We start from the raw sequence: 72,089 nt of genomic DNA, 5'->3' as shown, positions 1-72,089 counted from the left end.
AACCCCTCTAAAAGAGTGAAATAACCACTTCTCTTTTTAAAGAGCCATATGAGGTACAACTCAAAATTTAAAGAGTGGTGTTTTTCACTCTTACATTTAGAGAGTACCCACCCCAAATTTCAGATCAATGTTCTCTAAGCACAGAAGTTTTTCAATGGCATTCTTGGTTTCCAAAGTGCTATCTTGCAGTTGAAACAGGAGGACATTTTTGCTATCTTCCCCATCAGGTGCTGAGGTCTGTTATCAAAGACAATGTCGACAGATAACAATAGACAGCACAGACACAACAGAAAGAGTTGGGTAGTTTCTTCCCCCCTCAAAAAAAAAAAAAAAAAAAAAAAAAAAGGGGGGGGGTTTTTTCTTTCTAGTATACTACTTGAAAACAGAATTTTATTTTCCAGTTTTTCTTGTGACTGAAGGTAGAAAATTATACACATTGATTATACTAAGTGCCTTTCAAATACACATTGTTTAGTATCGAGGAATGTCCATTCACATTATCAGAAAATGTCCGTTCTTCATTACAGTTGAAATTGGTGGTGAGAAATCTGTTTCGTTATTCAATTGAAGTTTTTAAATTAAATACAAACATTTTTGGAAGGAATGGCACATTGCTAGACACTGAAGAGTATGCTGCTCTTTATTCTCTATGGATGACTGAAATTCTGTTTGAGACATTGCAATGATGTTTATTATGGAGGACGAAAAGTGGCCATCTGCTTGTCTGGTATCAGAATAGCAGAAAAGCAGATTTTATGTTTTTTAAATAAGAAATTTTCTCCTTTTCTACTTTTCTGTTACCAGAAAAGCATGTTTTACTTTTTCTCCTAATGCTGGCAGACGAAAAGGGGTCATTTGCTTTTCTGCTACCAGGATAGTAGAAAAGCAGATTTAACGTTCTGTGAAAATATAATTTTCTATTTCTCTGCTTTTCTGCCACCTGAAAAACAGATTTTACTTGGGCGGCCGAAAAGTGGCCATCTCCTTTTCTTCTTTCAGATACCGGAAAATCATATTTTACATAGGCAGTAGGTGGCCGAAAAACTTTCAATCTGCTTTTCTGGTAGCAGAAAAGTAGAAAAGGAGAAAAACTCATGTAAATCAACCATAAAATCTGCTTGTCTGCTTTTCTGATACCAGAAAAGCAGATGGCCACTTTTCGTCCTCCATAGTTGATACGAAGCGGAGTAAAGATGTTCACTGTGTTAAGTGTTAGCCAGTGGGGTGTCTGTGTGTTTTTTGGACACCCTGTTTTAAGTTTTGAATGGACATTGTTTTTTTGGGTCAATCACATTTAAATGAACTGTTGTATAGTGAACTTGGACAACATGGTTTTTAGCATAATTTTTACACCCTTTCACCGAATTCTGGCTAAAACAGCCAATTGCATTGCACAGGGTGACTTTAAATCTGTTCCAATTTAAAATAAATTTTGCTCTTAAAAAGTCTGTTCTGTAGTTGTTCTTGTTTAAAATCAAATTTATTGCGAGAGTCCGTTTTACCACACTCGTTACCTGTCAAGAAGAAACATTACCTTTTGAAAAAGTGGAATGTCTTACTAAAGAAAGTGTTAAAACATGATTTATGCTTGCAATTTTGCCCTTGTATTTCACACATGCGTGGCAAAGAGCATTAAAATAAGGTTTTGAACACAAATTTTACATCTTTTATACACATTGCAAAACTGTTAAATTTGTGATTATCACCAAATCTGGAATCTGTGTTAAATTATAAATTCTCACTCAATTGTTTGTGGGGTCATGTGAAGGCTATAGCCTGGGATATGAGATATAGGTGCGATAATATTGTCACATGATGACCTTATAGTGACTCATTGCCTTAATGCAGCCCCGCGCAAGAAAGAGAGAGGGAGAGTAAAAAAAAAGGTGTGAAATATGGGAACTGAAAAATTATGATCCATCTGGTAATAATTCTTGGGGCCCGTCTTAGGTCTACTGCTCACAGCGAAGGAGTCAAGGGGAACAAATGGTGGGGTGAAACAATCTACTTACTACAAGGCTGATTGAGTTAATGCCTTTATCTGAAAATAGCTCCTCATCCTTGCATTATTTGCAACTTATTTTATTTGAGGTATTTTTAAAGGGTGTGTAAAGTAATGTTCCGTGGAAGAGTTATCCCCCCCCCCGAAACAAAGAAAGAATGACAAAAATAATCTATTTTTTATAAATAGTATACCACCTAGAAGCTGAATGAGAACTATGAAATGCTGCTCTGTTTAAAATTTTTAATGGTTGACAAAATGTTAAATCTAAATAAGTTATGGTTACCCTAAATAAAGCACCATTTTATCAAGAAAATTCATGTTCAAGAAAAAATAAAGATGTGAGTAATGCTCTGTCTTTTTTTTGACCAGCACCCAAAGCCTCCCTTCAGACTACTCAACTCCAAGGGGGCAACCCTAGTGAATAGGGGATGACCCTATCACACCTGGATCGCTTTCCCCCCTGATCTACCCCCTTGCAAATGGCATACCCCAGGGAAAAGCCACCCCTATAATCAGGAGTAGGGGTTAGGGGTAAAACCCCGGGGAGTGGGGGGTGGTGTTAATCTTGAAACATTCAACTGAAATCTTGTGACAGTGAGTATGAAAGAGTGTAGAGGTTACCGTGGGGTAAAAAACTCCTGCCCTCCCCAGGGATAAGTGTGCAAAAGGTGGGGTATAAAACCCATGGCCTCACAAGGGACAAAATGTGCAAAAGGTCTTTAATTGCTGCATAGATCGCACCATTGAGATCATACACAACTACCCCCTCCCCCTTAACTATCTTTAATTCTCCTGGAACTGGTATGACTCTTTCTTGAAGATTGTAGACAGGTCCTCTATTCCACAATTTGCATTTAGTGGTGTTTTGTTCCATTCCACTTATTTAGGTTTATTATTCCACTCAAAATTATACCACAGTAAGTAGTTAAAAGTAGTGTTACTGATATGTTTAAATAAACAATGACAGAAGTATACTAAATAAAGGTGAACACCTTGTAAAGTGATGAAATCAATAGTAATAATCAACAAACAAATTAATGTAACAGTTTAACAACTTAATGGCTAAAAATTTGTTGTTAAAAAAAGTTGCTGAAGTCTTTAATACAATGATTTAGGTGAATAAAATAATGGAAAGGAATAAGCATCACATAATAAATGATTGCATATCAGTCACACCAATGCTTACTTCCAGTAAACCATCAGAAATGTACAGTCATGCTTAAAAGTATTTGGAGTTAAGTTTGACTCGAGTAATCAAAAGTCTTTCTGTACCAATATTCCTTTACCATTTTTAAAGGAATGTCACAACTTGCTCCCTTTCAAGATGATTTGGTAAACCAGATGTAAGTTGCCAAGGGCCTGATGGTTCGATGGCTGAAGCATCTTTTCCAGTTGCGTTGTCAGTCCTCTTCGTTCACTCTTAAGACAGCCCAAGAACGAAACCGCTAGCCCTGCTCCATTTGCTCCATGATTTCAAGGCCTACAAGTGTTTTCAGTAATGGTCTTGTGCAAGCGAGCAAAACAGGAAAAGCACAGATTTGTTGTTGTTGATCTGACGTGTAGGCCTATATTTAAAGAAAGGACAAAGAAAATGGTCTCGAAAATTGTTCATTTCGTATGCCACCATGGTGTGTGGCAAGGCCATAGATGTGTGCATGTACATGTATAATGAACTTGTCTACATGTACATGTAGGGTCTAAATGTGTTGAGTACTACACATGTAAAGGAACATTTCAAAATTATCAATAGGTTTGGTTACTTTTATGTTCCTGCATTGGTGAACTAAAAAAATATGTTTATACTAGCACTCCCTTCATTATTTCTGTTCAATCACATTGACCCATGTCGTAAAATTTCATGGATAAATGACTAATAAAGGGAAGATAAATTATCATTTTCTTGTCGCCATAAATTGTACGTTTTCTCAGCTGCGAGGGCATTTTTTTATGGGCACTGGACTGTCAGTTTTTAACAAGTGCCTTTTGACTTGACTGCCTGGCTGGTTGATGCCGTGAGAGAAAAGATCATTTCTGCTGGGCAGACTCTGCGAGGCCTGGCTCTCTCTCTCGCTCGTATTCACTGCATCTTCGCTTCTCTTGCGCCGCGTGACATGCAGAAGTTATCGGCCAAATGAGCATTGCTAACGCCTCGGACAACCCACAACCGGAAAAACAGGCACTGATTCTCTCGCCTCGGGTGGCTTAATTGATAATATGCATGAAATGATTTTGATTGGCAGATTGCCTTTTAGGGTTCTGTGCAAATTGAGAGGAGGAGGGGGGGGAAATCATACAAAATAAAAAAGATCGAACTGTCTGCTGCCACGGCCGTCAGGATCTTAGTTCCTATTGGTATGACACTTGTCTTGCGATCGGAGAGAGATGCTCAAGCTCGGTGAGAGCCTGTATAGGGTTAATAGTTAGTCTGGTTGTGTCTGTCAGCGTATTGTATAATTTAGGTTAGGTTTACGCGACAGCGTCAAGTGTCAAAATCATATGAGGGTTCTACTGAAGTGTGTTGTGATTATTATTTTATTTTTGTATCGGTTCACTGGCTGTGTGAGAGTCCCATGGTGTCAAGACTGTTGAGTTATTGTGGACAAATTTGTTTGATTTAAGGTGAAGGAATGATATCAATGTGAATAGTAGACAAGACCAAATGTTTTTAAACGAATAGGTTGTTTCCCCTTCCTTTTTTTCATTTTGTTTTTATTTTTGTGCTGAGGTAATAAGTTGGCATGAGGGTAAAGGGACTGAAGTGTCAAGCCTAATCATTGGACATCATGTTCCTGATTGGATGAATTGATTTTGATTACACTGAGTGCATCAGCATGTATGAAATGTCCACTTACAGAAAGACGTATAGGCTCTATATTGTATGCAGTGAGTGAAGTTTCATATTTGTGAACAAACTGACAGAAAAGATTGTTTGAAGAAACCGCTTTTATAATTGCACAAAACCAGATGACTTGAACACCAAGAGAGGTATGCAGTGAGGGTACATCAACTCATGAATACTGTGTGTTGATGGGCCTTATCTCTGTACTATTGGGTTTCTTCCTTTCCTGAGTCATTTAACCTCATCAATCATTCGGTAATGATATTATTTGATAAATTGGCCTTCACCAATATCCAAATAGCAAAATCCCTATATTTGAAGAGTGTCGTGAACTATGCCAGCTGGTAATTAAATGTATTTTTTCTGGAAATCCTTAGTCAGTGATTATTTAGCGACAACTGGCATGAAGTATGAAGCCAGGATTTCTAAAGGGGTCTAGGTGCGTAATTGATAGGGCACATAATGAATGCTGTCACAGGCGTTCTTTTCATTTTATAAGCCCCCAATGTATCTCAACTTCACGCATACTTGCCCAAGTGTAGATCAACAAGCAATTGTTATTGTGTGATACATTCTGAAAGTAAAAAAAAAAACGAGCTGGGCGAAATGAATGGCATGTATGCCCTCAATAGATGTCCAGGTGTATTTTCCCACTTTTTATGCCACTATTCATTAAATTTAAAAAGAAGAAAAAAAAGTAGAGAGAAAGAAAAATTGTTTTGTTGTTGGGATTGTGTGATAAAAAAAAAAATGTAATGGGTGCAGTGACTGCCAGGCACATTTATAAACCAGACTGGTGTATTCACTGGGCTTCAAAGGCCACTTGTTGCCGAGCTTTAGTTTAGCAAATAGCCCCAAGCTTAAGAATATTAGTAATACACCGTTTGGATTGTTCACCTTCTCACAAAAAACCACTCAGTGCTGTGCTGAAATCACCAGAACTTCTCCCCCCCCCCCTTTCTCATTCACCCCCTCGCATCATTTTGCAAGTGGCGCACCAGCAGGCCTCGGGGATGATTTTTCTGTTTTTACGGACGATGGAAAAACACAATTTTGTTGTCATCGGAACGGGTTAGATGTAGCCTTGTTAACAGATTGGGAGGTGTCTTTTGTTAATTCTAGTGGGTGTTTGACCGCCCGACAAGCAAAAGTGCAACCCGTCAAAATTAGTACACTTCATACTGTCACACTTCACAAATTGAAGAGAAAACAATTTAGCTCATCTCGAGTGTTTTGTCATGCATAACTTTTGTTTTTCCTTTCCCCGTTTGTCCTTAGTCATTTGTTTTTTTTTGTCTTGCGTCTTTTTGTTGACGGGTGTGAAGAAAATTATAGATGATCAGTATGAGGTATGTATGATCTCTAGAGAGAGTAGGGTTTTTGAGGAATCTTAGTCGAAGGATTTTGATGAATGAATTTTTGATTCAGGAACAACAAGTTTTAGGGAAAGTCTACTATTAATCATAAGGATGGGGTAATACTTTGGTAATGACACAAAAAATGTGTAATTTTTATCCAGAAGCCAACTTGTTTTAAGATGGTAGTAGCAGTAAGCATCCTGCAAAAGTATTGTATCTACAGTGCCCCCGTTGATTAAAAATCTTAAAGACACTTTTAGTTGTCTTGAAGATTTTGCCTTTACTAATCCAAAACTCACCTCCTCAGATTTGAATTTCCTGTGGTCTGTTTGTAAATTATGCTGCCATAGATGTGGTTAGTACCCGGTTACTTTGCTAAGCGTGGATGGATTTAATGTTCTTGGTAAGAAATGCTGTGACAATTTCTTGCTGTTTTCTCAATGTAGGAACTATTCAGCTGAAATTATCATTGTTGACTTTTATGGTATCTTTCTTGATAATTGCCTAAAAATCAGCATGACTTTGACAAAACTACCTAAAAAAAGAGCCTACATTTAGCCTATTCAACCTTATTTCAACAAAAAGAAAAACTACACAAAGTAAACAGATTGCAATTGTTGTTGGCATTCTGTAGCCATAATCATACGAGTAATCATTTTCTTCATTTCACATTTCTGTCTGAACTGGTCTGTATTAATACGGCAGCTTTACGATTGCAAAATTGTGCCGGTAGCGCAGATTTTTCTCCTCATTTCGTGGGTTAGGAATAGAGGTAGAGGGAAACTGCACAGATTTAAGAAGATTAATCCAACTGTAGTGTCATGCAATAATTAGGACTTTTTAGATCTGAACTGTTACCCAATTTGTTTTAAAGAAAACGAGTTGAGACAAAAATGTGCTTTACACAGCTGCCTCGGCCCGCCCAACGTGTGAAGCGTTCCCTAGCCAGGGCGGCCGGCTAAGGGCTAAGCAAGCCGTGTCTGACTTGGTCGTGGGGGACATACAGTAGTGCTTTTCCCTAGGGCTGCTGCAGCGTGGCAGCTAGGGCAGACAGGAAGGAAATTGTTCACAGGGGAGGGATCCTTTAGGAGTTGGAAGCTAAATGCTTGTATCCTGCTGTGTGTGGTGGCTGCTGAGTTATTCAATTATCGCGAGGCGCTAAATAGTTCATGTAGTTAGGACCATCTGAGAGAGGCTGAGCCGATGGTGGTGCAAGGGGGGGGGGGGGAGAAAATGATTTTGAGTTTGCCCTCCCTCTCTGGCAGACTCTGATGAATGTTGCGATTCGGGGCATGTTGTAAAAGACCTGGTGTTCTGTACGACTCTGGGCTGTTATGCCTCGATACAATCTATCTGTGTACAATTTCATTAACTAGCAGACCGCAAAATGAGCTTTGGAGCTCCCCAATGCAGAAAGGGTGAGCGTGTATCTCATGATTGACAAAGTCACAGCTAACTTTAATAAAGTGCTCTCATTTACATAAAACCAATCGGTTTTGGAGTTGGCTGTTTTTTGGTTGGGAAATGGGGCAGCAGAATTTAGCTTTCCTTGTCGATTGGCAATCAAACTTATGGCTAAAATTTGCATATAAACAATTTCGTTCTTTATGGGAGGTTTATCTGGTTGTATTCTGGTGAAGAAATCGAAGAGCAAAATTAACTCTTGAAATAAAACACTAGCTACTGCAGCCTTATCACTTAGTAACGCCACGCCAAGCACAAAGCTCTGGTTTATTTGGCTTTTTTAGTGTGTGATTCAAAAAAAGAAGCCAAATAAACCTCATCTCGTGATTGATAATTGAACACTAAGCCATCATCGTTTAATTTGGTTTTGGTTAAATACGTCTGACACTTAAAACAAAGAAAAAGGTGTACTATCAACACTTGACACTTCAGGTGACCAATGCAGGTAAATTTGTGTGTGATGAATTCACTATCGGATGGAACTTGCATTGCATCGATACTTATTTTTACATTTGTGCCAAGCCACAATCTTTGGTACATTATTGTTACAAAGACACTAAAGGAACAACAGAAACATATTGAGTAACTCTTTGCAGATCTTGTTTTGTTCATCATTGACACAGCGATTTCTTTTTTATTCCTTATTTGTCTAAAGCAGTCATTATTTGTCTCAAAGATTACAAACTTGAAAGATTCAGATTGGCATTGAGTTTTTAATAATTACTATGGAATTGGGTTGCCAGTGTTAACGTATCAATGCTTTGAAATCTTTCTCTCTCTCAAAAAAAAAAAAAAAAAAAGCCAGCGAACTAAACTACACACGAATGTCGTATTCCCATATGGGTGGTAGCGTTACGTAGGTTGACTGCTAAATATGCAAGTGGCCACTTTCGGTCCCGCTCCCTTGGGCGGCCACTCAAGACAGGGTTGACTTACTTTTATCTTGTTTCCATATTTATTTTTTCTTCCCAACTCAAAACGAAACACCACCCCGGTTACTTGAAAAATTATAGTGTTTACCGAGTTTGGGAGGTATATATAGAGGTCTTGTGGGTCGTTCGGACATTATTCACGTCTACCATCGGTTTATGAATCCAATGAAGGATTTCATATCGGCCTGGTTTTGGGTAACCATTCACCTTTACGCTACAGTGGTTTTAATTATAAAATCGGTATCATTTTAGTCCAGTATTTTGAGAGCCCCAGTTAGGGTTACCTTCAAGGTAGGATTTCCTTCTCTCGTCTTTGTTGGTGGGGTTTTGGTTTAATGAGGAATCTGTGGTCTGTGAACAATTTTGATTTGTTTTTTTTGGCCTTCGATAATTAAACAAGCTTTGTTCTAGTAAAACAAAGGTGCTTCTATGCTTTCAGCGATGTTTGTTGGTTTTAAAGTAAGCAATATTCGTTAGATCAAATTCACTGGATATTATTCCATGTGAGATATTTGACGCTATTTTTCTGTATTAGGAGCGACACAATTTGTGAATCACATTTCCTAATAAACATCAAATCTGTGAAAATCTTATACTCATACAGGAGAAGTTGTTGCCGTTTAAGGCTTATTGCCGTTCTGCATTTATATCCTCCTGCAAGACTATTTCCCCTACTGCACATCTGTTTACACCGAAACCTCATAAGATTCAAAGCAAAATTGACATGGGTTTCGGTTATGAACAAGTGTAAATTATTTTATTGATATCAGCTGCCAATAAATCTTTTTTTTCCTTCGTTTTCTTCTTGAAGTGTGTCCGATGTGTGTCATAGGAAGGGAAAGATTTACTATGTAACTGTCTTCAATTATGAGGCCCCGAGATTGAAACATACCAGTGCAATACGTGGGCATCAAACCGTCTTGTACTGGAGGCCCAAACCACACATTTATTAACAATAATCCAGACACATTAATATTGTTTGATTTACAAGTCAAATTTGACTGTTTGTGTGTTGAGGCCCCCACCCCGACATCAAGAAATCAGGTCAAGACGACTACCGATAACGAGGGAAACAACAAGAATGCCTCAGTTCTTTTGGAGCCTTTGGTGTTTTTTCTCTCCTCCTCTCATCTGTCACTGAGAACGTAAAATGGCATCATCTTTTTGAACGATATCCCCCTTGATTGAGGTCAGTCACCCTCTAACCTTCCCAGCCCCCCCCTTTCGTTGGGAGGGTGCACAGACAGCCATGGTAGTGTCTGATTGTTGTTCATTTCCAGGGTTGTATTCACAGCAACGGTTCATGTACTCCGGGACTGTTATTTTTCTAAGACCGCTAGGACAAACTCCCCGTGTCCCCCCCCCCCCTGTCATCAAGTTACCCCACAGCTCCACTTGAGCCTACTCAATGAAAATTATCCAGTCCTCCACTTTTTCTTCTCTCATCATCCTCCCTTATGGTTTTCTCAATATCGTTATTTATTCCCCATTTTGATTCTCGGGATGCCTTCCACCCCCCCCCCCTTTTCTTTGTGAGTACCCCTCAAAAAGTGACAGCACTCTTTGATAACACAGGATGCTTAGCGTGTGAGCTGTGACTTTTTATAGCGCAGATAGTGCCAGTGACTTATCTATTCTGATGACAAGAGATTTAGGCAGTGCGAAATGATAGGTGAGGATTTTTTGGTAACCTCTGGGAAGCCATGGCACTTGAGGAGAAATTTAAAAGGTTCGACAATAGTACAGGTTGGTGAGTTTTCTTGGTGCGCGGTGGTCGGGCGAAAAAACACGTTGCACCAGTGCTGAGTGGCTGTAGGGGCTATGGTAATTGTTTTATTTTTAGTGGTCTTGCGGCACTGCTACGGACCAGCACTGGTTAGAAGTGTTTCAGATTGTTGTTCTTTTCCTTCTTTATAACATCATTTGGTTGCCGCTGTGTTTTCTCTAACATCTCTGTTTTCAAGTTAACAATATGCCAAGTACATTTCAACTGTTCCAGCGTCAAAGTATTTACTCATGCACTACTTGTTTACAACTAAAGATTACAACCCAAATTGTCATACATGCATTCTGTAAGCTTGTTTGAGAAAATACTTACTTAAGATGGTTATTTATGCGACTTATAACAATTGCTGGGTGACCAAAAATTAAAAACTATTTCGGTGACCATGCCTCCCCTCAATTAAAGCAAGCAACTTTCTCTGTGGATTTTTTGTTGTTGTAAACAAACAAAAAAAGGTGGTGTTTGACGCGACATGGCCTCAAGATTTACACTGATGATACAATTAATTGTGCGATCCATTCAAAAATATCTCACGGAGACCCACCCTCAGATATCCGCCACCTTTAAAAGTCACAAAATAATGAGCGGAATTTGTTATCGTTGTCAAGGTGGTTATTCTTGTCTTTTACCAAAACACCCCAAAAGGAAAGATAGATTCTTTCATATCTTGACACTAAAATGTCGACCTCCAGCGATTTTAGCCGCTCACATGCAGTCATTCATAAAAGATAGCATTCGACTGTACTTTTTACTTCCATTCTGTCCATCAAATGATGACAGATGGAATCGAGCGAGTACCTCATCTGACCCTTTAGTCCACACCTGTACATGCAAAACAGGTGTAAGGTCGTTCAGGGCTACTTCATTCATGTTGTCTATCTGTAGGAGAGGACGCTTATCCAACAATAGTACCTTGACATTCAGTAGATCCTCCCATTAGTTCTTAGGTACATGATCAATTGATGCGCCATGTTGAGAACATTCCATGCGGCAGTTCATTTTCACGCAGACACCATACTTGTCCGAATGGTCAGGGTCATGGTTGAGTTTGAAGTGTACTTTTTACACTTCAATATTTCCCCTCTCCCCCCTCCCCCACCCGCTGTCATTTCCCCACATTCTTTTTTTCTCGTTTTGTTTTGTTTCATTTAATGGTTTTGAGCAAAGTGCTCCAAGATGAATGACAGCAAAACCACATGCCTAGGGTGAATCATCGATGATGACATATACATTCATTGAGCGTTTCAGATTTTAGGGCGTTGATTTTCCGAATGATCTCTCTGAATGTTTTTTAAGCATCAAATTTAGATTATCATGTGAGCAGAGCCAATGCTTCCCCCACCACAACTCCCCGTGAACGATTATGCAGACTAGAGCTCCCTAGTTGAGTGATTTATTTTTTCTAATTCCGATTCATAAATGCCGGATAATTCCCAGTACAAATTAAAAACTGATTGGAAGTACATTTTACACTTAATTCATTACTCACTCTGCTTGAAGCTTATGTAAACTAACGTGCACGTTTCGGTGTTAATCCGGACGGTGAATTATTTCAGTATGCATGTTTCCTTCAGTTTCTCACCCTAGGTTCTTCCGGGGGCATTATAAAGCATTTTTTTCTTTGCTGTGAAATTGGGATTATTTGTCATTATGAATTGATGACAGAAACATCCTGCGGTTGACTTAGTGTTTAAGTTGATGTTAATACATTTGTATGGACGCACTTTTTTTGCAGTGCTCAGCGGAGGACCACAAAAACTGTCTTCAACATCCGCTTGTTGAATCCCTCTGTAGAGCTAAAGGCTCCACCATAGACATTCTTCAAGTATTCACAATGGTACCTCTGGGAGTTCCAACTTAGTACCTCATAAGAAGTACCAGGTTAAGGTACCAGGGCCCAATGTCAAAGCTCTGCTTAAGCAGAAAACGTTCTGCTTAGCAGGTGAGAGCAGGATACAACTGAGGGCGCCGTTATTTAGACATTTGGAATGGTGGGCAGGGCTTAATGGATCTATTAGCAAAAAATCAGTGTTACAATCCTATGCTTACTAATCAGCCTTTGGAGTAGTTCCTTCTGAGAATGCTCTCTCGTTGAAAGGAGTAGCTATCAAATACTAAATCAATATTAAGGCTTGTGATTGCAAAGGCTGAAGACCACTCTCTTTGAGTAAAGAGCGATGCTGTTTAGAAATCGGGATGGTCTAGGGTATCATTTTAAAAGTAGTTTACATCATTTTCATATGAACAAGATGTACTTCAAATAACAAAAAAAAACTTGTCACTTTTCTGACACTTTTCCAAAGTTAAAACCAGCTGTTACACAGCGATATCTGGGTCTTGTTCACACCTTTCTGGATCTAGAGTAAGCGGGTTCTAGGCTAGGGCCTTATAGGTTCCTAGGCCAGGGCCAAACGATACCTAGGCGAGGACCCAATGGGTTCCCCCTAGGCAGAGGCCAATTAGTCCTAGGCGGGGGCCAATCGGTACTAGGCCAGGGGCCAATGGGTTCCTTGGCCAGGGGCCAATGGGTTCCTTGGCCAGGGGCCAATGGGTTCCTTGGCCAGGGGCCAATGGGTTCCTTGGCCAGTACCTGGAACAAGTCCTAGGCGAGGACTGTGGTGGAAGAGGAAATGATGGTCTCAGGCAGAACCAAGAGGAAGATGGTGTGACAGTTTCATCAAAGTGGTATTTTGGAGGCTGATTCTCCTTAAAACAATAATGAGCTGATCATTGTGCAACAATGTCCCTTATGGAAATACATGGGAATCTGGATTGGATTGAATTTAGTTTGATTATACTTATAGACTGAAACCGTACCCAGTCTCTATCCACTTCAACAGCCCCGATCATAGTGTCATTGATGTTGAACTTCTGGTGATTGAAGCTTGCAATGGTGATGACACACACCGCAAGAGTAGAGAATCACACTGGATTCACCAACTCAAGACAGTCAAACCCTTTGGACTTAACATAAACCCTGGTGTTAAATAACTTCTCATTACCCTCCACTTCACTTCTGCCTAAGAACTTATATGTTGTATATATTCTGTACATAAAGTATAAATTAATCTAGTTTAAAGTTGTTTTTATAAATTCATCACTGTAACTATCTGATGTAAGTACCCCTCCCCCTTTTTCCACAGGTCCCTCATACCTATTTTTAAAATCATCATACCTTTTATATAGAAAAGTTTGCGGTAACACCATGTAATAACAATCTCTAAATGAGTTGGGGTGGTTCTGAAAAGAACCGTTGGATTAACTCGATGTTTCGATCAGTATGCTCTGCAGAAGACGATCAGAGCATACTGATCGAAACGTTGAGTTAATCCAACGGTTCTTTTCAGAACCACCCCAACTCATTTAGAGATTGTTATTACATGGTGTTACCGCAAACTTTTCTATATCTTACTTCCACCATGCAAAGTTTCAAATCCTACTCATCATACCTTTGATCTTGCTATTCTTATTAATTGACCATTGTTAGTTGCATCATGATGCAACTTGCTCTCTAATCCTACCAAGTTCATGTCTCCCTGCATTGTTGTCGAACAATACATTTACCACTTTTATGGTCCAGTAACCCATCCTTTCATTCTAAACATCCTTTGTCATCGCCACTTCACTCGGTTCATAGCCACCAATATTGTCTGTGAAATAGAAACTTTGATTGGCTGTTATTTTCCCGCTTCTTTCTGGATCCTTTCCTTAATCCCTTTCCCCTTCTCTTTTTCTATAAATGGATATGTATTTGTTTGTACTTGTTTTATGCCTCTGAAGAAGGTCAGGATTGGATCGAAAGCTAAGGCCATCTACCCTATTCATTATATAGACTTAATTTATGGTATTCGACCCGCGGGTTAGGAATTAAACAGAGACGTAGAAGAAGAGCCTGCCACTCAATTCCCCTCATCTTAATTCCAGAAAAGGTATCCCTTGTTTTCGTTGACAATACAAAACTATTGCGATAGGACAACTGATGAGAGTCTTCTTCTGGTTAATGTGTATGACATTATAAATGATCTCTAATGTGTTCATCTGGAGAAAAAGTATCAGAGGAAAAAACGGTTTTAAATTAACACCCACTCTTCAGACTTTGCTAAAAGGGTCATCAATGATAAAATTTTTTTTTTTTTACAGATTTTTGTTGTTGTTTTTCTTTTGCTATTGGTGGACAAAAAACGAAAACCCTCAAGACTAAAAAAAAAATGAAAAAAATAAAATAAATTAACTTCAAAAGAAAAAGATACATTTTCTCGTTCAAACAGGAAGGTAAATTAGACCCCCTTGGAGTGATCGGTTCGTAGCAGCGTTGCCGCTGAGATTTACATATCTTTCTCTTGAGGACCTATTCTTCATATACATTCATGTAGCCGTGAGCCGTTCGTTGTAAGGTTACCCATATGACAAAGCAGTTTGTTTTCCAGCGTCATAGGCCGGCGCAGCCGATGGTGGCATAGCTCGAGTGAGAAATTGAATGGCTGAGAGCATTTATGAGATCAATGTTTGTTACAACTTGCGAGCTTTGCTGCATAATGATGGGGCTACATGTATATATTGCTTTGATTAAAGTCGACAACTTTATTTTTGTGTGTATATATTTTCTCGTCTCTTTTTTTCTTCTTCTGCACGCGACTGTAAAACACTTTTGGGGTTTCGCATTTTAGTGTACAGTTCATTTATGTCGGTCAACAAGTTGCAATAATTGTGTTCTTGATGTTTTGCTCTTTTTTATTATGAGGGCTCGCAGAAGGGACGGGGGAGTCGGGTTGTTTACGAGTGATATTTGAGTCACATATGAAATCATAATGGTCAGAGCTAGGATTGAAGGTGGGAAGCCGTTGAAGGAAAGTGACTCCATAGTTCATTTCAGAATTGACTTTTGATAAATTTGAGATAATCCATGGTTTTTTAAATATATATTTGCGGTAGCGATCAGATTAATCTCAAGTCTGACAACTTATGTCGGAGAAGGTGAAAAAATAAAGGAGGGATTGACGAGTCAATGGCTGTTCTGCCGAGTTAAAATTGTTTGTGACTGGTTCTCTATATTGCTAGACTTGATTAGATCGCGGTTATTCTTCTGCATCTCCGCCACAAAAAAACGCCCCCACATATTAGCCCATCCCCGGCTAAATGACGAAGGTTGATCACAAGAGGGCGCTGTTTTTAGCGGCAAAGACTTGGAACCAAGTCTACTATATTAATAGTCTGATACAATTGCTGATTTACCTACCGTCTTCCTGATGTACAACTCTGTAAAAATAGGGTCTTTTAAACGATGCGAAACTTATTCCCAACTTTTTGTCTTGTTTTTAATGATGACTTGAAGTACTTTGTAAGTAGAATTGAAAGAAAACCCCCAGGTTTTTTTTTGGGGGTGCAGTGATATGGGGTCTTTGCCCCCCATACCCCATTCATGGGTGGACTTTCTGATGACTTGCCCCTGGTTTTAATGCCTTGTTAATGCCTCTTCATTCAACTTGTTTGTCATCCAGCAACAACTCTCTCATAATTGAGCATAAATGCATGAAAGGTTGGCTTAGAGATCTTTGGGTTGTCAGTGTCTCCTAGTGAAATATCCACTGCACACTCAACCATGAGATTAGATGTTTCAGAAAGGCATGAATGGTGATCAAATCACCCCAGCATTTCAGCATTGTCAGTGGGTTTTTGGGGAATGGGGAGGATGGGGCAATTTCAGCCTACCTAGGAGAGTCAAGGCTTCAGATGTTGTGCTGTACACTCCTTTGTTAATATACCCCTTTCCCCTTTTCATTTGGGGTTCAGGAAACCTCTATTGAAGAGAGAGAGAGAGAGTAAAAAGGAGATAAAAAAAATAGTGTTTGTATCATCTGTGTCCCCTGTTACATCATAGGATTAAGCACTCAGCCAAAGAATGCTGCTTTTTTACAACAAGGGTCTTTTAAAAGCGCTGCATGCTTAAGTTATTGCATGGAGGGTAGATGGTTATTGTGAGCAGTCATGAAAAGGTTGCAGAAGATAATGAAATATAAAGTAGACAAAAGTTATTGAGGCTTCCTCACAAGACAAAAGTTATTGAGGCTTCCTCACAAGTAAACAGTTTGTGGGGTTGGGGGGGGGGGGAGAAATACTAGGCAGGCTTTGCTGAACCCACTTGAGCAATACTGGCAAATCTTAACATTGTTGTATACATGGATGTGAGATTTAGGAAAGTGAGCTTTGAGATAAAGTTTGAAGCTAGTCCTGTGATGAGTTTGTTTCAGTACCTTCATCATTCACCATAGGAATTTATGGAAAAGTAACTAGAAAATGCTAAACAACAAGCCAAACTGATTATACAAAGTATTGACAAAACGGGGAGACCGACAACATAGGGCCAAATAGCTAGGTTGGTAGAGCGCCAGCCTTTTAAACTGGAGGTCTTTTGTTAAAATTCTGCGCTAGTAAATGTTTCTTTGTTGAGCCCCCAAGTAAGATAATCTACATGACTTTTTAAGAACATCAGAAGTATAGAAACGCTTTATTCCTTAAAATGTTCACCTTTTTGGATAACAGTTTGACCTGCTGAAGTTTTGGAGAAACTTCTCGCAAACAGTAGGAGAATGAGAATGCACTGACTAAGGTCTGCTCTTTGCAAGGTGAAATATTGTGAATTGACCAGAAAGTGTTGTGGGAGAGAGTATTTTGAGCAGGCAGCTCTTCTGGATTGTTTTTCTTTTTCCTTTTTTTTATATTTTAAAAAGGGTTGACTTTGCGTTTTTTATGAAAGAATCGAAGGCCAGGAGTTTACGGACATTCCTCTCAGTGGAAATGTTTACCAACTAAACACAATCCCTACTTATCTAGGAATTTCCATCGTGAAGTCTTGTCTCGCAAAACAACAGTTTCATTTTGGTTCTATTGAGTTTGCTAGTAATTGCCTGCGTACATTATACTGGTGCGGAATCATAAAAAACTCCTCTCGACCGAAAGAGCGGGAGCATAAGACCGGGCCAATCGTAACCACGGCATTTTCCCCACAAATCGTCCAAATAATGTGATTAAGAGAATATTGATCCTGTGGTGATTGACGTCCGGTTGCGCGATTGAGTGTCCCAAACGGACACGGCCAAATACCTAGGAGGGATGCTTAAATGAAATTAAGCAAGCTGAAACCCCTGAGGAAAAATAATTTAAAGCTTTTTATTATTCATCTCTTGAAAAGGAAATTCTCTAATTTGTTGCAACTAATAGAATTTCGACCTAAGAGTTGTAATTAAAAAAGAAATAAGAAAAAAAAGGAATACCAGATTAGTTGAATGTGTCTATCACATGATATTCAACGTTCTTAGAATATGCATACATTGATTTTTAAGTAACAGCTGGAAAGCTTTCATAGAGAAAGAGGGAAAAAAAAGTGTGTTCCATTCTCCCTCTGTGAGTTGGCCTCTAGATTTGATTGTCACTAATAGCAATACAATGCACATAACCCAAGGTGAAAGCAATACCTGCAAGGTTTTGCTATTCATGACCAGTGTCAACACATATGTGGAATGCTAGTGTCACTAGAGGGGGCTATTCATTTTGAGTAGAAGCAAAATCCAGCAACAATAACTACACAAGTTTAATGCTTAAGTTTTCTCGAATAGTAAAACTGTTTTGTTGAATAACCCAATGTGCATCGGGTACTTTTTTAACGTATGTTAATAAAGGGAGTTTCAAAGCTTTGCACCTTTAAAAAATTGTTGTCATCATCAACTGATTTATTGCAGTTCAATTCTATACTTCCATTCAATAACTGTTACCATTAATTTTGACATTCCAGATTTTCACTGGCTGCTAATGGAATACTTTTGAGACAATAGATGTCCCACTCAGTGGTCCGTTTGTTTTGTTTTAATCGTTTATAAGAATGGTAAAAAATTGATGAGTCGGATGCCCCCTCTCATCTCAAAAGTCTACTATTTAAGTCTACTGAATTAAGCATTAAGGAATGTTAACAATTGACAAATGTACTTATCATTCTTTCTTTGGTTTTGTTTTTTTGAATAGGTGCTGCCAAAGAGAACCATCTTAACACTACCAACAATGAGGAAACTGATGAAGACGTCGTTATTGGTGGTCTTCATGTCTGTGGGAAATGCCGAGCAGAGTTCCCTGCCTACCCGGACTTTCTTCAGCACAAACAAACTTGCTCCAAGAAACCAGTTGTGGTTGTTATAAACAACGATAGTCATGTCCCAACAGAGAACAGTAGCAGTCCTGTGCCACCCTCCAGTCAGTTCAGCCATCACCAGGAGATCACTAAAACTGTTTACCATAACAACGAGCCGACGCTAAACGATCTCCAGCAGCAGGGGGAAGACCCTGCTCAGTACGATGACCAGGAGGACTTTGATAATGCCACTGATGAGCTCTCACAAAATGAGACCCATGCCAACCAAGATGGCGACCATACGGACCAGCTGCCACCTCCTAAAGACGGGCTGGAAGAGGATGACTTAAAGTCCTCCGAGCCTGACCGGACTAGAACTCAAAGTGTTGATTCCATGGAGTTTGAGGAGTCTCAGGTTCAACTGAGACACCGAGGTGATCACTCTAGATCACCAAGTCAACGGCCCTCATCATTCCCCCATTCAAGTCTAATGCCGGGTCCTCATGATCAAGCTAGATACGCAGTCAGGCATTATCATGATATGCACATGCATGGTAACCAGCCTGAGATGTCCAACATCCAGGACCAGCTGTTTCATCTACAACAGCAGCATATCCATCAGCTGCAGCTCATACAAAACATACAGCAGCAGCTCTCGAGTCTAGCAATGCAAATCAAGCACACCCCCAATGTCACCTCATCGGCGAATGCACCCATCACTACCTCAGCACCCCAAACCCCTTCAGCTGAATCGCAGCAGCAATTACCGCGGCCTCAGATGATGTCTCAACAAAGTTCCTCGTCTGGTCCTTCGCCACATCTAATGCATCATTTTGATTCACTGCCTAGACCAATGCCACAGCAGATGATGCCCTCAATGCCGGTGAGACCATCTATTCTTCCGCCAGCCTCATTCCCAATGCCCCCACAAAGACCACCATTTGATATACTACAGCAACAAGCTGTTATGCCACCAGTCTCGAGTCCCCTGCTTCAGGCACCACCAAGGCTACCCTTCCCACCTGGTCTCATGCTACATCGAAAGGGGAAGCCACCAAATGTTGCCGTCTTTGACCCAAAATTCCCTTCAGATGATCCATTCTTCCGACATAAGTGTCGCTTCTGCCACAAGGTGTTTGGCAGCGATAGTGCACTCCAAATCCACATTCGCTCCCACACTGGGGAAAGACCATTCAAATGTAACATTTGCGGCAACCGTTTCTCAACTAAAGGAAACCTCAAGGTGCACTTTCAGCGTCACATTGATCGCTATCCTCATGTCAAGATGGACACAACCCCTTACCCACCCTCTCCGCCTCTTCCAAATGAACGACTCCCGATCCAGTCGCCTGCCATCCAGCAGGTTCCCCTACCAACTATTCCAAGTGACATGGCAGGCCTTCCAAGTGACGTTCCAACTTCATTCCATTCTCGAATGCCCGTATCACAGGCAAGTGGATCTGACTCTGCATCCAGCAGCATTTCAGGTGATCAGCCTCTTGAGCAGCGGAGTCATGATGACATGTCACAACCTAAAGCAGGTTCAGAGTTTCTCCGGCCAAAGTCCGAGTCTGACCTGTCTAGACCGGCTGTTCCTCCAATTGTCTCCTCTCATTCAATCCTTGAAAGAGGCACTCCCTTGTCGTCAAGCTTTCCCAGCTTTGCTCACTCCATGGCTCAGATTATGTCCGAGTCTTCGTCAATAGCTACCACTGCACCAAGTACGCCATCATCTTTAGCAGCCCTGGCCGAGCAAGGTATACGGCCATCAGAGACCTCAAAACTGCAAAAGCTTGTGGAAAATATTGAGCAGAAGATTACCGACTCCTCACAGTGTGTTATATGTCACCGGGTCCTTAGCTGCAAAAGTGCCCTGCAGATGCATTACCGGATACACACCGGTGAGCGACCCTATAAATGCAGAATCTGCCTCCGCTCTTTCACTACAAAGGGTAACCTCAAGACTCACTTCACTGTCCATCGTGCCAAACCTCCACTCAGGATGTTCCATGATTGTCCAATATGCCAAAAGCGTTTCAGCAACATCTTGGTCCTGCAGCAACATCTACGCATGCATGCCGCTGAGGGGTTCCATATCCCTCAAGATTTATCTGCATTTCAGATTCAAGCAGAGGATAAGCTCACTGAAGAGATGATCAATGAGGAGGCCCGAGCTCTGGACCAAGATGATTTTGACGATGAAGATATGAGGCTCAATGAGATGGCTTCTCACATGGAGTACTCGCCAGAGGGCTACTCTGAAACGGAAGGCACTGGAGAGGACGGCCATAACGGCTTACCTGATGAAGCTTTACCAGAGCAAGCAGACGAAGATGTCTCAGAGCATAATGACGAGACTAAAACAAGTGGCCTATCTGACAGAGGACGAAACATAGAAAGAGAAATGGAGAATAGCGAGAAGATGCAAATGTCTTGGCTTGGTAAAGATGTTGAAGGGTTAACCCGAGAAGCACCGTCTGTTGGTGTTGTCTCTCCTCCTGCGTATCTTACTGATGATAGTAGCACTGCTGTGTCCCCATCGGAACCCCAGCCAAATTACACTAAAGGCATTGATTCCATAGCATCAGCATTACATCTCCAAGCTGCTGCCACCAACGCAGAGAATCACCACCGACAGCTGATGGGACGTCTTCCCAATTCTGAACGCATGTCACCTTCGGAGAAAAGCCAAGAGGAAACTCCTGCCTCAGAAAGAGGCCCACAACAACCCCGCAGTCCAGGAGATGAACATACTGAAAACCACAGGAGCAGCCAAGAAGAAATGCGCCGACATCTTGATGGACTTGTAAGTCGTCATGAGAGCCTCCTCAGAAGTCATTCAAGTGACATGTCTAGACTTTCTGGCGAAATGAGGAGACACCCTGATTACGTAAGGAACCATCTTGATGAAATCACCAGGGATGGTGATGCTCATTCAGAGGGTCAAAAGTCAAAACAAAATGACGACAGTCATAGTCACTCAGAACACCGAGGTGATGAACATAGAATGGAAGAGCACAGAAGTGAAGAGCACAAGAGCAATGGCGACCAAAGCAGAGGGGAAAACAGAAATATTTATAATGAACATAAGATCCACCAAGATCACTTGAAATACCATCATGACGAGCTTCAGCGTGCGCCTCTTAAGATTGACACCAGCCGTATGGATAACAATGGTGCCCTGGACCTCACTCCCAAATCAGGGTCTTCAGGAAGCAGTGAGAACAGCTTGGAAGCCCTGAAGAATCAGGTCAATAATAACCTGATGATGCCATTTGGATTCCCTCACCCGATGGATGGCAGAATGAATGGAAGCAGTGCTGGTTTGTTAATGCAAGACACCTTGAATGCAGCCTACTCGTCCAAACGTGTCAATGGGTCCAGCACTACATGCCACTACTGTGGTAAGTCGTTTGCCTGCACCAGTGCCCTCAATATTCACTACCGAAGCCACACCAAGGAGCGACCATACAAGTGTGAGATCTGCTCCAAGGGTTTCTCAACGAGAGGCAATCTACGCCAGCACATGCTGACTCATAAGATACGGGACATGCCAACCCAGATTTTTGACCCAGCCCATCCCCATTTCAAACATCAGCAACAACAGATGATGCACCCCATGCACCACCTGCAGCCACCCACCCACCCCATGCTGATGCCCGGCATGCCTCAATTTTCAGCTGAAATGGCTCTGCATCAATACCAGCAGCAGCATCATCGGAGATCTGTTTCTCCACAGTCATTGAGCCAGCGAGAACCCTCTCCTTCAGATCTTGTACAACGACACTCTCCCGAGTCTAGACCACAGCAGCTGCAGCAGCAGCTTTCCCCGCTTGGCTCCCCACAGAAGATCTCGCCCCTCAACTCCCACCGACCCCCTTCACCGTTTGAACATTCGCAGGAGGTGCCTCTAACAAGCCAGATGAAATCACCCAATGGCAACCACCAGCAGAGCACTACCCCTAGCGGTCAGCATCATCTATCTCTGCCAAATAGCCAACCCAAACCACAGCCACAGCACTCTCCCAGTAACAACAACAACTACCAACAAGAGCTGCAGCAGAAGATGATGCACAGCCAGCCCATGAAGTTCTCTCCAGATGCATCACCTTCATCCCAGCCATCACTGAAACGTTCCCTCTCAGAATCCGGCTGCCCTTCCCCGCCCAAACGCCCTGCTCTGAAGCACAGTTGCAATGTCTGCAGTAAGCAGTTTCAATCTGACAGTGCGTTGCAGATCCACATTCGAACCCACACGGGGGAGAAACCATTCAAGTGTCATATGTGCGGCCGGGCGTTCACCACCAAGGGGAACTTGAAGGTGCATCTTGGCACCCATATGTGGAACGGCGGTCCAACCCGACGAGGAAGGCGTATCTCCATGGAGTCCCCGCTCCTGATGAGCCCAAAGGAAGGTGAGATGTTCCGCCACGATATGTTCGGTCTGCGTCCAATGTACGAGGGAGCTTTCTTCCAGTATCCACCTCAGCTCATGAATGGGTACGCTGCCGCTATGTCCAAGGCTAATGAGATATCGGTCATACAGAACCATCACTCCTCCCTCGGACACAACCGACTCCCTGAGAACCCAAATTCTGTCATCATGAAAGGAAATGACTCAGCTCATGACACTATCAGAGACTCTGTTCCAGAATCAGTAGTTTCTCAAAACTAGGCCTAAGGGTTTTGTTTTTTAAGGTTGGTTCCAACCAACCTGTTTTTTAATTGCTTTTGTCCAAAAGACTTTACTAAAACCAAAAAAGTTGAGCTGAAAGATTTTTGTTGCTGCAGCATCAAGGACACCAAATGTGTGTGATTTTTAAAAGAATAATTTAATATGTAGTGTACAGCTAATGAATTTTGCTTTAAAAGAAGCCTTATTAATTTAATTTCTTTCATTCTCACTTCCATAAAAAAAGATTTTTGTGATTATTTTGATGTGTGCAGTAAACTAACTTGCTTTCCATGCAAAGATCCAACTTTAAAAAGCTTGATTTTTAAGTTTTTGAAAAGATAATCAGAATCTTAAAGATTGGGACAAAAAGTATTGTTGAATGTTCTTACTCCATACCCTATTCTGTTTATTTTTTAACTAAGCACCACAATTAACTTATTTCTAAACCGTTCTATATTCTAATACTGTGTAGGAATTTTTAATTGAATTTTTCCTACAGACATTTGGACAAAATGTACAAGAAATTTCACTATTTAATGTAAATTTAGCTGTAGTAGGATTTTAGATGAATTTACGATAGACGCGCGTTGGAACACCATGATATAGTTTACTTGAATTGGGAATGAACAGAAGAAATACTAAAAGTAGACTACCTTGTTTAGATAGAAATGTCAATGCCTACAAGTGTCACAGACATTCACATCATATTTATTAAGTTTTCACACTCTAACACCTCTGAAACCTTAACAGCATTGTCAAAGATCAAAGTTAAAATTATTATGTTTAAAGGCAGTGGACACTATTGGTAATTACTCAAAATAATTATTAGCCTTTCTCGGTAATTAGAAATGGAGAGCTGTTGATAGTATGAAACATTGTGAGAAATGGCTCCCTCTGAAGTATTGTAGTTTTCAAGAGAAGTTAATTCCCATGATTTTGACTTTGAGACCTCAGATTTAGAAATTATTGTGGTCTCGAAATCAAGCATATGAAAGCACACAACTTTGAGCGACGGGTGGTTTTTCTTATCTCGCAACTTCGACAACCAATTGGGCTTATAGGTTTGTTATTTTACGCATGTGGAGATACACCAACTAAAAAGACTGGTTTTTGACATTTACCAATAGTGTACAGTGTCTTTAACAAACTGTTTGATATTGCAATGGCGTTTTAACAACACTGCAGCCAAATTATTTTCAGTCTAACAACTCTGTAATACTAAGGTGCTTTACTAATAGTAATCACCTACTAGCACATCTCCTTTCCAAAATGGTGGCAATTTATTTTGTTCCTGTAATCGGTTATGGAACGTACAAGTCGTTGCAATCGTTGCTCTCCACCCCGTTTCTAAACGGGAGACAATTATAATGGGGTTCACACAATAGGCTATTGTACTATGGGCCCCCCTCTCAGTGTGTCAGGTGTACTTTTGGGTTCAGGCAATCTTAAGTAGTCTTGAGTTTCTTGTACAGATACATCAATGACAAAGAGACCGACCCACTTGCACTTTGATGTCAACTTTTATGACCCTACCAGGCAACAACAATTTCATATGTTAACCGAGGGAACAACAAAACAAAAGTGTAAACTTCTTGAGACAGCACAGTTGGCAAAATGATGGATGCTGTGGAATTTATACTAAAGCAGTATTTGTTTTTTGGTGATTAATAAACTGGACAGGCCATTCCGAGCCCCCCTCCTGCTCTCCACCCAACACGCAAACTGCTCATTTACAATTCCATCTGTCATATTTTTGGGGGTCCCAGGAAGCACTTCTGTGGAGAAATATTTCTCTGGATTGCCTTCTTGAAATTGCCCATCAATTTCAGGCGACATTTTAAAGCCATGTAGATCCGCACGCTGGCTGGGGTTATTTACTCTTGAACTATTGTCAATCCGTCACCATATTTTGACATTTTTTTGTTTCCGTCTTTTTGTAGTTAGTCAATAATTGTTAATGATGAATGATTTAGCGGACATCAATCCCCAAAAGACTCCAGTTAAAGTTTATGTTATCGTCCCAGAAGCTATAGTAACTTCCTGAATTCTCAACGCCCATATTTGACATTTCATTTTGAAGATTCTTTATCTTTGCTATTGAAATCTCCTGCTCTGTGCCTGACCTAGAAAGGTTTTGGATGTTTATATTGGGTTTGCTAATACTATAGTTAAACGTCCCCAAACGAGGCAAACACAGCTGGTATTTTTCAGTTATTTTTTAATTTAAAAATATTTTTGGCGAAGATTCTCAGGGATTTGTACGGGAGTACAGCTTGTATTTTGTTAGTTTTTGTTATTGAAAAAGACTAATGCACTGTTTTAAATTAAGTCTTCCTTAACAGGGTTACCGAGATTGCATTTGAATGCATTTTATTATTCGTTGTTTTGCCCATATTTATACAGTAGGAGAAGAAACACAACAAATGTGGTATTAGTTAATGTAAAAAAAAACGTTACCTAACAGGAATAATCCATTTTTGTGTAGATGATAGTCTAGTTCAATTGTAACCGTCTACTTAGCTATTTATATCCATTAACGATCCATTGTAAGCGACAACTTTACCTACCCATAGCTTTGTCTTCCGATCAAGAAGCGACAATGAGCTATACTTTTCTTATAAAAACATCCTTCAAAAGTACTGTCTGCTCCAGTGGAAAGATATTGTTCAGTGAACATGTGTTGTCAGACGAAGGGAAAAAAAACAGCAACTATTGAAAACCATCAGTCATTGTTGATTTTTTTTCACCTTTCCATTTTGAAGTGAAATTGACAGACTATTCCTGCGTTCTTCATAGTACGCACTTACCTTGGGGTTCAATGTTATATCATCTATGTTTGATATCATGCGAAAGCCTTTAAAGGCCCTCACCGAACATCCAGCCTTTGAACAAGCAGGGGTTGATTTCACAAAGATAGTCCCAACTTAGGACTAGTCCTCATTTTCTAGGACTCTTAAAGGGTCATTGAAAACTAAAGGCTAGTCCCAAGTAGGTAACTTACTCTAACTCAAGATAAGTCTAGTCTTAACTCTAGTCTTGAAATCTACCCCATGCGGGTCTAATTCTGACTTATGGCTCCAGTGTTGATTTAGTAGCGAATAGAATGAGTTCTACGCCATAACAATTTTTTGCCAGGGACTCGGGCTACAAACAATCTGAATGTGGATTAAAAACAAGAAATCCAATTCGCAAAATTGTTCAGAGGAAACCTTATAAATGAGCACCTTTAACTTGTATCAGACAAAATTGCCAGATGTTGAAAAAGAGTCTCACAAGAAGATTTTCCGATTCCATTCTGAAAAGCCGGTACTTTGTCAGCAAGCCAACTTTTCATGGTGATGTAACAATTATTCATTCCCTGAATTGCCAACCATGCATCATCATCAATTAACAGGCAAGGAATGAATAAAAGCTGTTGGGTTCCACCCCCAGCCCCCCCCCCCAAGTTGAGAAGTTTGTCTGGCAAAAGATTGATAAACCTTAATGTTAACATACAATCAGACAAGAAATCATGCACAGTTATTGAGATTCACCCAAAGTAGTGCCTGCAGATGGATCCCTCATAAACTGCATTGTAACGTTGTATATAGAACCATCATTTCAGACGACAAAGCGTCGGACTTTGCTGTGACGTGAAATTTTCCAATTATTAGAGTGTAAAGTTCCAATTAAGTAACTACAATAATGTCTGGATGTACATGTGAAATAACTCGCTGTGTGTTAACGATAAACAAACTAGTATAGGTGTACATTACTGTAAAGATGTAACTATGTACAATAACAGTCAGTGGTTTTCACAAAATGCTTTCCTTTCAATGCCAAACGGAAATGGAGGCTTGGAATGTTAATTATTTAGCTTGTTTGTCAGATGTGATGTAAATGTCAAGCAAATCAGAATAGCTCTATCCAAGAGGGTTGGGAAATAATAATAGTCATGTTATAAAAAGACATAATTTATTTCCCTTTTGTTCTATCAAGCTTTATGTAACTGTGACTTCATGTTTTTAATTTTAAAACCTTTTGACTATGCAGACTACAATACTGCTCAGTTATTGCAGCTTTTTGTACTTAAAACTAATATTGTTTTTCCCTTACTGCCTAAAAGCTATGGGAAAAACCTTTTGATTAGAACTTTGTGTTGTATTTTGTTTTTTTAAACTTCTAACTTATTGTTAACCTGTAGCTCATTTTATTCATTTTGTATGTTATTATTTTGCATGTACATGTTAATTAAGTAGAGTAAACCCACATTTATAATTTGTATTTATATTCCCGGATATGAAATTAAGATTTGTTGACCATTCCTTCACTGATTATCAATAAATTATGTTGTTTAACCCGAAGTTATTCACATCATTTTTGAGAACATCAGTTGATGTAATGGCATACATTGCCAATATGCAGTATTATGTCGTAACTTTGTTTTGAGTAGAGCTTATGCAAACAAACAAAGATGTAGCTTATTTAATTACTAATAATACTAATAGACTTCGGAACAATGAAAGCCGCAAAAGTATTTTAGAACGTTAACGAACAAAAGTCCCTAACAAATCCATCGTCGTTGTTTTTGTGTTTTAGTCTTTCAGCTTTAAAGTTTGCTCAAATTTTATTTTGCATATGTGTGCTTTAAAAATATGATTCCTATTTCAATTTGTGTTTGTGTTGTACAGCAAATAAAGTAATAATACCATATTTTCTGGTCAAGAGACCGAGCAAAGCCAAAGGAACTTAAATTTTTATGTATATAATATCAACAGCCATGGGTTGGACAGATTAAGACGCGTGATACTTCAGGAAAACAAAAAACTATACCTAAAACTGAATTTGTGTACAATGTACTTACAAAGTGTACAGTATGGAAAACTATATGAAGTCTATTTAACTGCCAGGCTTGACTTGCTTCTTCTCCAAGCTTTAATGTATTGGGTGTTATTGGAGAAAACAAACACAAGTCTCTGCTCTTAAAGTGTTACGTCGGGCAAAATGGTTGTGTCTTAAATGTATCTGAAATAATGGTTATAACTCTTTAAACAACTTGGTGGCAGAATATGGGTGTACAGCTTGTGTAGTATTAGCCAAAACTTGTGACTTAAATAATGTACTTTCTGGAGGGTTGCTGCCACCCAAAACTGCAAATAATGTTTTACAAAATGTGAATAATCCCCACTAGACCTCTTGCATTGGCAGCCATCTTTTCATCTTTAATAATATGTGTATGCTGTGCACAACTCCCGCCTAAGATAGCTTTTCAAGCGGGCACAATTCTACAGCAATGGCGGCCGCCATTCCAATAAGCGGTCTAATGAGGAACACTTGGTGGGCAGCGACACCTTCAATAAAATAATGGCTTTAAAAACAATATCCCAGTTAGGATTTGTATTCCCTGTCCCTTATACAGGGTCTTCAGAAGAAGCCAGTCTGGTACCCATGTAATGAAAAGTACAGTTCTAAGCCTATACATATGGGAACCAGACTCTTTTTCTGTTTTAGCTCTTGGGTTGACTTTACTTGTGTGCGTCCCAATGTCTAATGTCAGCTGATCATTCACTCAGATCGTACCATAGACTGTTTCTGAAAATAGTGTCATCCATTATGTCTGTTTCATGACTCTTATGGTGATATGGAGTTGATGGTCAGCTAGATTGGACTTCTGAAGATTGTTGTTAATTTTAAAAGTCTCCTTTCCCTCAGATTTCTTAACTAACTTGTTTGACTCGTAAAGATATGGGAGTCATTTTCAAGATCAAATATTTACAAGGAGGTTTTTGCTTTGGATGCTTGACTAAATGTAAGATGACCTTGATCGGGTCCCCCAATTTTTTTTGGGGGGGGGTGTCACATCCCCCACAAGGACTCACCAGAAGACCTTCTCCACAGATGAGCGGTCCTCGAACACGGGAAACCCTGGGTTATTACATCAATACCTTTGATGTATCGTGTGAACACTGCCACATCACAACCACTTCTCTGGAGTTCTGATTTTGGCTTTCTTGGTTGTTTGGTTTGTCTTTGTTAACTTCTTTTACGCGGTCTTTTTTGGCACTGCCCACTGTCAAAAAGTTCTATTTAACATGATATAATGCTTATTTTTGTATTTTTTATGCCAAGTAGGGTCCTGTGTTAATATTATCATGATGTATGTATGGAATGGAAGAGTATTATATATATCCGTAGGTTTGTGTACTCCACTTGCACATTAGTGGTATTGGTACTGCCACACCGCACCCAGTATCAATGGTAATATTGTAGATGCACTGTACATGTATGATGTAGTTTTAGTGGAACATTGTATATTTTGTGATACCGAGGTTTAACTAATAAAAAAAATAGGACAACATACTGATTGATTTGACAAAAACCATGTGTTCTGATGCGTTTTGTGATTGAAGTGTTTTAAAGTATATAGGGCCCAGGGAGAGTGAAGTTAATGTGGCGTTACACTGCTTAAAAAATTTAAACAATTCTATCAAAGAGAAGTTTTGGATATAGCCATAAATACTTAAGTTTTCATTTTTTATTTTTTTTTTGATTTGAAATGGTTTTATACAAAGACCATCGCAGCGACAGGCCAATTGTAGTCAACATTACAAAGCAAAAAGTATAAAACTTTGACAATAAAGATCAGGATTTTGAAAACTCTTAGCTGGCAATTAACTATCCAGCAAAAAGTTTCAGCTTGAGTTTGAGCTCGACTACATTTCAAAAAGACACCGACCCAAACTGCACTGACTATGAATCCCATTTAAATAAGTGAACTAATGTACTTAATTTGTTTTTAAGACGTGATCAGACTTCCCCTTCTTCTTTCAAAACAATGCAACAGAAAACTGAAAACACTGTACGGCCATAATCTTCTTTTGAAATAATTATTAGAAAGTTACTTTTCTGAGACTGTTCAATAAACAATTATTTTATACAAATACAGTTTCATATTGTGTTGGAGCTTGTCTGACCAAGTACAGTACACAGACTATGATAGCTCCAACGGTTTTCTTACTTGTTATAAGGAACGTCTTTCCCCTCAAGAGGGCGTCCCAACTATTAAAGTCAAATCTGGTCGTTCGTTTAGCTTCCCTGGGTCGACCCCGCAGTGCTCACTCGGGTGAGCCCCTGACAAGACAAGAGCTAATCGAACGATCACACTCGCCCTCTCGTGGTGACGGCATGTACCTCAGGTCACCCCCAAGTGACCCACTCCACAAGGGGGCTGACCCGGGTGAGCACCGTCAAAGCTATTCGAAGGTACCGTGGCAGACCGGGGTCGACCCACCAGGGAAGCTAAACGAACGCACCCTCTATAGGCATGCATCGACCGAGTTGGTGAGGTCCGAATGAGGAGGGAGACAACAGTGTTTAAAACCATATAAGATTGGGTGTTATGACAGGAGAGACATGGGCCTAATTTCATAAAGATGTTGAGCAGAAAAAACTGCTTGACAAAATTCTTTGCTAAGCAAAAACTTAACTGGGCATGCACCAGCCACAATGCAAACATAGTGTAATTTGGGATGGTAACTTAATTGTGCTAAAGCAATACTATCTTGTGTTTAGCGAGTTTTTCTGCCCCGGCAAATGTGCCTATCCCGGGGATCGGGAATAGCCACCCTACTCCGGATGTGATATGGACATAGACGGGTGAGCCCGGGTAACAACAGTCCCGGGCTATCCAAGGTTTCCCGCAGGGATGAGATACTGTGTGGAAAGGGCTTTAGTAATGAGAATTTTTGGGTCAAGCGATTTGTGACAACCGCTCCGTGCCATTTGAACGGAATCTGAATATAAATGTAAATATTGAAACAAGACAGAAATCAGAAAAGGTTTGCTAGCTTCCGGATTCCGCTATTTGTTTTTATAAAAGAAGTTCCGAACATCATTTTGAAAGCAATGATGGCTTACACTTTCTAGATACTGTACTTTGACAACGTCACTTATTTGCGAAGAGACAGTAATAAGTTTTTTAAGTAGGGCCTACTTTCTGATTCAGATTTTGTGTATTTACAATTGTATACTCTTCTTTAATGACGAACACCTTAGACCATCTGGAAGTTAAGATGGTAAAATTAATTTTAATCAGGCATGCTTATGACCGAACCAAAATGTGTTGAAAATGTTGATGTCCTTTTCATTCATTATGCTTTTGGCATGCAATTACTTCTTTATCTATGAAGGGCGAGAACATCCCACCCATGCGAAACCAGTAACCCCATGATTCACGGGTTGGCAATGTTATTGGCAATAATATCATTGCCTTACTATTTTCGTCAATCACTGGTCACTAATAATACAAGTCATCCACCCAACCGTGTGTTAAGTGTACTGAACTGTTGAAAGTGTCTAAAATATTGATCCTTCACACCCGAATGCTATAGGTGCCCATTGACTGAAGTGCAACGGGTAATGCATCGAGGTGTCAAATGGAGACGCCATTTTTTTTGAGCTTGGCTTGATGGGTGATGTATTGATTTCCCGCCAAAAATGTCCGCCGCCAATTGACACTTTGATGTAGGGATGTCGTTATGGATAGATCATGCACTTAATCCGCATTTTGCGCTTCATGCCCCTACCAAGATGATGGGCAGCGACGGCGTTATTTCAGGCATCACTGCGTTATTGGAGTAGCGGAGATTTCACTTTCCACGGAACAAATGTTTTTCTTCTTCTAATCTTGATGGTGTCTAGGTTATTTTTCAGCTGTCTAAGCGTTTCAGTAAAATGGGTGAAAACTTTTAAAGGGTACTTTTAGTTATTATTTTTTATACAAAAACAGAACACTGAGCGAAAAGTGTATGGTGCCGCCTTCATTGTATAGTGTTTCAAGTGACGTAACGTATTGTTTTGATTGGGGAAAGTGAAATAATGTGGCCGGTCATTTTGCGGACCATCATGAGATGAGACCAGTAGTGTAACCATTACAAACACTTTTGAAAATACTTGTATGCACCATAATAGACAGTTTAAATGGGCACCCGAAGAAAAAAGTAGGTCCGGAACCATTATTATTCTCAACATGTTCAGAAGTCTTTGGGTTTTGTTTATAAAATAACGCGGAATCAAACAAATTACAAGAACGATGTGGCAATGTTTCGCGGTACCAAACTTGAATTGAGCATCAACCTTTAAAGGGACACACCGGCTCACCATTTACGCAATTTAGGGGTGTAGAATCATAAATAATGTTTTTATAGATGGTTGCTTTAAAAAAAAATCATCAAAATGTCGCGTAATTAGCGAAAAATTATTTAAAAATCCCAAAGCGGTAAAAGGCCACCGTATACGTTTTTCCAGCCGTTGCAACCGTGAAATCGTCATGACATTGTCGCACAATGTTGTAAGTAGACTGGTGCTTTGTTTATAGCAACAGGCTGCCGTTTCACGGACTCTTTAAATGCGGATCTTACGTTAGATTTTTCACCATTATTTTACATTTTGTAGTGATAATTTGAATACATGATCTTTTTCGTCAATTACTCGTTAATAATTTTTGGTAAAAAAAAAGATTTAAATTTGGTTTGGTAAGTTACTTTTAGACGGCTGGAAGTAAAATTAGCCCGGAAGGTCACGTGATTGTTTGTAACACTTTTTGGTTAGAACAGTCACGCGACCTTCCTTTTTGTCTTAAAGCCATTGGACCCTTTCGGTACAGAAAAAAAAAAAAAAAATCACAGATTTACAAATAATTTACAGGGTTTACAGAAGGTAATGGTGAAAGACTTCTCTTGAAATATTAGTCCATGAAATGCTTTACTTTTCCAGAAAACGGTAAAACAATATAAATTCTCGTTAGCGAGAATTACGGATTTATTTTAAACATGACACGGCAAAACGCGCGGAAACAAGAGTGGGTTTTCCCGTTATTTTCTCCCGACTCCGATGACCGATTGAGCCTAAATTTTCACAGGTTTGTTGTTTTATATAAGTAATTGTGATACACGAAGTGTGGGACTTGGACAATACTGTTTACCGAAAGTGTATAATGGCTTTAAAATGCTCAAAAACGGCTAAATTTGATGATTGTTTTTTAGGACTGTTCTTCTTTATTCCTGGAAGGCCACTGAAGTCTATTTTGTAGCACTAATAGCCCAATTCAGCAATGAAATCTGGTCAATGTAAAGGGCCGAATCCGAATTTGCGACTACGGCTACCACTAGTCTTTGATCGTGGCTTTTCAGTCGTCCTGATAGCCGCTACAAACAGCGCCCTCTCGTAATCAACCGGCTTCCGTCATTTAAATTGCGAGTGTATAGGGCGCGTGATAGCTTTAATGTGGGGTCGTTTTTCGTGGCTGAGATGCAGAAGATTAACCGCGATCTAAGACTTGAATCAAGTCTAGGACGTACTGTACTTCAACACACGACACAATAGTGATCCAGCCTAAGCCGTGTACATGTACTACTCTATGGTAAAAGTAACTGACTTGAAAACTTATTATCGCAGTAACCATGACTCTCGACCCACAGCCTCAACTTTGATGACGTCACGGTTCGTTTACTGCATTGCGTTTGGTTGTTATACTTTGTACTTTATTTCCAATATTATAGACAAACACAGTGTCCTGCTCTTCGAAAGTTGTAAATAAAATTGTGATGTACTCAGTAGAGGCCCATTCCTTTAGACCTTTATCACGCCGTCACTCTCTTGGTCATGTTCCCTGTTTCAAGAAACACAAATGAATGCTAACATTCATTGCGCAAACATGGCACCTGACTATTATTTCGTCCAGCCTCAGTTTGGGTACAATGAGTTGGAATTGAGTAAAATCTCAAGATGACATGACCGTGGTAAAGGTCTTGAAGGTCCTATTGACATTATGAGCAGGGTTTGCTGAAAGTGTGGGTGGTGTTTTACCGAGGTAAACTTCCTCAGAGAGAGACTTGGGTGATGACCAAACACCTCTCTCAACGATTCGAGCCCAAAAGAGTGCACGACACGCCGCATCCACGCTTCTTTAGACCTAGATGCATTTAGGGCATGAACACACGGTTCCAATGAAGCCGGTTTCCGATTGAAATTTTCATGGGAAAACAAATGCAAAAATCCCTGTTCGTTTTTTTCCGTTTTTTCGAGAAAAAATATTATTATTGTGTTCTGTGTCTAAGGAGACACGTCAGTATTGGGTGAACGAAAGTTGCATTGTAAAACGGATAAAAGTAAAAAATAATAATGAGGTGACATTGTCATGATTGTGATCACATCGAGTCTGTGGCCGAAATTGAATTCTGAACTTTCAACCAGTTGTTGTTGTTGTTGTTGTTGTTGTTGTTGTTGTTGGGTTGTTGTTGTTGTTGTTGTTGTTGTTATTGTTGTTGCTGTTGTGTTGGTGGTGTTTCTATTGCTGTCGGTTGATGTTGTTGGTGTTGTTATTGCTGTCGGTTGTGGTTTGGTGCTGCTGTTGCTGTTGTTGTTTTGGTTGATATTGTTGTTTTTGTTGATATTATTGTTGTCATTGGAGCAGGGAAGGTTGTCTTGATTAGCGACACTTTGTTATACTAGTCACCGATAGAGGGCGCAACATTGCGACTGGCTCAGACTTGTTTGTGTGATACAGATATCTCTTCTCCAGTAACTCATGTTGCAGCATCGGCGCGCGACTACGTAAAATAAATAAGAACATGAACGTTCGAAATCAAGACTAACAAAAAGTGCCATCTCGAATTTAGCCAGTCCCCTCCAATGTTTCTTTGTTGTTGGCAACAGTAGCACCTCGGGAGATCATGTATATTATATTGTTTACTTGTTTGTTCTTCTTTAGGTTTCTTCAGACAATTTCTGACTCTCTCATCATTCATTGATCAACACGACATATCTGGTTAGAGGACCCCAATCCGATCCAACCAAACATGGGAGTCGGGGGGGGGGGGGGGGGGTGGGTGTTGGTGCATTTTGAATTTTCTTAAGTCACATTAATAAAGGACTCGAGAAAAGTGAAGGCATTTCGATCCGCACAACTTTATTTTATATTTTAATTTACTTATTTTAATTTTTATTTATGCGAGTGTGTGCTGCATGTTGCATATTGTTTTTGTTCTATATTTTGGAAAACATCGGTCCAGTTTTGGAGGAAGGAAAACATAATTTTCTTTCCTCAAAGGAAGGAAAACATAATTTTCTTTCCTCAAGATTCACGGTCCAACTTAACACGGTATACTGTCAGCCAGAGTTCGTGTTATATCCGTCAAGAACGGCAGCCCAAAAAGAAAAAGAAATTCAATGTTATCAGGACAACCATGGAGGTAGAAATAGACACGGCGCGGAGCAATAAACTAGATTGCTCCATGGGATAACGAATGACCGAATGACCGACTATTTATTTTCTGTGTGTAAATTATATATCTACATTATATCACGTGCACACAGAAAGCGGGACCATCCTTGATTGTAACGTGTGTGCGTCGTTATTGTTCTGTTCCTACGGCTGTTTTATGTTAAACAAAAACAAGAAGACAAGGATGTTTCATGGAACCTTTGATACATTGGAAATATAGTTTATTAAATACATGTTTACTATTTTAAAAATATTTTTGTGTTTTCTTGATAATTCTTTGCAAGTAAGGTCTTTGTAAAATCTTAATCAGATTTGTTAAATATTTGTATGAACTTAAAGAGTCGTCGGGCGAGCGTAAGTAAACCATTTTAAGTCAACGGACGGGCATGCGTATTCAAAGAGCGCCATCTTGCTTCCTAAAGGTGCCATTGTCTGGGATCTTTTCGTGCATTTTTTGCATCGAAATACGCATTTATCTCACAAATTTGTCTCCAAATATTGTGGTGGATTGAATAAGACACGATCGAAGGTTGCTGCAGTACTACAGGTAAGTTATTCCGATGAATATTTCCCGTAAAATGCCTCCCAATCTGGTTAGCGCCCCCTGACGTCGTTGTGTTTTTGGCTGCTTCGCTTGGGATTTATGCAAATGAATCGTGGAGTTGTCTTTTTTCACAGCGAACCTGCAACATTTTACAACAGATTTCTACCTCAGTTGTCACCAGTTCCTGAAGATCATTAGATGCAAAGGTACCTAACTTACCATTCTTTGAGTTTATGTCCACAAAAGTGGAATCTTTGTAACTTTTTGGCTGTTGTTTTGTAATCTTGCGCCCCCAAGCGTCACCCAAATTCTGCAGGGGGCTTTATAAGTTTATGCAAATGAAGACCCAAAATGACGCTGTCGAAATTTGGACGCTAGGCGGCTGTAGAGCGCCACTTTCCCGCTGCCGTTGGCTCTTGTTTAGTCCGAAATTTGTCTTGGTCTCGAAGTGGAATAGTAGGTCGTTGTTTTGAATATCATCGGAGATATTTTGGGCTGTTTTTCACCTGCCAATATTGCTGGAAATATTAAATAGTAAAGACAAGGTGTGGCCTTTGTGTGAATTGACCTTTTTTTAGACCATGTCATGGAAAAAAAGACAGACATGTTTTGGTTAGAAGATTTGTTGCCACTTTTGATTTGGAAATAAATTGCTTTTAATTAAATTTTATATAATAAACAATTAATTTGGCCTTTTTTTGAATGCCTGGGTTGGTTCACATCACTAAACATGCTGAATAATGAACAGAACTACTAAACCAAATATGAAATTTTTGGGGGCTTTTATTTTGAAGTTTTTTTTTTTAATTTAACAAGTCTGTGCCAGCAACTTAACTGACCCTTCCCCAGCCCCAATGAACCATGAATATTTCCGTTTGTTACTAACTTCTGGGTAAAAAAAAACCCCACAATTTTTGCAATTAAAAATACAATTTTTGAAATGGTTTGAAAGTGATTTAGATGCATGACTCTTGTGCATATATATTTAACTTTTGACTTATGTTCAAATCTCCTGTTAAAATCTCCTGTTGTTGTGAGGGGTTGTGAGTTGTCGGTATTTAGTGCGACTGTGGGGTTGCACGTTTGTTGTTAACTCCACATTACCACAAACACTAGGTTTTCTTTACTACACAGTTAGCGCAGAAACTTGGTGCAAAAGATCTGCAAAAAATAGTTAATGGCCTGAGAGGTTTCGACAACCTTATTTTACTTTCGGTAAACAGTATTGTCCAAGTCCCACACTTCGTGTATCACAACTTATATATAAAATAACAATCCTGTGGAAATTAAGGCTCAATCGGACATCGGAGTCGGGAGAAAATAACAGGAAATCTGTGAACTTTTTTTTTTTTTTCTTTACCGAAAGGGTCCAATGGCTTTAACACAATTAGGCCTACTGTACTATAATGTATCAATACATGCTCATGAGGTGGGTTATTCAATTTTTCAGAAAAAAAAATGTAGTTTCTGACTACGTATATAGGCTTTCAACAATATTGTGGAGTAGAGAACTTGTTTCATCTGCTGTTATACAAAGTAACTCTTAGTAGAATTTGAAACTTTGCATGGTGGAAATACGATATAGAAAGGTTTGCGGTAACACCATACTATCTCTAATGAGTTGGGTTGGTTCTGAACAGAACCGTTGGTTTCTGGAGAAAGCAGAAGTCAATCGGAGCATACTGATTGAAATGTCAAGTTAAAACCAACGGTTCTTTTCAGAACCACCCCAACTCATTAGAGATAGTCATTACCTGGTGTTACCGCAAACCTTTCTAGGCCCTATAAAAAAACTCTACATTTATCTCACTACATGAACAAAATGAGAGGGGCACCAGTAAACAACAATGTTAACGTATTGGAATGTTGGCTGGTAACCAGTTTTGCTGAGCCAGATTTTCCTGTGCTTAGCAGGTTTTTGTGCTTACAGGCTTTATGAAGTTAGGCCTTGCTTCTTCATAGAAGTATGTGTTAGCTTTGTATAGGCCTACTCGCTGTTTGACTCAAGGAATATGACTTTGATTTTTTTTTTCCACAAAGCTCGGGGAAAGTACCGAGTATACAGTGCTAACACACATCGGTGTATGTGGGTAAAAATTAAAATTAATATTCTTTATTATCCCTGATGCAAATTTCCTTCTATTGAATATCTAAATAATGGTTGGCCAATTGTAATTAAAAGCATACAGAACGACATTGTCTCTTCAATTAAAATTGAATATTCCTTTAAAAATTTTCATTTGCAGGTGAGAGATCAAGCTAATAATGGAAGCCAATTCTGAGGGTTCCCAATCGGTGGTAGCAGCCGACGACAAGAATCCAGCTACCGAGGAGGCTGCAGCAGCAGCCGATGCCAGCACAGCATCAGGTGACGGTGTTGTCCCTGCTGCTGCTAGCATAGCAGCAGGGGACAGCATCGCTGCAGCTGCCTCCATCAACGTACTGGAGACATACCTGCAGAACTTCAATGAGGAGCTGTCGTCAACAACCACCCCGGCTGTCGCTGCTCCCTCTGGCGACACTCAAAGTCAAGATCAACTCGAACAGGTAGCCCAATATTATTTCATCTCGGATAAATGTCATTCTCAAACGGCATCAAGCTATATGAGATGTTTCACTGTTTTTTTTCCTTCACAACTGTAACGCAAGGTTATTTTTTCTATATTAAATGTAATATAATCAAGCAAGGATTGCAAGTAACATGCCTCACTCAGGGTTAACTTTGTTGAAAAGCGTTCCTTCATGATAACACATGTATCAAAAGCATACATCAGAAAGGGTTTTTAAGCTTTTATCTGGAACAGTAATTTGTAGAGATCTAAAATATTACATCTGTCTAAGGAGTGCATAACATTCTTGGAAGGATATTCGTAATTTTTACTATGAAATAATGATGGGATCTTTTGTTATCATTTATTTACTGATGAAGGTTGCCGCAGTTGCTGTAACATTGTCTGAGCTGCCTGAGCAGGTGGCAGCCATGCACCATCAGCAGCAACAGCAGCTGCAGCAGCAGCAGCAGCAGCAAGAAGTTGCCCAACCAGTAGCAGTGGAAGCCGCACAGCCTAAAGAGTCCATGGTGCAGCCGGCTGAAGAGGCGATGGAAGAACAGGTCGAGTTTGTTGCTGCCGTACAACCACAAGATGTCGCTGTTGGAGAACCCATGCAGGTGGGTTTCCTGATCAATTTGCAATTTTCAAATTCTGTTTTTTTCATTGTTTTTTTTGGAGACACTGGACCAATCTTCTCATTATCTCAGCAAATGCATAAAATTTGAGCTCAATTGGTCATTGAAGTTGAGAAATCTAATTCTGAGGTCTCGAAAACAAATTTGTGGAAAATTAGATTTTCTCGAAAACTCGTTACTTCAGAGGAAGCCGTTTCTCACAATGTTTTATACTATCAACCTCTCCCCTTTACTTGTTGCCATGTAAGGTTTTATTTTTTAGTACACGCAATTACCAAAAGTGTCCACTGCCTTTACTGGTTCTTAATCAAAGATTGGTTTGTCAACATAGTGCTCAGTTAAGGCAAAATTATAAAGAAAGACAATACAGAAAGACAATACAGTAAGACAATACAGTAAAGTAAAAGTTTCAGCCGTATACAGTCTCTACACGTACTCGAGGGAAAAACAGGTTTTAAACTGACCTCAACACCTACTCTTTTACTTCTTATTCGTAAACCAGAGTGGTTGATAATAAATGTTTAGATAGTTGGCTGGTTGAAGCAGTGTACATGTAGGTGATAGATGAACTTGACATCCCACAATATTAATCAGTTTTTGTTTTCATTTGAATGATACAGCTTGAAGAGCAGGGAGAATCAGAGCAAGCCAAAGCCGCTGGGAGTCAGCCAGAGGTTGCACATCAACTGGCTGATGTAGTTCAGCAACAAGGTTGGTTAAAAAACAACCCCCCCCCCATCTTTGATGTAAAGCAATGGGAAAGTACACGCATGTATCGTTACGCAAGACTCTCAGCCAGTGATAGCTCTTCACAAAAGTGTGCACAATTCATCAATGGCGTCTATTGCATTCCATCTGTAGATAGAGATGAAAGTTGAGACAAAGTTACAAGTCTCTATTCTTACATCAAAATGGTGTAAAATATTATTTGATTTGATGTACTTTTAGTGCATTTTTGTTGAAATTCAAGAACGCCACATCGCGTGTGTCTGTAAATTCTTGTACGAAAAAAAAAAAGTTTATTCCTGAATTTGTATGATGTTCAACCAAACAGCATTAAATTTGGCGATGTGACTTGCGTGGATGCTCTCTATAGACTTTCATGTACAAATCTAATGGGGATGTTGCAAAAAAGGCCAAACAATGGGTGGTTCTGGCTTAGTGGTCAAGAGCACTGAACTCAAGCACTGGTGTTTCTGATCAGAGTGTGGGTTCGAGTCCCAGTCAACACACCTGTGTCCTTAAGAAAGACACTGTGTCCTTAATAAGCAAGGTGGGAAGTAAAGCCTTCGGTCTGTGTTTTGAGTAATGCAGGTAAGAGAACTCCTTGCACTTACCGTAAAGAGAAGGGGCTCGCCCCGATGTTCCTGGCAGATCGACAGCATATTATGCCACAGCACATGTAAAAAAAAATAGGTCTCAAAATTTAAATATTGTCCCACATAATTGCAGGAAAATACTAAGTGTTGAAGTGCCTTTAGCGTCATTAGGTGACGGATATGATTGCTATAGTTACATGTAGCTATTATTATTAATGAATAGGGTAGATGGCCTTAGCTTTCGTCCCAATCCGGACCTTCTTCAGAGGCATAAAACAAGTACAAACAAATACATATCCATTTATAGAAAAAGAGAGGGGGAAAGGGATTAAGGAAAGGATCCAGAAAGAAGCGGGAAAATAACAGCCAATCAAAGTTTCTATTTCAGAGACAATATTGGTGGCTATGAACCAATAGGAGTGAAGTGGCGAGGACAAAGGATGTTTAGAATGAAAGGATGGGTTACTGGACCATAAAAGTGGTAAATGTATTGTTCGACAACAATGCAGGGAGACATGAAAGGGTAGGATTAGAGAGCAAGTTGCATCATGATGCAACTAACAATGGTCAATTAATAAGAATAGCAAGATCAAAGGTATGATGATTTTAAAAATAGGTATGAGGGACCTGTGGAAAAAAAAGGGGGGGGGGGTTACTTACATCAGATAGTTACAGTGATGAATTTATAAAAACAACTTTAAACTAGATTAATTTATACTTTATGTACAGAATATATACAACATATAAGTTCTTAGGCAGAAGTGAAGTGGAGGGTAATGAGAAGTTATTTAACACCAGTGTTTATGTTAAGTCCAAAGGGTTTGACTGTCTTGAGTTGGTGAATCCAGTGTGATTCTCTACTCTTGCGGTGTGTGTCATCACCATTGTAAGCTTCAATCACCAGAAGTTCAACATCAATGACACTATGATTGGGGCTGTTGAAGTGGATAGAGACTGGGTACGGTTTCTTAGTCTTTATGGAAGAGACATGATTCGCAAAGCGAAGACTAAGTTTGGTCTTAGTCTCTCCCACATTATTGTAGCCCACATCTCTTACATGATATGACATAGACTACATTAGACGTGCTGCATTCAGAGTCGGTCTTGATGTTGTATGAAGAGCCAGTGGTATGACTCTTCACCTTAAGTGAGGGCTTAATGTGCAGACACGTTTTGCATTTGGAACGGGTACATTTGTGACGGCCCAGTATATCTGTCGGGGGTTGTGTTTGGACTGTACCTGGGGGAAGTTTGGCCCTGACTAGTATGTCACCAAGGTTCTTAGGGCTGCGGAATGCAACCATGGGAACCTCAGGGATTGCTGAGTGTAACCTGCTGGAGGAGTGAAGTATAGACATGTTATTATTGAGAATTGAGGGAAGTTTGGGTAGTTTGGGGTGGAAGGTAGTGACCAAAGCAACTATATTGGTAGGAGCTTTTTTAGCTCTGTGTTAGTCAACAGAGCTATTATTATTAATATTATTATTAATTTGTTTGTCTTGTGTTCCAGGTCCGGAGAATGAGACCCCCCAGCATGTTCACATGGAGGCTAATTCTGCTGAGGAGGCCACTGCAATGGACATCACTCAGACTCTTCAGCTTCTGGCCAACGCTTCGGCCAACATTGCTACACAACCGGTAAGTGATGCTCAAGTGGTAGGGTAACGCACAGCTTAATTACCAAGGCCCAATAGCGCCCATTTCTTCCTAACTTAGGATTAATCGGAGGACTTCGCGGATCGCGGATAATAGGAATCCGGTTTCTTGGTTGTAATTAGAGGACTATCCGGTTAATTGAAAGGTATCCGCGCCCCTTGCGGATTATCCGGTTAGGTCAAAAATTGTATTTGCGGTTGCGGTTAGGAAAAACTATTCTCCATTAACCGGATATTCAAATTATTGGCCCAGGCCTATTGCACACATCCTAAGTAAGGAGGAGGTACTGGCCTCACTAGCGTTTCGTGAAATCAGCTGCAGGGCCCAATTTTATAGAGCTGCAAAGCAGAAAATATTGCCTAACCTTTTTTTGCTAACCACAACTAAGGAAAGATACCAGTTGCATTTTGTGTTACGTATTATGGTATTTAGTTGGTAATCTTAACCCGGTACGTATTTTGTTACATAAGCAATCGCTGTGGTGCCCTTTTTTTTTTGCTGTTGTGCCCTCTGCAAGGTTATAACAGAAACGTTCACCTTTTCCCCTTAGAAGTGCCCTATAGACAAATCCGGGCACACACCGGCGCGCAAGTGTTGAGCACTGCGCGCCATTTGCTGCGGTGTCTTCATTGCTAGATTGTGCACAAAAAGACACCGCAAGTGTAACAAAATTCAATAGAGGGCGCTTCCAATTTTTGTTTCGTCGGATTGGTCTATATCAGAGGAAAATTGCTGTGCACCATCAAGAGTGAACTTCAAGGGCTTAGGCCTAATTTCTTGTACTTGATTTCCTCCTTGTGCAGATTGTATCTCAGAGTCCGTCAGTGGTTGCAGTGTCCGATGCCGGAGCTGTATCCGATACCATGGGGCAAGCTTTCATCCAAGGAATAGAGGGCACAGGTCATCAGAATATCACTATACAAGGTCAGATTCACACACTCTAGAAAAATGTTGACTCTTAAGCCCGTTTCATAATTCCTACGAATGCAAAGTTAATATTGACAGGACATGGCTGTTTTTTCGCAGCGAATGTTTTGCAGGACTGATGCGAATTATTTGTTGCCAATTTGTGACGTCAAAATTATTATCGCATTCGCAGGGCGTAATTCCAAAGAATGATCATTGTACTTCAAACATTATAACCCCTGGTCACTCATTCCTCAAACCTCACAGGTGAGTATACAGCCTGGGCTGCAAACTATATAGCGCACTAAAGCTAGCACCATCTCTATAGAACTTTATCATGGTGTGGCCATCTTGCTCCATTCCAACTCATTGTAACCAAACTGAGGCTGGACAAAATAATAGTCTGGTGCCATGTTTGCGCGATTATTCAATACTGTTATGGAAACAGGGAACATGACCAAGGTGACAGCGTGATAAAGGTCTATATACATCTCAGTGATGAGAAGCTGTTTAGTTGTGTGTCTTGCTCAAGGACACAAATGGCATACTACTCAAGTGGGATTCAAACCTTATACAGATTCTTGTAGAATGCTGGAACTGATCTTATAACCTCCAAGAAAGGCACTTTAGAAGAGCCCAGACATTTGTCTTAATGCTGGAAAAATGTAGTAACAAGAAGATATAACTGGAGCTTTTCTCTGTCTCTGTTCTCAGGACTCGAAGGTCTTCAGAACATGGAGGGTGAGCAAGTTGTCATGGTGCAGCATGTAGATCAAGACGGCAACATGGTGCAGCAACAACAGCAGGTAACATTTTGCTTTGGTTTTTGTTTTCACTTCTCCACTGGATCTGACTTTTGAGTAGTCCACACGATTTGTTGTTAATCTGTGATTATGAAAACACATGGTCAATGATGCCATGGACAACAACAAATGTCATTGCAAAGGTTACATGTGTTTGTAAACTTAGGGACCATGGATAAATTATGTCACGGGAACGACCGCGTCGCGACGCGTTCCTTCGCGTGACAAAACGAACAAAAGAAAAACTACGGAGTGGAACGCGTTCTCCTCAACCACCGGGTCTCGAGGAAGACCCACTGTATAACAAAGGAACAATGGTGTAGGCCGAAAACCACTGTGTAGTTATAATCGGCTTATCTGGGTAGATAAATCCAAGTTGTAGCCCTTTTCACACAATAAGTCAAAACACAACCGCAGATTAAAAAATAAAAAATACTACGTCTTTGCACGACCGCCATGCAAAATAATCCCCCAAAGTAAAACAAAGTCAATAGGAAAAACATCTTACATTAAACAGTACAACTATACTCTTTTTTGTACATCCAAGGTGTCCAAAATGTTTCATGTTTGAACAATGAAGCCAACACGTTATGAAGTTTTTCTTAAACACGCTTAATATTTGCCAAGGAACTGCTGAAAATTCACCACGTTGCCCAAGCTACCAGCGACGGCGCCAATGTTGTATGAGTTTAGCTCGGGCACCAACGCTGGTTGGTATTGCAATTTTCGGACACCAGATTCTCCCGAAAGTCTTAATCTCAAGGCGGTTGAAACTAATTTCGTAAGCTGTTGCGCAATTTTTCCAACGGAGGGCGGCTCTCCCGCTATCACATTGTTTAGGAAAGCCCTCTAGCGTTCAATGTTTCTTGCATTATAGTTTGTTGCACGCAAAATAACAAGACTACTAGGCCTGAATATTGAAAACACTGTGTGTGAGTGTGTAGCTAGATGGAGTGTTTGTGTACTACGATGTAATTTTGCGTTGTGTTTTGTGCGATTGCGAGCCGGTCAGCATGATTTCGCGGTATCTTTATGAACGAATCTTGTAAGTGTTATCATCTCTGTAAACACGGGTCCTAATGTAACAATTAGATGTAGATACAAAATAAGTTGGCGATGATTTCAAATTTAAGAATAATAGTCACCACTTCAACTTGTTATGGCAGTAGCATATTATTGTATTGGCTTTGGCAAACTTGAGGGTTGGCTGTACATGGACATCTCCAACCCATTGTCTGGTGTATACCTGAGCTAGACCGCAAACACTAATCCTTCACCCCTTCGTGGATTACTTGCAAGCTGCCTTGTCCATGTAATCTGAACAACAAAAGGCACCAACAATAGAGTTCGATAATGAGGGACCTTAAAAATCAGTGAAGCGCTTAATCCATCTTGGGACGGGCGCGTGACAATTTTGGGACGGACTCGTTCTAGAACGAGTCTGACCGCGGGCAGCCGCGTTCTTAATTTATCCATGGTCCCTTAGTCACAATTTTCCATGTTTCTAAATTGTTGTGTCGATGCCAAAAACACTGTATCTCTAAGGGCCTTGTCACACGAGGCAACTTTTGCAGTCTTTTTGCAGGCAACCAACTGCAGTGCATGCTACAGAACCACTTTGGTAGCAAACGGGCCATGTTTCAAACATTGTATTACGATCCACAAGGGAATAGGTGAACATTCAAATGTGAATGCTTTTTCTTCATGGAGATTGCCTGGAACTGTTGCCTGTAAATTAGTGCTGGGCGAATAGTGAAATTTTGGTATTCGGTTACCGCTGGCCAACTATCCGAAATTAACCGGATATTCAAAAGTTTTTTTTGCCAATAGAGGGCGCTGTTCGATTGTGAATGAGATCATATGGCCGGATTGATATTAGTTTTTAGACAGTGTTACTCGGTTCATTCATAAAAATAACCGGATCTAATTTAAAGATGGCGATTTGCTAATTCTTTTGATCGTGATTGACTCTACGTGAAGGAAAACTTTCGTAATCTTTGAACAATTACGTCAGAAATGTCATTGTTTTAACTCTTCACGGAGGTGAGCATAAATAAATACTTGACTTATGCCGTTTTATGCTGTCTTGATAGAAGTTTCTTAAGGATTCAGACAAAACATTACTATCAGTTGTCGCCCGACATCCGCGGATATTCGGATATTCGGTTACTTGGTTGTAATTACAGGACTATCTGGTTTATAAATAGGTATTCGCGCCCATTGCGGATATCCGGTTAAGAAAAAAAAGGCATTCGCGGTTACAGATAGGAAAACCTATTCGCCATTAACCGGATATTCAAATTATTCGCCCAGGCCTACTGTAAATTGCCTCATTTGACATGGCCCTAAAGGCTCAAATCTGGGGGCGCGGTGTTATCCACAAATTTGCAGGACTTGTAGCTCAACACTTTTACTGGAACAAATTTATTTTACAAGACCAGGGGTCGATTTCACAAAGAGTAAGGACTAGTCCTAACTTAGGACTAGTCTAAGGAGATATGAAAAACGTACGGCTAGTCCTAAGTTAGGACGAGAGATAAGACTAGTCTTTTATCTTTGTGGAATTCACCCCAGATTCAAAACGAATTAATCAAGCATTAAGAGAGAAGATAATAATAATAATAATAATAATAAGACTTGTAATGCGCACATATCCACCCTGCTGGGTGTTCAAGGCGCAGTAAAACCAAAACAAAACAAAAACAAAACACAAAGAAAAAAAAAAAAAAAAAAAAAAAAAAAAAAAAAAAACAGACACAACAAAATTAGTCATTGAAAACCTGTGACATAAGATAAGTTTTGAGAAGAGACTTGAATTTTGCGGTACAAACACAAGATCGAAGATTAAGTGGTAGAGAGTTCCAGATGCGAGGCGCGGCTGAAGAAAAAGACCTGTCACCCCATGAGTGTCGAGACTTGGGTTCAATGAGGAGAAGCATGGAACTTGATCGAAGATTCCTTGATGGAGTGTAAACTTGAAGCAGTTCAGAAATATAGTGGGGAGCCTTGCCATTTAGAGCTTTGTGGACAATGAGCATCAGCTTGAAGATGATTCGTTGAGAGATAGGGAGCCAGTGTAGTTGTTTCAGAATGGGGGTGATAGAACAGGATTTTCTAGACAGTGTCACAATGCGGGCAGCAGTATTTTGGAGCAGTTGAAGTCGGGAAATCTGGTTGTTAGGAAGACTGTATAGAAGAGCATTGCCGTTGTCAAGACGAGAAGTAACAAATGCGTGAATGACCTTTTCAGTGGCACTTTTGTCCAAGTACTTGCGAATCTTACCTATATTCCTGATGTGATATGATGATAAACGAACAATATTGTTGATGTGTGGCTGAAGTGTCATCGATGAATCAAAAATAACCCCCAAGTTCCGAGCTTTTAGCGAGGGAGCTATCCGAGCATCACCGATGGAGATGTATGGCACTGAAACCTTAGTTAACTGTTGACGTGACCCAAATAAAAGGAACTCAGTCTTATCATCATTTAACTTCAGGAAGTTTTGTTGTGTCCAACGTCGAATCTCTTGGATGCATTTCTCAAGTCTTGCAATAGATGCATTGGCGTTTTCTTGAGACGATTTAAACGTGATGTATAGCTGAGTGTCGTCTGCGTACACATGGTAATTCAGATTAAATTTGAGGATGATGTCACGAATCGGTAAAGTGTACAGCGTAAACCACTGCGGGCCGAGTACCGACCCCTGTGGCACAGAGTAGTTCAAAACAACAGGGTCGGATATCGCAGTGCCAATACACACATGCTGAGTTCTATTGTGGAGATACGATTTGCACCATGCTAGGGCTGTGTCCTCTATGCCAAGGTGATTCTGGAGCCGAGAGAGAAGGATGTTATGATCAACAGTGTCAAAAGCAGCACTCAAGTCTAGCAGGACTAGTGCTGTAAGGTTACCATTGTCCATAGAAGAGAGAATATCGTTGCTCACACGGACTAGTGCAGCCTCGGTCCCATGGAAAGGCTTGTATGCTGACTGGAACACGTCGGACAGGTTGAAAGTATGAATGTGATCAGAAATACGTGATGACACTACTCGTTCGATGACTTTTCCAAGATATTTTAAGTTTGCAACCGGTCTGTAGTTTTTGAATATCTCCTTGTCCAGGTTTGGTTTCTTGATGAGCGGCCTGATGTAGGAAACTTTGAGGCTATCGGGGAAACAACCGGAACTGAGAGATTCGTTTACAAGCTTAGTGATGTAGGGTACAAATATATCAATGTTTTGCTTTATCATGGATGTTGATACAGGATCCAGCTCACAGGATTTTGAAGGAGATTTCATAATAACCCTTTGAAATCTCAGCAACAGTGGCAGGCTCAAACACAGATAGTCTACACTCTGGTTGAAGATGTGGCAATGTCTGCGGCACGTTGTAAGGGACTGATGAAAATGATGAGCGGATGTCTGAAATCTTGGTGACAAAGAATTTCTGGAACTCATTTGCTAAGTCCTGGTTATTGTAGGTGGATGGAAGGACAGGGGTTTTGGGTTTGAGCAACAACTTACCAATTATCTTGAAGAGCTTCTTTTGATCTCCTGAGGATTCTTGTACTTGAGATGAATAATGGATGATCTTTGCCTGGTTGATCAAATTCCTAACTACTTTACATTGGTTGCGATATTCTTGTCGTTGTATTGCCAATTTGCCATTTTTCCGCCACTTCCGCTCCAGTTGACGACAGATCTTTCTCGCTGTACGAATATCATCATTGAACCAGGAGACTTCAGTTCGGACCTTGACTGATCTCGTTTTCCAAGGTGCGTATTTATCCAAGATGTCACTGACTGTACTCTCATATTGGCTGACATAGGAATCCAAGCAGTCATGATCAACTTCTAGATTTGCTAAATGAGTGCCTATGTCGTGGAACACTTCGGGAGAATTCACATGTTTCCATTGTCGGCTCTTTATAGTGACGGTTGGGACTTTCGGCTTGCACAGACTCAAGTTACACATGACTGCATAATGGTCAGATAATCCAGGTAGAATAATAAAGTTTGAGACAATTGGTGGGGAGATTTCACGAGTTATGACAAGATCCAGGCAATGACCGAGATGATGAGTCGGCTCCTTGATATGCTGGGTAAGACCAAAAGCTTGAAGTAGATGCTTAAACTGGTTTGCATTGGTGTTGTGGATCTATCTCATTGGTCATGCTACTTCACATTTTTCAACGAACGAATATATTTTCTCCATTGCATGAATGTAAACATTCATTATTTATATAATATGATAAATTTTCCCATAGGTGCTTATGGTGGCCATGCAGAATGATAATAATACTGGTGCGCCAGTCAGCATGGTGGGCAACAGCATTGTCTATGAGAACAGCCAAGGCCAACAGTTCATTCCTGTCAACCAAGATGGCTCCCAGATAGCCTTCACTCAGGTAAGTTGCCTCCTCCAGGACCTTTTTATCTATCTCCTCTAAGCCTGGGCGACCAGTGGGAGTTGTGTCGTGGTCGTGACTATTGATTTATTAGTGTAGTCGTGACTGCCGTGTTTCAACTATTCGGTTAATCGTGCTGCATTGACATCTACAAAATAGTCACGACTACTGCAAAAATAAAAATAAATCGAGCCCTGCACTATAATAATATAGGGGTTGGAAACACATATTGTTACATAACAGGAAGCTTGTTTTCAAAGGTCAATTTTACAAACTCTGTAGTCACATTGAAGATATAGAAAGGTTTGCGGTAGCACCACGTAATGACTATCTCTAATGAGTTGGGGTGGTTCTGAAAAGAACCGTTGGTTTCAACTCGACGTTTCGTTCAGTATGCTCTGAGCTTTCTCCAGAAGATGATCAGAGCATACGGATCGAAACGGCGAGTTGAAACCAACGGTTCTTTTCAGAACCACCCCAACTCATTAGAGATAGTCATTGCATGGTGTTACCGCAAACCTTTCTATATCGTATTTCCACCATGCAAAGTTTCAAATCCTACACATTGAAGATATTGATTTACAGCAAAAATAAAAAAAAAAAAAAAAATTCTAATAATTAAAAAAATCATGGAGATCAGGCATAAAATATCAAAGTTGTTGGTCTTTGTATCCTCAGTGTGATTTGTAAACAGTACTCAAACTTGTTGCTTTCCACTCCAATTTGAAGGAATTTGAATTGCTGCAATCGGAGCAAGCCTAATAATAATAATTTACAATAATAACCTTTTTCGTATCACCCTTATAATACCAGTTGCGAAATAATCCCCAGCAAAACATAAACCTTCTTTCACCGTTTTCACTGAACATGACAAATTTAAGGATATTTTCACAAGACAGTTGTTTACTGGGTTTAAAAACAATGATGTAGTTTTTTAAAAATTTTTATTTCCTTTTTTTTTTTCTCACTTGCCTAATAGGCTTCTTCAGAGGGTGCCAATAACAGCACACAGGTGTACACAATCATCCAGGCTGATGGTACTGAACAGCCAGGTGGTACAATTGTAACCCAGGAAGGCAGTGAGGTTCCAACCGGTGCCGCTACCTCTAACCAAGTCATCGTCCAACCAACTGAGGAAGATGAAGAAGAGAGAGCCGTTGCCAATGCAGCTATCATCCAAGAAGGCCGAGAGCCACCGTCATTCATTGAGCTCCAGCCCCCGGGTATTAGCACCATAAAGGATTCCAAAGAGAAAGTCATCACTATCCGCCGGTCGCCACGAAAACGTCAAGCTGAAGTCGGAGAAGAAGAAGGGGAGGGACTGGTCGTGTCGGAGGAGCATGAAGAGGTCGTGGTTCCGATGAACACCCAGATTGTTATCGTCAGGGAGGTTGTGGAAGGAGAGGATGGACAGAGAACCATCCAGGACCATTCCGTTTATGATTTCTACGCTGGAGACAACGACGATGAACCTGTCACCAAACCAAACATAGATGAAAAGGACTCTCCCAAGAAAAGGAAGAAGTACATGGTTCCTAAGTTTGACGATGGGCGACTCATTGATCAGGTCCTTGGGCGTGCCAAGAAGTCTCCTGCCAGCCCTCGTGAGCCGAAGGTCCATGAGTGCAACAAGTGCGGCAGAATCTTCCGCACCTCTACACTTCTCCGTAATCACCTCAACACACATACAGGTACCAAGCCATACAAGTGTGAGGTATGTGACAAGGCCTTTGGAACCTCTGGAGAGCTTGGTAGACACATGAAGTACATCCACACCCATGAAAAACCACACAAGTGTCCTCTCTGTGAGTATTACAGTGTAGAGGCCAGCAAGATCAAACGTCACATGAGGTCCCATACAGGTGAGAAGCCTTACCGATGTACCTTGTGCGACTATGCCAGCACAGACAACTACAAGCTGAAGCGTCACATGCGAGTTCATACTGGTGAGAAGCCGTTCCAGTGCGGGGAGTGTGAGCAGAGTTTCTCCCAGAAGAGTAGCCTGAAGGAGCATCTGTGGAAGCATGCTGGTTCCCGCCCTGCTCACAGGTGTGAGTACTGCGAAACCACATTCGGGCGTCATGCAGACATGAAAACCCACATCCGTAAGATGCACACCCAGGGACAGCCGCTCATCTGCAAAGTCTGTGAGAACGGCTTCACGGACCGGTACAGCTTCATGCAGCACCAGAAGACACACAAGGGTGAGAAAATTTACCAGTGTCTTGAGTGCGAGTACTCTGCCCCACAGAAGCGTCACCTGGTCGTCCACATGAGGGTCCACACCGGGGAACGCCCCTTCCAGTGCGACGATTGCAACGAAACATTCAAGCACAAACAGACCCTCGTCAATCACTTGCAGAAGAAGCACAACATCAATCCGGAGGTAGATGAGACTGAAGCTACAGGTACAACTACACTCCTGAAGCGAAAACGGAGAGATTCGGCCGAGATCGGTGTCTCTCCTAGCAAGAAGGTGACCCGCCGACAAAGGATGGCAATGTCGGAGCAACAGCACCAGATTGTTGATGAGCACGGGAACACCCTGCAGCTGTCCCAAGAGGATGCTGAAGCTATCCAGGCTGCCATGCAGCAGGGTACGGCAGACGGCACACTACAGATTATCCAAGGTGAGCAGGGTGGTCCGGTCACAGTGCTGACCGTCTCTCATAACACAGAGGAATCCATGGAGAACCTGGGTAGCGATGTCCAATTTGTCAACGGAGCCATGACCAACATCCAGCAGGAAGAAGAGCCTGAGGGAACCCAGGGAGCTGAGGAAGAGGAAGAAATGGCACAAGAAGTCTTACCCCAGCAGATCATCATGGTTCCACAGGAAGGGCAGTCAACATCAGCTGAAGAAGGATCAGCTGAAGAAGGATTAGCCGAAGAATCTGCTGAAGCATTAGCTGAAGGATCAGCTGAAGGATCTGCTGAGGGTACAGCTGAAGAAGAACCACAGAAGAAGCAAAAAGCGTCCCCAGCAAAGCTTAAGGTGGAGAAGACGGAGAAGAAAACAGTTGCTAAGACAGTCCCAGATGAAAGCCCCGCTGACGCAGACGTGCCAACAAAAGTGGAAGGGCAGAAGAAGGCACAGCCTGCTGTAGAGAGCAATCCCAACGTCATCACACAACAGGAGTCCATTCTAGTCCCAGCAAATCAGGCAATAAGCCAAGGTGCTGAAGAGGAAGAAGAAGATGATGAAGAAGTCGCTGATGACGGAACTATCTACCTCTTTGTTGAAGAGCAGTAATAACAAGGGGACTGGTCTTCATGTTTCAATTGTGTATATCCATTCTTTAAACTGTTTCTTCAATCAATTGTTATTAAGTGTCAAAAGCCTGTAATTTTTAACAGCGATCTTATTATTATGCAAATTTTTGTTTTCCAAAGCTACAAGTAGTGTTTAATTAGTGTTTGTTATTCACTGCAAATACCGAATTCATAGTGTCGGAACTATTTTCTGTTTGATCTCAGATGGAGAGTTTTTGCAAAGCATTGCTGGTGAATATATTTAGCAGTGTAAAACTTAACCATCCCTTTGTTAAAATCCAATTCCCCAAAAAGTTTGCCAGTGTAGATATTAGGTTAATAGATAATTGTATTTTGTATTGTATCTTTTTAATTGATTGCTTTTTTGAATGAAATCATTTCTGATGTCATTATGCTTTGAAGAGGATGTCACAGCAAACAGTGCCTATATTTAATGAAGTTAAGTGTTCCGCCATGCTGCTTTCAGTGGCCACCTTGTTCATTTTTATTGTACGCATAGCTAGTACTTTGTAACAGAATAGAATCTAATATGTGTTATGTGCCTGGATGGGCTAGGTTCTTTACTTTGATACCTCACAGAGTTTACAATTTGGATGTATATGTAGTACGCCTTTCTTAATATTTATGCATGACGTCATAATTCTTACCCAAAATGAGACTTCAGGCGCACGTCACCCATTGCAAAGGCTGCGCCTATAGCCTCGATTTGGGTTAGAATCGTGACGCACTCATGCATAAATATATGGAAGGCGTATACCACTGTACAATGTGTGATTGTGGGCACTAGTTTATGTGCGAGTTACCAAGTGATTCAATATCAAAGTCATTTTTTCACCCACACACTCTAATCCTCATTTACACTCTGTGGAAATTCCTTTGTTCTGTACAAAAACATATTCTTCAATCATAGCTGTAAGAAAAAAAAAATGCGTGGACAGGTGTAAGGTCCACTTAGTTTTTCAAGTCCTTTTGGACATCTTTTGTTCTCAGGTTCTTCACTTTGTATGTAACGCTTAAAAAACCAAACTTTTTTGCCACAGGCAAGCTTCATTTATTAAGAATTCACGGGCCTGATGCTTTGTTCATTCAAAGAACAAGGGCAACAAGGGCACCAAGGCAATATCTAAGGGCAATTGTAAATTTCTACAGACTGAGCAAGTCTCATGGAACAATTTCGGACCCCTCTTGCTTTAACATGTCGTGGAACCAATTTGGTGCACTTGCATGGATCCTATTGGTTGATTGTGCATGAGACTTGCACAATCTTGTTTAACAGTTCAAGGGCGACTAAGGCGATGACTAGGGAAAATAAAGGCAACATTCACCTATGTTGCCTTCTCAAAGTAACACAACTTGAGCACCACTTTATTTTAAGACCAATTTATGAGAGTTGTTTTTCTCTCTGTTGAATTTTTAATCCAATTGTATATAATCAAGAACTTGAAACATTCTTTAATTACCAATTTGAAGCTTATGTGTTTGAAAGTTTAATGTAGACGTTTTAGTTTGAAATAGAAATAAGTGAACATAATAATGGTGACATTTGAATTATGTTTGTTCCCCATTTTTTGTTATGTCATTTTCAAAAACATCTTTAAATATGTACTGCACCGGTTTGTGGAAGAGAAAATGAGCAGTGACTAAATATAACTGTACATAAATTAAAGGCATTCAGGTAAAATCCAGTTTTTAAACATTGTCTTATTTGTTGAACATAAAGCAGATTTTCAGATTAATCGCTACTTGTATATTCCTAGCACGTTAAACTTTTTGAAACTCTTAAGTTCGTTACAAGTGGACAGTTGCGCATAATGTAGCTTAGTGACGCACTGAAATAGTTGCACATAAATAGAAACAATTGGGTTGTCTCGTTAAAGATGGGTAGGACATTGGGTAACAAATGAATTTTAAATTATGAACTTAGTGTCCTATTTCTCAAAATAAACGTTAATTTGACTGAAAATGCTCTTATCCCGGAGAAAATAATAAAATAAATATCTGAAAATCCTGAATTTCCGTGATTATTTGAAAATGCATCATACTCAAAAGTTATAATAAAACAAATATTGAATGTAATAGATGTTAAATTTGCATTGGGGATAAAGAATATATTAATTTTGGTTTTTACCCATACACCGATGTGTGTTAGCACTGTATACTCGGTACTTTCCCGAGTCCTGTGAAAAACGCATGTTACTCCGGTGGGATTCGAACCCACGACCCTTGCAATTCTAGAGCAGTGTCTTACCAACTAGACTACCGAGGTTGCCCGGTAGTTAGAGGCAGTTCGAATCCTGAATGCATTGTTTTTGTGAATTGTCACAAAATATACTCACTCTGTGAATGTTTGCTTATCACTTTCACAAGGCTTTGGTTTGCGTGAAATGATAGAGAAGATTTTACCCTGTGATTGTCTTGCGACCAGGGCATCCATATAAGTATGCATCCAGTATTTTTATACTATTCAATTGTAGAAGTAATTAAGTGATGAATTTTGAAATAAGTTCCTCCGTTTTGGTCGTCATTTTCGAAGACGTCTTTAAAATGTTCGACACCAGTTTGTTGGAGAGAGAATTATTAACGGTGACTAAATGATGAGACTTTGAGGATTCGCCCATTTTATCGACAATTCTAATTTGCTTCTGTACAAAGTACTTACAGGCAGTGGACACTATTGGTAATGACTCAAAATATTTACTAGCATAAAACCTTTCTTGGTGATGAGTATATGGGGAGAGGTTGGTAGTAAAAAACATTGTGAGAAACGGCTCCATCTGAAGTAATGTAGTTTTCGAGAAAGAAGTAATTTTCCACGAATTTGATTCCGAGACCTCAGATTTAGAATTTGAGGTATCGAAATCAAGCATCTAAAAGCACACAACTACATGTACATTTTGTACGTGTGACAAGGGTGTTTTTTCTTTCAAAGTTATCTCGCAACTGACGACCAATTGAGTCTAAATTTTTACAGGTTTGTTATTTTACACATGATGAGATACACAAAGTGAGAAGACTGGTCTTTGACAATATTACCAATAGTGTCCATTGTACACATTTGGTAATTTTGGTATTGTTAAAGACCAGTGTTCTCACTTGGTGTATCCCATCATATAAAAAAGCATGAAATAACAAGCCTGTGAACATTTGGGTTCAATAAGTGGTCATCGAAGTTGCGAGAAAGTTATGAAAGAAAAACACCCTTGTTGGACGAATTAATGTGCTTTCAGATAGGAGTAAAAGACTTCTAGCTAGAAGTATTTTATTTTATTTTATAAAACTTTATTAATTTAGTGAGAAATTACCTCTTTCTCGAAAACTACATTACTTTAGAGGGAGTCGTTTCTCACAATGTTTTATAATATCAACAGCTCTCAAATGCTCGTTACCAAGTCAGTCTTCAAGTTAATTTGTTTGAGTAATTACCAAACGTGTACCTTCCCTTTAAGTCAGTTGTGGGCTACTTGCTTTTTGACCTTTCACTTGGTTTTGCCATTGTTTTACCTGACTGTTTGTATATTTCATTAGCATTAAAGGCAGTGGTCACTATTGGTTTTAATTGTTGGCATAAAACCTTACTTGGCAATGAGTAATGGAGATCGCTGGTGATAGTAGAAAACATTGTGAAAAACCCCTCCCTCTGAAGGTACGTTGTTAACAATCATAGTTTTTTAGAAGGAATAAATTTTAATAATAACAATAAGCGCAGTAAAACCACCAACAAACAAAACAAAACAAAACAAAGAAAAACAGACACAACAAAAATTAGTCCTTGAAAACCTGTGACATAAGATAAGTTTTGAGAAGAGATTTGAATGTTGTGGTACAAAGACAAGTTCTAAAATTAAGTGGTAGAGAGTTCCCGATGCGCGGCGCAGCTGAAGAAAAAGACCTGTCTCCCCATGAGTGTTGAGACTTGGGTTCAATGAGAAGAAGCATGGAACTTGATCGAAGATTTCTTGATGGAGTGTAAACTTGGAGAAGTTCAGAAATATAGAGGGGAGCCTTGCCATTAAGTGCTTTGTGGACAATGAGCATCAAAACCTCAGAATTAGATTTTGGGGTTCTGATTTTCTTTGTCTGATTCAAATAACTTGGATGTGCATCATGCATTGACTGCAAGGAGTTTATTACTAGCTCCATGCTGCAAGGCTGTCGATTACTTCACCACTGTGCCTGATAAAATCATGGAGCAGTCTAGTTCCATTTTTTTTTGTGTTGCTCCATGATAAAATTAATTTGATAGTCCGTGCACTACACACTATCCACCTCCGTGACTGTACAAAAGTACACAGTCTTTTTGTTTCGACAATCCGCCTGCAGTGTTCGATTTTGCTACAATGCTCGTGTGCGGGTCCAGGGCCCAATCTCATAGAGCTGCTAAGCACAAAAATTTGCTAAGCATGAAATTTCTTCCCCGATAAAAACAGGATTACCAGCCAAATTTCCATTTGTTGCATAGTGATTGTTACTTGTGTTCAGCTTTTGTTTGCTTATCCTGAAAATCACATGGAAATTTGGTTGGTAAACCTGTTTTTATCGAGGAAGAAATGTTATGCTAAGCAAATTTTTGTGCTTAGCAGCTCTATGAAATTGGGCCCTGCAGGTGTTGCTTTTCTGCTATCACCGCACCGCGACTGACCAACGACTTACTACAGTAAATAATTTGTCGGGACTTGCACGTTTACAATGTACATTACATTCCACCCATGTGTATTTACTCAACCTACCCAATCGTTCTTAGTATTGTTGCACCGCGTGGTGATATATCGGCCCCATGGTGTAACGGTTAGCACTCGAGACTCTGAATCTCGCGATCCGAGTTCAAATCTCGGTGGGACCTTTATTAAACGTAATTTTTTTTCCCCACTTCAGATTAAAAAATTGTTCTTTCCTTTTCCCCAAGTATAAAATTTCAAACTACTAAAAGATAGAATAATTGATTTGGACTTCATACAATTTTGTACCACTACCACAACTTTTGACCCATATTCCAGGAGGACTCTTGTCCTTTGTCATTTTGTGGTCAGTCAGACGCTACCCATGGCCTGACCATCTGACCCGGAACTTGACCAAGGCTCTAAGGATTTGAACTCGTATTCAATTTTTGACTCATTTCTTGGTCAAGACACGGATTTGGGATCGTCGATTTCTGTCCTGTTCATCATCAACATGGCCATTGCCGATGTGCTTTTCAATTCTGTGGACATTTATTTTTCTAATTCGATTCAAAAAGGGAATCCTCAAAAGATAAACCCATATTTATTTGAGGATTCAGTCTCGGTGGGACCTTCATATAATGTACATTAATCTTTTCCCTGTGTAGTAATACAATGGAGATTTTGTTTTGTTCAATGTCCAAATGAGTACAGGTAGAGTTACAATGCAAACCAAAATTTAGAGTTCATACTCACATAATGCATAACATTTTTTAGGGGCGCTGGATACATTTCTCAACATAATAGTGCATGAAATAACAATTAATCTTTGAAAAACTTTACTCAAGTCATCGAAGGTGCAAGAGAACAATGTAAGAAAAACATCCCTTTTGCACAATTAATTTGTGGGCTTAATTTCCAGATGCCTAAAAAAGTTTTAGCGATAAATTTACGAACTTGTTGCGAAAACTTTGAAGGTTTTCTTCTTTGAAGCGCACGCGCCAAAGTAGAAAATGCATTATTCATAAGCGAGCTTACAGGGCAAGGACGTGTGTCTGGTTCCTTCCTCGTTGTTTGTGTTGATACAGCGTAATTTCAGAGAGCCCGACTATACACGTTGCTCCATGAAAATCCCATGTAAACTGTTTGTTGTTGACATTTCCTCTGATTCTGAGCCCCCCAAAAATCAGCATGGACAGTTTGCAATGTTATTAGCAATACTGAATTAACACGGTTTAGATGGTTTAACCAGTATGGTGAGTACGTTATGGTTAATGTAATTACAGGGCCTGATCGTCTTAATTTTCTTTCTAAAATAAAAGTGGAAACTGAACTTCCCACTTTGACTTTCTACCGGGATAAAAGCAGCCATCTGGTGCAGCAGTGGTGGTCGTCAGACGGTTTTTGGACATGTCACTGTTTATTCCGTTCTACCAGTTCATCGTCTGGCGCTGGCAGACTGCCTCCGGAGCGTCTTAGTTCTAGCCTCCAAATAGGCCCAATCCAGTGTCGTATCCCAATGATACGATTTGGATTTAATCTATTTATAGTAGCTAGCAATTTACTTTAGTCTTTTGTGATGAAGTAGGTAGACTTTAATAAATATAAGAAGTGACCTACTTTTGAATTTGATAAATCTCCTCCATCATGTGGACAAACACTAAACAGCTATAACACATTACATGTACTCATGACTCAGCGTATTTGGCAATTATGATGGAATAGGGCTAGAAGATAACTGCTGATTTGAGAAGTTTTACTTGCACCTTGTAATTCATCTGATTGGCACTGACTGGTTGGAGTCTTGTTGAGCTGTAAAAATGGCTCTCTTTTATTTTTTTTAACATCAATCTCATAATCACAGCATGGAGGAATGAATTAGCCTCCACGATCACAGTTTCCATTACGCTGTGATGAGACCGATGTTAAAAGGGAGCCATGAACAGCTCAACAAAGTGGGCTATGTTTGGAGTAGCGCCCATGCTGCGCATGCACATTATTATTCTTCCTTGGCTTTATATCAAGACTTACAGACCATTGCCCAGTACCACATAGAAGTAGAAGTGTTCATGGGGTTGAGTGTAGGCAACTCTTTCGAAAGATTTGGGTATCCTGCCACAACTTTTTCGCTAATTTTTTTTACGTAAAGGAATCTAATTTGAGTAAATAATATAATTTTTTGTTTATAACAAATGAAAAGGTGCTGGCTGGAAACAGTCGATTAGTAAATTTCACTTGTCAGCAACGCCTAATTTTTATAAATAATTGTGTCTTCAATGTTCTCCTCACAGGTTAAAATGTCCGAGTAGTTCAACTCCCATGGGATAGGCCTTCAGTTCATCTTCAGCAGACCAAGATCATAAATTTTTCCCACTACGTCTAAAATGAAAAAGAGTACAAGGAGCAAGACCCTCCTGGAGGTGAGGGTGGACTCCGCCCTTTACAAGATGGCCCCGCCCAAACTGACTCGCTCATCGTGGTGTTCTGTATTTCTGGTTTGCATAAAGACCTTCGCACTTATTTTATTCTTCTACACATGCTCCATCTGCTTGACTTTTTACAACAAGTGGATGTTTAAGGTAAGTTTAAAAAATTTCAACATTTGAATCTTTCAAAATCCATCCCCAAATATCGTGGCCTATAGTGGGTTTAAAATGTAAACAAAGCAGCAAGCAAACAACAAAAAGCCTGGTACTTTCTGATGAGTGCTTCTGCTCATGATGCTGTAGTACGATGGGCACCATGCCAGGCTATACCACAAAAATACTGTGATAAAAAAGTCAAAATGAAAATGCTCTAAAAGCACCATGGATTTCCAGTGGCCAGGGTCCAATTCCATTAAGCCTGTATGTATGCACAGGAAATTTGCTAAGCACAGAAAAGTATTGCTTAAAGTCAGTGGACACTATTGGTAATTAGTCAAAATAGTTATTAGCAAAACATCTTACTTGGTTACGAGAAATGGGGAGCTGTCGATAGTATAAAACATTGTGAGAAACGGCTCCCTCTGAAATAACAGTTTTCAAGAAAGAAGTAATTGTCCAAGAATTTGATTTTGAGACCTCAGATTTAGAATTTGAGGTCTCAAAATCAAGCATATATGAAAGCACACAACTTCGTGTGACACCGTGGGTGTTTTTTCTTTTATTATTATCTTGCAACTTCGATCACCGATTGAGCTTAAATTTTCACAAGTTTATTATTTTATGCATGTTGAGATACATGAAGTGAGAAGACTTGTCTTTGACAATTACCAATAGTGTCCAGTGTCTCCAGCTGTATGGTATTGTGCCCTGCCCATTAGTTCTTAAGCCCGGTTCATACTTCCTGCGAATGCGAATGCAAAGCGAATTTGACGTAAATGTGACGTCACAACCCTCCTTTCGCAGCGATATTCGCAAGTGAGTTGAACTGCTGCGAATTGTTCATTGCGAGTTTGTGGCGTCAACATTCGTATCGCATTCGCATTCGCATTCGCAGGAAGTATGAATCGGGCTTTACTGCTCATTTATCCTTTCCCTTATTAGTAGGATTTGAAACTTTGCATGGTGGAAATACGATATAGAAAGGTTTGCGGTAACACCATGTAATGACTATCTCTAAATGTGGTGGTTCTGAAAAGAACCATTGGTTTAAACTCACACCCCATTGGATTTCCCTTATTGTTGACACTTGCTTATATCCATTGTTGACCTTTGTGTATCCAATGATAACCCATGTTGACCTTTGAGTGTACAATGTTATACCCTAGATTAGTGTTCAGTTATGTCAACACACTTCTAAGGGTCTCAACCACTTTCCTTTTGTTAGGAGGAGAATGGTTTAACGCAAATAACAAAACTAGATCTTTCCAGTGAACTTACAGTGATGTTCCTGTAAGACCACAGGGATGTCACTGTGAATTTGCACTGACAATTTTCAGTTCAAGCAAAATCATGGAATATGCTCTTTAGTTATGCTTTGCACAGCAAAGACTTTCATAAGAAGTGTTCTTTTTACTTGCACTTTCGATAAGTTAGCCTAAATCAAATGCTTGTAGTTGTAATTAAATGTATGCTTTTGTTTTTCAGGGTTTTCGTTTTCCACTGTCCGTCACCGTTGTTCATCTTACAGTCAAGTTCATAATAGCATCAATAGTGCGGACTTGTCTAAAGTGCTGTAACAAAAGGAAGAACATTATTCTACCATGGTCTGTCTATATGAGGAAAGTGGTACCTACAGGTATGTGTCCCCCCCTTACTCTTTAAAGGATTTGGTACTTTTTCAAAATGTCCATAGATTTACATAGAACTTGCAGGGTTTGAAGATAATGATATTACTTACTGAGGTGCTGTAGTTTTTGAGAAATGAGTAAAAGAATGTCATGAAAATACCTTTGTAAATTATTATAATAATTTTCGTCTCATGAGACGAAAATTAGTTTCTTGACATTGTTTTACTCATTTCCCCAAAAACTACAACACCTCAGCAGGTAATATTTTAAGGGAAGCTTTCTACTATCATCATCTTCAAACTGTGTAAGTTTAGTGTGAATCTGTGGACATTGTGTTTTTTGTCCTACAAAAGTTACATAGACCCTTTAAAATTCAATAATTTGTACCTTTTCTTTGAGTTCTACCGGTAATTGTACTTTTATTAAACCCCACTCAGGAATAAGCAGTGCACTGGACATTGGGTTATCCAATTGGAGTTTGCTGTACATCACTGTGTCACTGTACACCATGTCTAAATCTACAGCCATTATTTTCATCCTAGTTTTTGCGATTCTTTTTGGACTACAGAGAGCGGTAAGCTTTGACAATTACCAATAGTGTCCAGTGTCTTTAAACATAGTTGAACAATTACCATCCGTGTCCGGTGTCTTTAAACATAGTTGAACTAATAGATGTTAAGTTTGCGGGGATAAAGATGAATAATTTTTGTTTTACCCATTGTGCACCGATGTGGTTTAGCACTGTAGACTTCCGAGCTCTGTGAAAAACTCACAGGCATATTACTCAGGTGGGATTCGAACCCACGACCTTTGCCATTCTAGAGCAGTGTCTGGTTGCTTCGAATCCTATGTTTTGGCAGCGGGTACGGCAACGATTTACAGCCATTATACACTTTTAGTAAACAGTATTGTCCAAGTCCCACACTTCGTGTATTACAACTTATATATAAAATAATAAACCTGTGAAAATTTAAGCTCAATCGGTCATCGGAGTCGGGAGAAAATAACACGAAAACCCACCCCTGTTTCCGCAAGTTTCGCCGTGTCATGACATGTGTTTTCAATAAATCCGTAATTCACGCTATCGAAAATTGATATTGTTTTAATGTTTTCTCGAAAAGTAAAGCATTTCATGGAACAATATTTCAAGAGAAGTATTTCACCATTACCTTCTGTAAACCCTGTAAATTGTTTGTAAATCTGTGAACTTTTTTTTTTCTTTTTCTGTACCGAAAGTGTACAATGGCTTTAACAGATGGAAATGTGCATCGGTGATAAAGAATATTAATTTTGGTTTGACCCATATTATTTTTGTTTGTTTCAAATTGACAGCATGGTTGTCAGATAGTCATCGTACTTCTCATAGCCAGTGGCTTGTTCTTGTTCACGTTTGAGTCAACTCAATTCAACGCAGAAGGTTTTATAATGGTTATATCTGCCTCTGTCATCAGTGGAATCAGATGGTCATGTGCTCAGATTATTACGCAGAATCAAGAACTAGGTAAGTACTTTGACCCAAGAAGACATTGTTGAGAAATGATGGGCACAGCACTGTGACACTATAGACCCTTCCCATGAAATATGTAAATTGCACATAGCGCGTGCGCACCAACGTTTTGGTTGGCAAAATGAGGGAGCATCGCGCTGTTTTGTACACGGCTAATGGGTGCGTGACGCAGACGCGATTGCGCGTCTGCTTAGTGCACAACTCTATGGCGTTTGCCAACCAACAGGGTCTGTACGCATGCGTGAATATAGTTAGCGTATTTCATGGGAAGGGTCCATTAGGAGTGCCCAATGTCATAGAGCTGCTTAAGCACAAAAAGCAGCTCAGCACACAACAAAATTATGCTTACAAGAATAAGGTTACCAGCCAAACTACATTGTTATACCTCTGTACAAATTGTGAAGTTTGATTGGTCGAGAACCAATCACGTGCCGTGCAACAAATAGGCATGCATCATGGCTAAAGATGCGCGCTACGCGTAGTGCACAGCGCGCCGGGAAACATGAAAAGTGATGTACACCGGTGAACATCACCTTGATCGTTCCCACTGTCGGTCAATTTCCAGCCCTGTACGAAACACACGCGGGTTCGAGGGAACATGTGATGAATTGTTTGTTATTTGAACTGTTTGTCTGCTTATTCAACCATGATTAAACTATGCAGTGCTCCGTCTTAATCATGTTTGAAGATGACAACAGAACTTCGAGAAGAGAACTAACAATGTTACCAAGGTATAACAAAACAATGATTGCTAGCTGTGGCTGGGGTCCGTGTGTTTTGTACACACTCGGTGGCTAATGGCACCCTCGGCTTCGCCTCAGGTGCCATTTCCACCTCGGGTGCCATTTTCCCCCTCAGGTGTACAAAACGCAATGGATCCTGTCACAGCGTGCAACAATTGTATAATGTCACATGTACACTCGGTGACTGTTATCCTGCTTATTTTACTCAGCAGAAAATGTTTAAGCAATGTTTTCTAGTAAACTGAGCCGAGTTTTGGGTTAAATGGTCTTTACGCACCAAAACCAACCAAGGCCCAATTTCATTTGCTCTGCTGACCACCAAATTCTGCGCTTACAATCACCCTTATGCGCTAGCTGTGTAAGCGAAGAATGACTAGTAACATGGAGTCACTCGCGCACTAGCCACAATTCCTTGCTAACTTGTGAAATGCGCTTGAAGTAAGTGCAGAATTTCCTGCTTTTGCAAGCGCCTTTGCTTACACCGTTAGTATACAGCCATAGAAGATTACCCAGGTCACTCCTATAGTGTCCACCATTCATTAAAAAAGCAAATTCACACTTTTTGCTAGTGCTATTTGCCAAGTAAGTTTTTATGCTAATAATTATTTGGAGTCATTACCAATAGTGTTCAGTTCGTGCCTTTAAAACCATTAGCAAGTTTTCTATAAAGCTAGAGTTTGTTGTGAGAATTTGAAATAATACTATATAATTACTTTTTTTTTCTCCAGGTCTTACAAATCCAGTGGATACGATATACCACCTTCAACCCATCATGATTTTGGGCTTAATGCCCGTTGCTCTGGTTGTAGAAGGTATAAACAAGTCTATTATTGCGCCAAGCCAGGACCAAATTTCAGGGCACTACTTAAGGCAGTATTCTGAGCTTCCGACACCCTGTAGAGCAAGTGTATCCATGAGCTATAAGAGCAGAATTCTACTGTCAACAGTGCCATGAAATTAGGTCATGCTGCACTGTGCATTTTGTATATCAAAAATATATACCATTTTTGTGTATATTCACCATACTCCCAGACATTGGTTTTTATTGGAAACGAAACAAACTTTTATTGTAAAAGTATTTGGAAAACCCCCAAATTTTGTATTGTTTAAGAAATATAGATACTATGTTAACATGGGAATCATTGGAGAATGTAAATTCGGGTCGTGGCCTTTGCTTAAAGGAACACGTTGCCTTGATTCGGTCCAGTTGGTCTTTAAAAAGCGTTTGGAACCATTTGTTATAAAATGCAAATGGTTAGATAGATAATTTAAAAGTAGAGTATAATAATCCACACTAACATGCCTCGAAAATGCACCGTTTTCTTTTTACGTCGCGAAGAAACACGGTCGGCCATTTTTGGGAGTCAAAATTTTGACTCCCAAAAATGGCCGACCATGTTAGTTCGCGATGTAAATGGAAAACCGTGCACTTTCGAGTCATACTTGTGTGAATAATTATATTCTACTTTCAAAACGTCTTTCTAACCATATGCATTTTAGAACAAACGGTTCAAAACGCTTTTCAAAAACCAACTCGTCCGATTCAAGGCAACGTGTTCCTTTAAAGCTTTTGGGGCATTTTGGTAAAAAGGTATAGAATGCAGATGCTTCGGGTGCACTTTGCTGCCGTGTATCAAAATATTTTAAAATAAAAACCTCCATTTTTCTTGCAGGTGTACACATTTCCTCCACTAAGCTGTTCCTAGGATATGAGGATATAAATGTCTTCCTTCATACGTGGTTCACTCTCCTTATTGGAGCAGTGTTGGGGTTTATGCTCGCTCTCTCCGAATTTTTATTACTTTCCAGAACATCCAGCCTCACGCTTTCAATTTCTGGAATATTTAAGGTGAGACCATAGAGTTACATACAACCAGAAATTAAAGGAACACGTTGCCTTGGATCGGACGAGTTGGTCTTTGAAAAGCGTTTGTAAATATTTTTTTAAAAAATGCATATGTGTAGAAAGATGTTGTCAAAGTAGAATACAATGATCCACACAAACATGCCTCGAAATTGCACGGTTTTCCTTTTACATCGTCGACTAACACGTTCAGCCATTTATGGGAGTCAAATTTTTTACTCCCATGACTGGCCGACCGTGTTAGTTCGCACAGTAAAAGGAAAACCATCAATTTCGTGGCAAACTTGTGTGGATCATTGTATTCTACTTTAAAAAAATCTTTCCAACCATATGCATCTTATAAAAATAGGTTACAAATGCTTTTTATAGACCAACTCGTCTGATCCAAGGCAACGTGTTCCTTTAAGCCTGGTTCATACTTCCTGCGAATGCGAATCGAAGTTGACGTGAATATGACGTCACAACTATCCTTTCGCAGCGATATTCCCAAGTGAGTTGCCCCGAGCTATACAGCTGCGACATTCGTTGCGAATTTTGTGATGCCAACGCTCGCTTCGCGTTCGCATTTGCAGGAAGTATGAACCAGGGTTTAGTTTCATGGAAAATACTGCTCAAGAAATCCCTACTAAGCAGTAGTCTTGGAATGTAAAGGCTTGTTGCCAGTATAAATGTCATACATTATATAGTTGTCTAGCCATTGTTTGCTGGTGGGTTCAATAGCTCATGGCACTCTGATGCTGAAAATAGAAGCTTCCAGTACTCGGATGTCAGGCAATGTGTCAAATTTCAGTATGTGTGTAAGCATTCATATCTAAGCTTCATGTTTACTTGTGTGTATAGACCCCTTGCTTGGACGTCACATACTCAAAAAGCACCCTCACTGGGGTTTGCTAGCGCCCTCACTTGGGTCAAAGATGGCAAATGATTGGAAGATAGCCGTTTTCTGTGTGTCAAAACATGCATGTGAGCTCAGCCTCTGTGTAGCAATTGGCGAGGGGTCTATTGATTGTGGTGATCACACAAGGCCTGAAGGCCACTTCAAGGTGTGGGCTACAATTGTTTTTTCCAGAGGCCATTGCCACCTACTCCTAGGGCTTAAACAGGGTTACCCCTTTTACAGTCCATACGAATGTAGGCTTGGGTATCATAGTAGTGGAACGTTTGTGTGACATACAGTTATATTTAGCAAAAAAAGATGTCAATAGTAATGCGGGTTAAGGTCTCGGGTTTAAGGTTTCAGGTTTATTTTCCATACCATGTGTACATGTACAATGTAAGGGAAAAACTAATTAAAGAAGTTAATAACAGTATGGGGAGGTCGCAGACAGAAAGCCTAGGCTTGTACAGGATCTGGCCTCTACAAAAAGAATACATGTATAAATAATAAGTAACAATCATGGGTTTTGAAAATAGATAAATAAGCAGTATTCAATATGAAGTTAATTGATTGAATAATTTAATTTAATAATTATTCATAACCTGACAAGTCAAGAAATTAAACTTAAAAGAAAACTAACCATCTAAAACTTAACAATGTTATTAACATTGAATCATTATGGCAATTTAAGTAAAAGTTCAATGCCCTGGAAGAAAAACATTTGTGCTGTATAATTTTGTTGACTCAAACTGGATGCTGCTATTATTTTATTATACTTTTTACTGCAGGAAATTTGTATACTGTATCTAGCCACCGAGTACAATGGAGACGAAATGTCTCCGATTAACGTCATTGGTATGGTCGTATGTTTAGCTGGTATTGCTCTGCATGTTGTCCTCAAAGCTGTTGCATCAAAAGGTAAGATAGAATGAGCATTGGTTGTTGATAAGAAAAGGGCCAACTTTCATAGAGCTGCTTAAGCACAAAAAGTAGCTAAGCATAACAAATGCTTATCAGAATAAGGTTACTAGCTAAACTACCTTGTCATATCAAATTGTGACTGGTATCCTGCTCATTGCTGCTTAGCAGAGAATTTTCAAGCAATAGTTTCTGTTTCAGCAGCTTTATGAGATCAGGCTCAGTCTTATAAGAAATTTTCTTTGATAAGAAATAAGAAATTTGATAAGAAATTTTCTTTGAAGGGGACGGGAATAACTTGTTTTTTCGGAACTTAAGGTAGTGCACTAAAAAACATGATTTGTAAACATTTTTGCATGCCTTTTTCATGAAATTTTATTATCTTAAAATGTGAAAATAAGTGTCATCTGCCGAAACTTCCACAGAGACAACCTTTTTATATATTTTTATATATTTTGTGAAAGTAAGGCTTTGCAACTTTTAAAAAGGGGATGTTTTTTTATGTTTGGAAACAATTTACTGTGACGTAATGTGGTTATGCGAAAATATATAATTTTTATATCCCCCAAAATTTGAATCTGAGAACTGTTACTGGCAGATAAGCTTGTCATACTGTGGGCTCCAATTATGGATTATTCTTCATGCATGGACATGACCAATCCGGATTGTCAGCGATTTCTAATAAACGCAACAACCTTTGAAAATTAAATTTTCTCAGATATTCAAAGTTTTATGGAATTTAATTGAATGGTTCCAAAAACCAAAGGTTGACTTTGCCTTTAAAGCCATTGGACACTTTCGGTAAACAGTATTGTCCAAGGCCCACACTTCGTGTATCACAACTTATGTATAAAATAACAAACCTGTGAAAATTTAGGCTCAATCGGTCATCGGAGTCGGGAGAAAATAATTGGAAAACCCACTCTTGTCTCCGCACGTTTCGTCGTTTCATGACATGTACTTAAAATTAATCTATAATTCTCGATATCGAGATTTGTTGTTATTTTTTATGTTTTCTAAAAAAGTAAAGCATTTCATGGAATAATATTTCAAGAGATATCTTTCACCTTTACCTTCTGTAACCCCTGTAAGTTATTTGTAAATCTGTGAATTCTTTTTAAATTTTTATCTGTACCGAAAGGGTCCAATGGCTTTAAGATCAATCGCATTGTTTACGTTCCCTATATCTCGGTTTTTAAATGGCTGTTAAACTTTTCATTCAGACCAAGACAAGACAAGGAACGGAACTTCAGGAAAGTCAGATCTGGAGCAGCTTCTGATGAATGGAGAAGCAAACGATGATGATGAAGAAGAAATATTCACTGCCAAACGAATGCACGTTACCCAATTATAGCACTTGTTGTTATATGTGTACGTTACATTTAAGGAACACATTGCCTTGGATCGGACGAGTTGGTCTTTAAAAAGCATTTAAAACCGTTTGTTATAAAATGAATAAAGTTAGAAAGATATTTTTAAAGCAATTTTTTTATAATGATCCACACAAGTAATAATAATATTATTACTGCAAGGAGTGGGGCGAATTTTTGAGATATAAGACCTAATCCTTAAGCACCATGTAATGGTTTACAAGGTGCCGTGGCGCAATATGCTGCCAATCCAGCCAGGAACATCGGGGCGAACCCCTTCTCTTGTCGATAAGTGCACTGGGTTCTTTTACTTGCGTTTACACAACACATGGGACCAACGGCTTTACGTCCCATCCGAAGGACGAAGCAATGGTTATGTGTCTTGCTTAAGGAAACAAGTGTCACGGCTGGGGATTCGAACCCACACTCTGCTGATCAGAAAGACCAGAGTTTGAATTCGGTGCTCTTAACATCTCGGCCACGACACTTCCACAAAATTGCACAGTTTTCCTTTTGAGTCAACATTTGGCTCCACAAAATGGCCTACCATGTTACTTCGCAATGTAAAAGGAAAACCATGCAATTTTGAGGCATGTTTGTGTTGATTATTATGTTTTACTTTGAAATTATCTATCTACAGTTTGCAGTTCATCACAAACGACTTCAATGCTTTTAAAATAACAACCTGACCGATCCAAGTCAACGTGTTTCTTTAACTGCAGAATTTGTTAAAACAGCTCTCACCAGTAATGTGTGGAAACTTACTGCTTTTTTGAGCGCAGTTATGCCTAAATGCTGAAAAAGCTGTATTGTACATCATAACTTGCATAACTTGACAAAGAGCAAAATTTATTTCCCTCCTATTTGTACCCTAGTACGTTATGTCCTAATCCCTAAAATGACTGACGCAAGTATTGCTGTACGTTTATAACAATTATTGTTCAATTAACTTCATTGCTCCATGGCTGGAACAAACTCTTGCTCACAACTGAACTCGTATAACTGATTACCACAACTCAACAGCGTGTGCCAAAGCTTAAAGGCAGTTGACACTATTAGTAATTACTCTGATACTCAAATTAATTATTAGCATAAAACCTTACTTTGTAACGAGTAATGGGGAGAGCTTGATAGTATAAAACATTGTGAGAAACGGCTCCCTCTGAAGTGACGTAGTTTTTGAGAAATAAGTAATTTTCCACGAATTTGATTTCGAGACCTCAAGTTTAGATTTTGAGGTATCGAAATCAAGCATCTGATGCACACAACTTTGTGTGACAAGGTGTTTTTTTCTTTCATCATTATCTCGCAACTTCGACGACCAATTTAACCCAAATTTTCACAGGGTTGTTATTCTATGCGTATGTTGAGATACATACACCAAGTGAGAAGACTGGTCTTTGACTACCAAACGTGTCCTGTGTCTTGAATGTGGCACGCGACTTAAAGCGACTACACTACATTGGCAATGTATGAGCAGCGATGATAATGAATGGAGGAAAAATCAATTACCGTTTGATGAATAATTGTATAACTGTTTAGAAAGGATTGAACATTGATTATGTGCAATGTTTTCTTCCGTTTTCCTAAATCATATTTATTTCATAGACATATCCTGTAACTTTGTACATTTTTGGTAATAATAAATAAAGAGAAAGTACGAAGAACATTTTGTTCAAATCTTTTTTTTATTTAGTTTGTTAACCTCAGACATCCCTCCTGTTAAAATCTAGTGGTCACATTTGTCAATTAAACAATTTTTCGTTGGTAATTTAGATTTTTTGAAGCTAGGCATCAGAAAGCACACAAATCTGTGTAAAAGGGGAGTTTTTTCTTTCATTATTCTCGACTTGCCACTTCGATAAGAAATTGAGTCCAAAGGTGTCCAGTGCCTTTTACTAGAAATTATCAATATGAATGTTCACAGATGGGTCATGTAAACGATAAACTTAACTTAAACAGTTGTTTGTAACAATTGCCCATTCATTAATGAGTAGCAAAGCTTAATTGGTGCTTATCAACGTTTGAAAAATGTAACGAGTTGAAAAATAAATCAGACGCAAACAAAAATTATTCTCATTGTTTTATTTTTATCTTCAAATTTGTACAGTACGAACATTGTAAAAGTGATTAAACTTTCATATAGACCATATTGAAAAACCCCTTTTATGAAAAGTCGCCATCTTGTAGGGCAAACAATATGCGTGTCCAAACGCGTACATCATCGAAGCACACAGCACGCAACATTCCCGGTTTAATTTTTACAGCACATGCAGGCACATACGTCATCTTGTAGGTCAGATATTTGAGCCGCGTGACGTCATATTCAACACGGTCTATATAGAAATATAATTCAAGAAAAAAGAAAAAGGGCTAACAAATTAAAATTGTATGGGCTTTAACAACCATGTCCCTGCTTACCATGGAATTCTGCTTAGAGGGTTCAGCGATAATCTTGTTTGAATGCTTAGCATGAAGCAGAATGTCCTTGCTTACCAGTACAGATTTGTCTGCTTCCTTAAGTTCTGTGTTTTCACTTAAAGTAAGCAGACCCATGCTAATAGACCCTTGTGTGAGATTTTATGAAAAGACAACATTTCTTGGCAACAACTATAAAAAGGTCAAAATTTGACCACTGAGACCAATTGAGATTTAGAAACACAGAAATATACTCTCTTGATTCAGATGAGAAAATGTTGATTTTTAATGAATACCAAAGCTTGCTTTTTGAGAATTGGGTCAAATGCAGGGTTTTGCCTTTGCCTAAAGGCACAATCTCTAGTGGAATTTTTAAAACAGATTATTTACTAAGAAAGGTTTTCTTTTCACAAAATGAACCCCTGGAAATCTCTTCAGAAGGTGATTGAAAAAAAAAAAAAAAAAAAAAAAAAAAATAATCCATACCAAAACCAGTAACTTTTCTGCCAAAACTCAAAAATTTGTTTGCTCATCAAAAAGATGAAAAATTGAACTTTTGACAAACACTTAATAAACAGTGGGCCCAGGTATATATTTCTCAACTTGTAAAGTTGCAGACAGCACATCAAATTGATATCAAGGCTGATGTTACAGTTGTCTTCACTTTAAAGGGAAGGCACACGTTTGGTAATTACTCAAAACAAATGTTAACTTAAAAACTGACTTGGTAATAAGCATTGGATAGCTGTTGACAGTATGAAACTTTGTGAGAACTGGCTCCCGCTGAAGTAGCATAGATTTTGAGAAAGAGGTAGTTTCTCACTAAATTAATAAAAGACTTCTAGCCAGAAGTATTTTATTCCTATCTGAAAGCACACAAATTCGTCCAAGGGTGTTTTTTTTTCTCTCATAATTTTCTACCAGCTTCGATGTCCAATTTTGCTCAAATTTTCACAGGCTTGTGATTTTATGCTTATGTTGGGATACAC

At 39.7% G+C, this 72,089-nt stretch overlaps 3 protein-coding genes and 1 non-coding gene across 7 annotated transcripts; all 4 read left to right on the top strand.

Annotated features, from left to right (window-relative positions):
• Nucleotides 1-12,905: 12,905 nt before the first annotated feature.
• On the top strand, nt 12,906-24,182 carry LOC117289167 (sal-like protein 1). Its single transcript, XM_033770165.1, has 2 exons — nt 12,906-13,044; nt 18,398-24,182. Exons 1-2 carry the CDS (start codon nt 12,906-12,908, stop codon nt 23,173-23,175), a joined length of 4,917 nt encoding a protein of 1,638 aa, XP_033626056.1. The 3' UTR covers nt 23,176-24,182.
• An 11,662-nt stretch (nt 24,183-35,844) lies between these two features.
• LOC117289208 (transcriptional repressor CTCF-like) lies at nt 35,845-54,540 on the top strand. 4 transcript variants are annotated; one of them, XM_033770219.1, is made up of 10 exons: nt 35,845-35,984; nt 36,116-36,187; nt 38,228-38,528; nt 38,911-39,150; nt 39,789-39,879; nt 41,998-42,125; nt 42,947-43,067; nt 43,764-43,855; nt 49,122-49,262; nt 50,242-54,540. In XM_033770219.1, the coding sequence occupies exons 3-10, from the start codon at nt 38,247-38,249 to the stop codon at nt 52,513-52,515; spliced, it is 3,369 nt and encodes a 1,122-aa protein (XP_033626110.1). In that variant the 5' UTR covers nt 35,845-35,984; nt 36,116-36,187; nt 38,228-38,246; the 3' UTR covers nt 52,516-54,540. The 4 variants fall into 4 exon arrangements, with proteins under 4 accessions (XP_033626110.1, XP_033626109.1, XP_033626112.1 ...); XM_033770218.1 differs by lacking the exon at nt 36,116-36,187; XM_033770221.1 differs by lacking the exons at nt 35,845-35,984; nt 36,116-36,187 and adding an exon at nt 36,368-36,437.
• A 2,763-nt stretch (nt 54,541-57,303) lies between these two features.
• On the top strand, nt 57,304-57,375 carry Trnaq-cug. The gene has a single exon. It is a non-coding gene; the product is annotated as a tRNA-Gln (tRNA).
• A 956-nt stretch (nt 57,376-58,331) lies between these two features.
• On the top strand, nt 58,332-68,767 carry LOC117289392 (solute carrier family 35 member C2-like). Its single transcript, XM_033770495.1, has 9 exons — nt 58,332-58,446; nt 59,482-59,769; nt 61,261-61,411; nt 61,841-61,977; nt 62,736-62,904; nt 64,382-64,465; nt 65,327-65,502; nt 67,183-67,312; nt 68,536-68,767. The coding sequence occupies exons 2-9, from the start codon at nt 59,575-59,577 to the stop codon at nt 68,664-68,666; spliced, it is 1,173 nt and encodes a 390-aa protein (XP_033626386.1). The 5' UTR covers nt 58,332-58,446; nt 59,482-59,574; the 3' UTR covers nt 68,667-68,767.
• The last annotated feature ends 3,322 nt before the right edge of the window (nt 68,768-72,089 follow it).

Source organism: Asterias rubens, chromosome 4 (genome assembly GCF_902459465.1).
Source record: "Asterias rubens chromosome 4, eAstRub1.3, whole genome shotgun sequence".
Lineage (NCBI taxonomy): Eukaryota > Metazoa > Echinodermata > Asteroidea > Forcipulatida > Asteriidae > Asterias > Asterias rubens.
Note: the sequence above shows the minus strand (reverse complement) of the source record. Positions and strands in the feature narration are given on the sequence as shown.

Coding starts and splice junctions, on each gene's coding strand:
- LOC117289392 (XM_033770495.1), top strand. CDS start 59,575: ATGAAAAAGAGTACAAGGAGCAAGACCCTCCTGGAGGTGAGGGTGGAC. Junction 59,770..61,260: donor ACAACAAGTGGATGTTTAAG/GTAAGTTTAAAA, acceptor TTTGTTTTTCAG/GGTTTTCGTTTTCCACTGTC. Junction 67,313..68,535: donor CAAAGCTGTTGCATCAAAAG/GTAAGATAGAAT, acceptor CTTTTCATTCAG/ACCAAGACAAGACAAGGAAC.
- LOC117289208 (XM_033770218.1), top strand. CDS start 38,247: ATGGAAGCCAATTCTGAGGGTTCCCAATCGGTGGTAGCAGCCGACGAC. Junction 43,068..43,763: donor TCAGAATATCACTATACAAG/GTCAGATTCACA, acceptor CTCTGTTCTCAG/GACTCGAAGGTCTTCAGAAC. Junction 43,856..49,121: donor TGGTGCAGCAACAACAGCAG/GTAACATTTTGC, acceptor ATTTTCCCATAG/GTGCTTATGGTGGCCATGCA.
- LOC117289167 (XM_033770165.1), top strand. CDS start 12,906: ATGGGTTCCTTGGCCAGGGGCCAATGGGTTCCTTGGCCAGGGGCCAAT. Junction 13,045..18,397: donor GCAGAACCAAGAGGAAGATG/GTGTGACAGTTT, acceptor TTTTTTGAATAG/GTGCTGCCAAAGAGAACCAT.